Genomic DNA, 60,948 nt, shown 5'->3' with positions numbered 1-60,948 from the left:
TATGACTGGTGCTGAATATATAAAGTCACACCCAGTAATCTTAATAAAGTTGCAAATACAAAAATTTGAATGATTATTAACAGATAAGTGTACCTTGCTCTTATAAATTTCTGTGAAATTACACACAGTCCTTAAACACACACAGCCACCACCTATATACACTAGTACTGACCATTGGTTGGTATCTGGGTGAATCTCGAAGTGGCAGATGCCTTGGTCAGTGTCAAGGCATATGTTCTGAGCACTAATCAAATTATTCTCACAGAGGAATCCCTGTTGTTCTTGAGCAATGCAAGGCTCCAAGTTTACAATTTGCCATTTCCCCTGGATTTTCCAGGCCCATACCCTATGTTCTGAGGGGTATAATACCGACTCCTTGTGGCCTAACCCTAAAGCAACAATGGGCTGAATAGCGTGAACTGTGGCATTATGTATAGTGAGCACAAAGGCAGAAGTTGTGTTAGAGGTGGGATTATACGTAAAACTTACCATGGCCCGCCAAGATTGGAAATCTCTCTCAAAGTCTGTAGCACTGTTCCAGACAACCTTTCACACTTCAGCTGGAAACACCCCTTCACCTCCTTCTCTTATGATTAAAGCAGCTGTTGACTGTACCCATAATTGTGTTTGTATACAGCTAAGGGGTAAAGATATCTTATCCTGAGCCCCCTTTAATGCACCTGCTAGTAAGCTATGATCTTGATCTTCAATTTCCCTCCATTTCGGCAGCACCCTCAAGACCTGCCACTGACTATTTCCCAATGCCAATAGAGATGACTGTAAAAGTTGTTTCAATTTTATCAGATCGCTAGTTGCTACAGCTAATTTATTCATTAATCTTTTGGAATCAATCCCATTCAAAACTCCTTACCCAGTCGCTAACAGCCTGGTTAAATCCCTTTGCATTCTGTCTCTGAAGTGTACTTGTTTTTGTAGCCATCTTGTCAATCCCTTGATGGATGACCATAGGAAGGGGGAACAAGCTAGATGAACTGTCGAGATACTAGTTTGCATTAACAGTTTGATACGTTTAAGGGAACATTCTGGATTAAATACCAGTTGTTGTTGACCCGAATTCCTCATTACGTATAGGTCAATTTCATAAACCCTAGGTTCATGCTTATGTGGTGTATTTTGGGTTTGTGTTTGAGTGCTGGAGTGGCTTGTAACTGGCTTAGCTATAGCATTTATTTTAAATTTGAAGGTTAGCCCAATAGTGTTGCGGGCCCAGAGGCAAACCACATCGACAGTTTGTCTTAATGTGAAGTTGTACCAACAGTCTAATTCAGCATTGCTCTGGCTAGGATTACTTTCTAATTCTTGGATTACAACTATGATTGTAAACAACACTTCAGCAAAAATCACCACCCACCATGATGCATTCATTTTGTCTGGGTAAGTTTCAGTTTCAGCTCACCATCACCCGGTGTTATTCTCCAAGGGGCTTCTGGAGCTTTCCTAACACGGTGGTCTAGGAACTCTGTGGGGGATTCCAAGGGTCCCTGTTTAATAGCATATAGAGCCGACCAATTTATATTTTTAGACATGGCTCTTTCCACTCCCAGTATAATTCAATCCTGATAATTCTTTAGCCTCTGTCTTTCTGCTGGTAGGTTCAGGTTCCAGCCTGGGTCCTGAAGTGGAAAATGTTCCTTTAGATGCACTTGTTGTTGTCTAAAGTGGTCTGCCACCAGGTCCCCTGCTGTTTTTAAAACCAACTGTTTTTCTGTTTCAGTGAATGCGTCTAATAACTATTGAATATCACCCCAGTCTGGATTGTGCTGCTTCATAATATATCATAGACACTTAGCAGCGTTTACTGGTAATTTCGGTAATTTGCCGCAACCCTTTCCCATGCTTCCGTGGAGAAGGGCACCTTAACCAATATCCTTTCTCTGCCTGGTATTACTGTCTCCTGTAAAGGGGCCTGTGTCCCCATGATATTTTCTGAAAAATTCCTTCGCCAGGATTTGTTCTTTTGGGAAACTGAGAGGTCTCAGAAAAGAATGAAAACAATAATTATCTGATTGTTTTGGAATGTGGTCTGGAGATCGTTTACCAACAGGTGCATCTTTGATTGGTTCCATGTGAATTGTTTTTAATTAATGACCAATTGCCATCAGCTGTGTTGGACTCTGAGGAGTCAGTCACAAGCTTTCATTATCATTCTTGTTTAGCCTTCTGATGTATCCTTTCTCTTTCTATAGTATAATTTTAGTGTATAATTTATATAATATCATATAATAAAAGAATAAAGCAGCCTTCTGAGAACAGGGAATCAAATTCTCATCTCTCACCTCGTCCTGTGGACCTCACAACACCACATTTGGTGACCCCGAGTAAGTGGCATTGGTAGTGACCACAGAAGTGGGTTCTAGCCTGGAGCTGAAGAACCGGAGACCCTGAATTTGGGCAGAGTTCACAGTCAAGGCTGAACACAGAAGAATCTCCTGAAGGTTCCCAGACAGCACATCCGGAGACCTTCTCAGCACAGAGCTCTGATGCCAAGAAATCTGGACACTGTCTCAAGGTATTGTTAACTCTTCCCCTCCTGAAAATACTGCCCTTCGCAAAATGTGGGCTGAAGGTTAGGAAGGGGTGCCTTTGGAAACAGAGGTTCCATTTTCTCCTTCAGAGGAGGACATTATTTTGTTGTGCATTTTTTGGGTTCTGAAGGACAGAATTCATATGGTGAAGAGACATTTCTATGAGTTTTTCAGATGGGCAAAGTTCCATGGTTTTTTTACAGACTTGACTTGCTCCCTTGATTTCAAGGTCTGGGAGTTCATCTCGTATTTTGGCCAATATTCAAGCAGCAATCAATTTATTAATTAATATGGTAAAGCATGAGCAATACAATGCTGGGTACAGTGGGGGAAGTTATCCCTCCAATTGCACACCGATACTTGGGGCTTACAGGTATTTATAGGGGTATTCATAAGCTTTGTCAGCAGTTTCTATTCCCAATTTTTACGTCACAATTCTATACACTATTGTGATTTGTGGAGAGATGGAATGTAAGAAAATAGTGCAGAAGGTAGTCTCACACCTGAGGAGTTGCAGCTGTACTAATCACCAAAGATTAGGAACAGGCCTGCCCTTAATAGGCCACAGCTGTATCCAGTAAGAAGAGTGCCACAAAAGAGTGGGTTAGCTAGCTGAGAAGAGAGTTGGGGTTGTTGGCTGTGAAGGAGCTAGTGCTATGAGGGGCTGCCCATGAGAAATCACTGAGAAGGTATGAGACTTTTGCAATAAGATGACAACAGTGATTTACTTTTTCTCAGGATGTATCCCAGAAAAAGGAGTATCCCTGGTGATGGTGGTTTGGTTTCCGAAAGAAGGAAGAATTCTCCCAGATGGTGAGGTCCAATCTCCAGATGTGGGTCTGCCTTTTGATTGCAAGGACTGTAAATCTCATAACAGTGATGTCCAGCTTCCCTTGGTTGAAACTATTAATCCTTGTGTTGATGTCCATCTTCCTTTCTCAAGCTGCATGTTTCTTTTTTATATATTCTAAATCTATAGTTTCAAAGATCCTTACTACAAGCAATATTCTAAAATTATACTTCAAAAGGTTATTGCAAACCTTGTTAAGGCTTAACTACAAGCAGAAAGTTCTTGTCAAAAAAACAACATCCTTAAAGCTTTAATTCAAATGCTCCTAAATCAACTTAAGACTTATATAGGTTAATTGCAAACAAAGGATAGGTTCAAAGGCCTTCTTCCATGCTTTATTTTTCTCAGTCATTATTAGAATTCATCTTTATAACTGTCCCATGGTTGGTTTCCACACATGTTACAATCACAAATACACATGTTGCCTGTATGTACCTGACAAGAAACACAGCTTTGTATTTCACACTTAATCAAAGCATAGTCAGCTGCATGTAAATCCTTCCCAACACAAGTACAAGTATGGAGGCTGTGGATTTTCCACTCAGTAAGGTGGGACTGAGCAGTCCAAGGGAGAGGCGATCAGAGCAGGGAAACGGCCTGACAGAGCTCTGGAAATATCACAAGTGACATTGAGAAGATGGATAAGGCTCACTTTCCCACAGAAGAAAAATGAGGGAGTATCAGATGAAGGCAATAGGAGCCAGGTTAAAAAAAGCAGGTGAAATGCTGCCAGAAGAAGCTGTAGTTGCTAAAGATGTACCTTGATTAAATATACAGGCTAAATTTATCTGATACATGCACAGTATTACTGAAGCAGACTGTAGGTGAGATTTAAAACTGATTCAAATAAGTAAATACCATCTCATGCATTCCTGTAGATATCATTGACTCCATATCTGATCATCAGGAAAAAAATACTGCAGGCAACATTTTCATATGTTACAGATCTAAAATTATGTTCCTTCAAATACCTTTTAAGTGTTTAGCTGTGTAAAATGTAGGATAAATTCTAAAAATCAAGCATCGTGTTTGAATTTGTACCTAAATTTAAACTCATCTTGTGAACATTTTGGGCCAGAATTTCTGTAATGTTTCCATTAAGATCCCATCTCTATTTTAATCATCACAGAGTTGCAGAAGTTAAAGCAGAAGAGGCTACATACTACAGAAATATTTTACTGGTTTTCATGCCAGCAGCCCAAAAACAATCTATCCAGTACTTTTATTTGACAGAGATGGAAGAGGGTAAGTACATGCACAGTCCAGGAACGTAACTACTACATTAGTAACTTTTCTGCCTCACTAAACAAGTTAGCTTCTTTGAACAGAATTTTAAAATCTGGGCAGTTATACAAGCAAGTAGCATCCTTTCCAGGATATCTAATATGAAGACTACAGACCCTGATTCCAAACTTCACAACCAAGTTGTTCTCTTTGCTCACAGCAACACCCAGGGGCTTTTGCCCAGCACAGGTATCATTTGTAAGGAGTAAAGCCCTTGCAGCTTTTGGATGGTGTAGGAGGTTTCTCATTTTTCATTGCTGCCATTTGGTTACCAGAAAGCAGCACAGAATGACCTGGTTTCTGTTGCTTCCACATCACATCTGTAAGGAACCTCTCCAGCTTCCCAAATCTCAACTCTTCAGCCGTGCAAAGGGGAGCCAAGTCCCCCCGGCCTGTCCTTGCAGTCTGACCCCGGTCCCAGCTGGCAGAACCACACCATTCCTTGTTGCAGTGTGGCAGGGTGGTAGAGACACTGCAACCTTCTTTGAAACATCTCCTTCAGAAACCACTCAGAGTAAGGCCACAAGATCAGCCATTTCAAGTCCATGCACACACACACACACACCCCACAGATAGCTCAGCAGAGGAAAGACAGGAAGGGTCTTTGCATGATATATTCCAGTGAGGGTTTATTGCATCCAGCATGCCAAAGGGACCAGAGATAAAAGACCAAACCATGTGGTCTGCATGACTTAAGAATGGGGTCAGTGACCAGTGAACTGCGGGCACGAGGGTGGACAAAGGGCAGCAGTCTGTAGGGGGGAGGAGGGATGAATAATTGGGGTGAGCAGTGTAAACTGGCCAATGGGGGAGGCAATCTAGTGTGGTTTGGCAGTAGTGCTGCAGAGCACCATTGGCTGAGTCCCCTCTAGCAGCAAAGGTGGGGAAAACTCTATGATATATTCTTCCAAGGCAAGGCCCTGGGGATTTCCCTGAGGGGGAGGAGTCAGAGGATTCCACAGCTTCCCTGTTTTTTCTTACTATGGAAACTTCCCCATTGGACCTCTGCAGACACATAACTAAACAGGAAAACATAAGTAAAAACAATGATTACAACCCAAAAATTTCTTTAACAAAGGAATTTCAACCCTCATTGTCCGAAAAGTTCATTGATGTAACCTGACTTCTTAACTTTTAAGTACTTTATTTCCTCCTTCAGCTTCTGGATGTTTGCATGAATCACTTATTTTTAAAATTTTAAAAGTTTAATAATAATAAAATAGTTATAAAAATAGTAATACAATTAGAGTAATAATAATTTGGACAATTTGGATTAGGAGAATATGAGACAATAAAAACAAAGAGTTATGGACTTCCAAGTACCCTTTTCTGGGCACAATAAGCCCAAAAAAGGACACCCATTAACAGAGGATTAACCCTTAAAATAAATACCCTGTTGCCTATTCATACACCTCATACATGATGCATAAATTCCATTCAAACAAAGGATTCAGTCTGGTCAGTGTCCGCTTCTTCCTCTTAATCCTAATGGCATCTTCAGGACTGAGCGAGGCGGGAAGAAGTTAGTTTCTTCTGATAAGAGAGCAATAAATTCCTTTTCTCTGAAAGATTTAGGTGTCCTGTGGCTGCTATTTCGGTGCGAGTCCTTTCTTTAAAAAAGTATCTTACATAGCATAGTTTCTATTTTAACATTATGTTATAACCTAAATCTATATTTAACACACTACTTGAGAAAATTAATACAGCATAACTTTCTAACATGACACATATAATATTCATTTTAATATTTGCGGAAAGCCAATAATAAAATACGCATTTTTCACAAGTGCACAGAAAGGTTAAAGCAGTGCATCTTTTCAAAATTTTGGTAGCTATGTCCAAGGGCGAGCAGTGAAAAGTCTATTGCTGCTTGGTTTTATAATGATACGTGCATGGTGTTATTAGCATTTGTTAGCAGCTCATTCAATGCTTAGGGTGTAGCATTGGTTTGCTTACTTAGCCAGCACCTTTAATTCTCTTAGCATTTATTGAGTATTTGCAGGAACAACCCCAGGGGCCAATACTGAGGCTGCTATTTTCTTTTTTTTACCTCAATAGTCAATTTTGGTTTTGCAGTCAGATTTAAACTGATGGACAAATCTGCTGTGCTTAATTTTTTGGTCACGAATTATGGTGAAGTGAGGTGGTAGCATAGCAGGCTTCTCCAAAGCCACACAGTTTTGGCCATGGAACCATTTATTTGCTGGTGGGGAGTAAGATTTCAATGAGGCTGCACAATTTAGTAAAGACTGAGTATTTGCAAATTTCAATTTCATGGATTTGTTACGTCCAAAGTGAAGCGATACGCGGAATAAATAGACTCCACAACCTGATGTAGTTATGAAGTGGCATGTATGTCAGCGCCAGGCACAAGCAAGATACCTCTCCTGGACACTTGTGCCCCGAGCCTCAGTCTGACTCATATCTTTATTCACACAGGTATTCCATATGCAGTACATTGCACAACCTTTCCATGCATATTCAACCTCTGGCTGTACTTGTCTTGGCCTCGCATCGTAATTAGAACCACGCTCTTCTGGGCATGTGTTGTTTGCTGTGGTGGTCACACGGGGGTCTTTCGGTGGTTTCTGAGGCTGAAGATTGTAGTCTTCCTCCTGACTGAACTTTTGAACTTTTCTCCTTTGTGCGTGCGCTTTTGGTCCCTTGGTGCTTATCTGGGTACATCTGTGAGCCTTGATCAGCTTGGAGATGGAGGAGTCCCTTTATCTGGGTTCTTTGCATCCCTTGGTCTCCTCTGGTATTGTTCTTCATGGAAGATGCTTCAGAAACTTGCATTTTCCTATGTCCTTTGTACCATGGCAGAGGTTTCTTAAGTAAACAGGTTAAAATTCAAAACATAATTCTACACGCTAAACTTTAAATGCTTAATTCATATTGCTAACTCAAGTGAACTCCAAAAATCTCTATTTCAAAAGTACATAGAGAGACAAAATTTATTTAGTTACCCGAGTGCTACACATCTATTAGCAAGGCTGTTAGAGTCTTCTGTATCTCTGCTTTTCAATGGCTTTAAAGAGTTGTTATTCTGAAGACAAAATTACTTGGATTTTATAACTATCCTTTATAACTATCCTTATATGAAAGCATTCTTAAAAACTCGCAAGAAATAGCTATAAAAAAGCTACGGCTGCTTTTTTTGCCTTTTTCCCCCCTTTTTAAAATGATTTGTGCGTGTTTGAGCAATTTAACGTTGGTATATGTCTTTACATGAAATTCACACATAGAGAACAAGGAGTCATATACTTATGAAGTAGTGGAGGGACATTGACGAACATCTGTGATTACAGTTGTAATATGTAATGTGAGATAATATATGCCATGTGAAATATGTATAAAATAAAATTGTAAAATAAAATGGTACATGTAACAAAAATCCAAAAGCTTAAGGCCACAGACAGTCCCGAGACAGATTGCCACACAGAAGCTGCAAAACTCCCGATGGCAGCAAGGAAAGAAAGCCTCATTAGCAAGCAAGAAGATGTTGCCAGGTAGGGAGATGGGATTCTCCTGGAACCATCCTGGAACACCCAAGCGCGATCAACACTCGATAAATATCTTCAATCAAGATAACCAAAGTTGTCAGGAACATACATCTGAATACCAGACTTCCCATAACAGGATCAACACCCGCCACCTCCCAAGAAACAGCATTGTCCAGCCCTGTACAGAGAAAAGAAACCTCATGCATATGCGGGGTGACAAAAGGAATGGGGGCACCTCTGCCTCAGGCAGAAAAAACTGTACAAAACAGCCCTGTTGGAAATGGCATTGGTGAATGGAAGGGGGTCCAATGTGATAGAGGTCGGATCTTGGTTCACCCAGCGCCGATCCCGGGCTCAACGCTGTCTCTTTGACTGTGGCTATCAAGGACCGTATTTTCGGTCGTGAAAATAAAATCTTTCGCTATTATTATTAATATGGCTTTCTCATTGATTACCTATATCACAGTCTTTTTCCTTCTTCCATGCCACATGAGCTTGGTTTCTTTTGCTGTCTCGGAGGCTCAGGAGAAGGGGCTTTGGGCGCTGTATTTGGCTGTTTGATGCACCTCTTGATGCTTATGCCTGTAAATACTGAAGCATACACTCTCTCTGAGGTTATTGATGAAGAGGGGTTATTGATATCTGAAATGGGTGTGTTTTGATCAGGGTTGTTATAAATGAGAAGCTTGACTAGGCTGTAGTATATAGTAGAGATAATTCATGCTATATATGTGTATAAAATATTGTAAGATCCACCTTATGTCTTTGACCACCCTGGCTGGGAGCAGAGTCTTATTCAATTAGTTCCCAGACATTATTAAGATAATATCAAGTCCGTTAACGTAAGAATGAAACCTTCCCGGGCCATGAGTGTCGACTTCCCAGGAATGGATCCGGTGTGGGCCCAGGGCTGAGAACACAGGTCAAAGGCAGGCAGGCGAGAAGGATGGGCACGGGGCAAGCGCCTGCCATGGGCTCCAGGTAGAGGACGGGAGGGGAACGGAAGGGAGGATCTCTGTGTTGTGTGCTAAGGCGGGAAAACTACGCGCCACAGCATTCAAACTGGGAGATCCGGCCATGTAGCTGGAGCCATCTTGTCTAATAGGTGTGCATGGAGGTTAAGAGTAAAGGAATGTAGGAAAAAGGGTTGGGTTAGAACCCAAGCTAGTATGGCCAGTACTAGCCTGGAAAGGGGACAGGAGAGGACTGAAGGTGGCAGGAGGTAGGTAGCTCTCCTGCGCCTTTTTTAGGCAGTTTCCTTTTCCAGACCCATCCCAAGGGGACAGGAACACGGGGAAGGAATGCCAGAACTGGGATATTAACTCGCATTACACCTCTTAAAGAATATTACAGTTGTCCGAGTTTCATACTCGGTTTTTAAGCTAAATTCTAGAACTAGAATTCAGACTTTAGAATCTAGAACAACTCAGCTGAAGGTCGGACTCTAAACCTCTAAGTGCTTAGAACAAGTGTGCTGCAGAACAGGTGCTGCAGAACTCGTCCCTGAGCTGTAAACTCGTCCTTGAGCTGCAGAATGGGCTCGGTGCTGGGCGAGCGTGGGGGCTGTGTCCAGCTGTGCCTGGCTGAGGTTGCCAGTGGCCTGAGGAGCCCAGTGCTGGTGGCCCACGCCGCTGACTGGACCCACCGCGCCTGTGTGGCTGAGCAGCGGGGCCTCGTCTGGGTCTGCCTACCCAATGGCAGCCAGCTGGAGGAGCCATTCCTGCATATTCAGAGCATAGTGCTGGCTACCCCATGGCTGGGAGATAAGAGGGGCTTCCTGGGGATGGCTTTCCACCCCAAGCACAAGGACACAGGGGAGTTTTTTATCTGTTACTCATACATGGCTGTCGCAGTGAGGGAAGTCTTGGGGCTCTTAATGTGAGAATCAGCAAGCTCCAACTTTATTGATAAGCACCAGACTTTTATACACAACAAGTAATAAACTCATGCATATTCTGTAAGCTAAACAATCTATTGGTTATACTACAATATCAGCTCTTCCTCATTCTTGAGAACTTACATTTCTACTTCTCACATCTCATCCTCATTACTGTTATCGTACTACTGCTATGCTCAAGGACACAATGTTTTTGCAGGTGCAGAAACTCAGATTAGCTGGGTTTGGTACTTTCCCAGTCCTTCCTTGGTCAGCTAACAAGAGAATGTCTGTGTGACCTCTGTCCTTTAGCCATTCCTCCACACATGGCTGAGAACTGAGTGGAAAAGATCAATACCAGTGAATTGAAGGTTTTGGCATCTGATGCCAACAAAGCTGACCCAAGCTCTGAAAGGTAGAGTTCATGTTGAATGCTACTGTATGCCATGTTGAGAAATCATTTTTCTTTGTGTTTGTTCAACCACCAATATCAACGCAGGTTGGGTATTGAGAGCAGCCTGCCAAGAGAGACTTGAGGGTGCTGGTGGGTGAGAGGCTGGACATAATCCAGCAACGTGAGCTTGCAGCTGGGAAAGCCAAACATGTCCTGGGCTGCATCCAAAGATTTGTGGCCGGCAGGTCAAGGGAAGGGATTCTGCCCCTCTGTTCCCCTTTCGGGACGTCCCACCTGCAGTACTACACCCAGCTCTGGGGTCCCCAGCACAGGACACAGATCTGTTGGAGAGTTCAGTGGAGGCCACTAAGAGGATCAGAGGGATGAAGCATCTCTCCTATGAGGACAGGCTGAGAGAACTGGGAGTGTTCAGCCTAGGAAAGAGAATGCTTTGGGGTGACCTCATTGCAGCCCTCCAGTACCTGAAGGGAGCCTACAAGAAAGATGGACAGAGACCATTTTCAAGAGATGTAGTGACAGGACAAGGAGGAAAGGTTTAGATTAGATATTACAAAGAGGGTGGTGAGGCACTGGCACAAGTTGCCCATAGGAGTTGTGGATGCCCCTCCCTGGAAGTGTTCAAGGCCAGGATAGATGGAGCTCTGAGCAACCTGGTCTAGTGGAATTTGTCCCTGCCCATGGCAGGGGGTTAGAACTTGTTGATTTTTAAGATCTTCTCCAACTCAAGCCAGTCTATGATCCCATGATTCTTTACACTGGCAGAACCTGCACATTCCCAGTCATTCTGGTTCAGGTGTGTGACTGGCCTGCTGTGAAACTACCAGAATCAGGTTTGCTCAAGGTCACACAGAAAACTAAAATGGATTGAAAAGACTGAGGAATAAGGTTGTCTTTTCTCTCCATCTTGTACTCTTGTCTTCTAAAGAGTAGTAACAGCCTTTAATCTATTATGGAATTAGCATCTGCCCGATGAGGTTTGTGCTGTAGAAGAGGATGTTTCATGACAGTAGTATACTCTTATTTATCAGTCATGTGTGCCCTGTCCCATGCCAAGATAAAAGCTAGTTCTTACTTTTTTAAAAAATTATTTTTAAGGGTTCTCCTGGAGCTTGAGGAACCAGCTGCAAATCACAACAGTGGGCAGCTGCTCTTTGGTGTGGATGGCTATTTGTATGTATTCACAGGAGATGGAGGGAAAGCTGGAGACCCTTTTGGAAAATTTGGGAATGCTCAGAACAAGTAAGTAGGGCAGGTGAAAGCTTTAAGTTTGTTCACTGAGATACAAGGTTTGGAAAGGAGAAAATGTGGAAGAATAGAGTGCTTCCTGAAAATGCTCATGCATCTGCAAGTCTGTCCAAAGCAGTATTTCAAAAATGAAAATTTGACATGTTTAAAGTCAAGTTGTTTAGAGAAAAGAGAGTTTTCTGGCTTAAGTGGGTTGAAAGACATACAAGCCTCGGGTTTATTTCTTTTTAGGCAGATAACTTTTCCTTTGAAAATGGGCAAGGAGAAGAAGGGAATTTTTGTTTTCAGATGGCTCTCATGCTGTGGTTTCTTTTTCTGCCTTTTGGACCACTTTGTTGTGAAAAGTGTTGAGGATTGTTGTGGATGGAAGAAGCCCTGATGGAAAGCCTTTCCAGATCCCTCTTGATAATCCATTCACGTCTGATCCCAAAGCCTGCCCAGAGGTTTATGACTACAGGGTCAGGAATATGGCGCTGTGCAGTGGACAGAGGGGACCCTGTCACAAAAAAAGGAAGAGGGAAGATATTCTGTGGGGATGTTGGGTAGAACAGGTTTGAGTAAATCAACCTCATTGTTAAAGGAGGGAACTATGGCTGGAGAGCAAAGGAGGGGTTGGAATGCTATGACACAAAGCTTTGCCTCAACTCCTCCATGGGTAAGGAAAAACTTTCTTGTAGAAGATTACCCTATGTGCATATTTAGTGGACTATAGCACTGTTTTTCCAGTGAAGCTAAATAATCCAGTGTTGTATATTAAATGAAATTTATCTGCTTTTTAAGATCAGAAATCCCTTCTCCCCAGCCCTGCTGTGTTGCTGTGGCATGATGCTCAGCTTATCCAGGGATTTCCCTGCCACACACTGCACCGGACAAGGTGTTTAAATTCAAAGCCTGTGTCTTTTGTGGACAGTTTTCCCGGGAAAGCCAGGAGGACAATGGATTTTATTTAAGTAGAAAGTGATACTGTGTTTTCTCCAGAAGCTCTGAGCCATGACTGTGGCTAAGGGCAGAGGACCAGGCTGATGCTGAGATCCTGAAACAAAACCTGTGGCAGATGTAGTGTGTCCCAGCCAGCAAAGTGCTGCAGCAGAATGCCCAAAAGCTGTGCTCCGGATCTGGCTGTGGGTGTGATGGGCAAAACTCACTTGCTGCCTTTGAAAAACAGAATTTGGTGGTCTTTGCAAAGCTCTTCCCACAAGCATGGTAGAAGAACTGAGTATTATTATGATGTTCCTTCAGCTGGTGGGGTGAAGACACCTAGTCTCAATGTCATGCAGATGTTCCTGGAACATTTGGATGAGCAGACAAGTGTAGAGTGTGTATTATTGACATTAGTGCAGGGAAAAAAGTGAGGACAAGAATAAAATTCTGTGGAAACTGATAATTCAGTATGAGAAAGGGCTGAATTCAATTTTAACATTGCCAGAAGCAGAGTCTTTATTTTACAAGTCTCATGACATAAAATGGCAAGAGCACACTCACTTATGCTCTGTGTTGTGTCAGTGAACCCACGAAGATTTTGATCTCACTTGCAGTTTTGATCTTTTCCCCTTCTCTAAAAATACTGGAATTGGTAAAGATGATCCCTGCTAAAGTGATTGGTACAGTCACATAGAAATAAGATAACACTTGCTGCAGGCTGATGCCTTCCTGCATTGGTTCTTGATGTAGAGAATCTTGGGTTCTTTATCTTATATAAGCTCATAATGACTGAGCCTTGATAAGCAACTACACAGAGAGGTCCTTAAAGCCCCCTCAGTTCTGTCCCAGAGTAAACTAATAAATTACCACTGAAATTTCGCTAATGTTGAACTGTATTGGTTCTTCTAGTAACTTTTATACCTGTCAGTGTCATTGAGCAACTGCTTTTTGATGCTCTCTGAAAGTAAACTTTCTTGCTTTGTATTTCTGTGTGTTTGACAGATGACATTCTGCCAATATTTGCATATGGCTGCAGCGTGGGCAATTCAGTTACTGGAGGCTTTGTCTGCAGGGCATGTGAATCACCCAACTTGAATGACCTTTATATTTTTGGTGATTTCTTGAGCAGGTGAGTCTGATTGTTTCCTCTGCAGCTCCCATTCTGTACCCACGTTTTCCTTGTCTGGGCAAATAAGTATATTGGAGCATCTCAAAATCTTTTGGGTTGGGGTAGATGAGAAACTTGGATATAGAGTAAGTTCTGTGCTTGACTATTACAACAACATTTTTGCTGGAATCTAAACTTCCTCCATTTCAGAATCCTTAGGTTAAGTTTGCTTTTGTTCAGGTCTGTTTCTCCAAAACCCAGTCAATAGTCACAGTCTTCAATGACTGCTTTTCTTGTTTCAGTAATGCATGATTTTGACAGGAACTAATTTTGATGATGTAGACATAAAACACAGGGCTTTGTTTTTCATCTAGTTGACTTATGGCTTTACAGAAAGATGAGAAGACAAATAAGTGGAAGAAGCAGGATATCTGTGTTGGCAGCACAACAGCTTGTGCTTTCTCTGGAATGATCAGGTCCTGCAGCAAATTCATCATCTCATTTGCTGAGGATGAAGCAGGTGGGTATTGTGCTGGTCACACCTTCAATGGAAACTGTACAGTCTGTTCTCTACTGTATGGAAAATTCTGTGGCTCCGGAGGGGTGCCTGGAGAGCAGGCAGTGCAGAGAGGTTTGTGGCTGGCTCAGCATGGGGGCTGGTCTGTGGCTCAGGGAAGTCTCCTGCCCTGTGAAGCTGTTGCAGATCAGGCTGATGAAAAGCTCAGGAAACCGAACCTCATGTGAAACTTTCCTTTTGTTGTTGGTCTTTTGTACTCTTTGACTAATCAAAAGACCTTATCCATGCAGTTCACTTTTTCATCATACCATCTCATCCTCACTTGAGTTCTTAGAGCTTCTCTAAACTTCTCCAGCTTCCTTAGAAAAAAATTCCTCAATCTTATTCACAACAATCCACAATTCACACTGTGGATCATGGACCAGGACTTTATCTGGGGATCAGGAAAGCCACTCATTTATATGTTTAGTGTAAAGGCCTCAGCACATGGGACACTACTAAGGTCACAAGGACCAGATCTCTCACCAAGGTGGAAGTACCAATGAACACTGTTTGCTTTTCTACAGCCTCCTGACCGAGCTATGTAATACAAAAAGAAGCTGCAAGTTTCTGGAAAGCACAGGTGCGCTTTAGCCTTGATCATTCAGCAGAAAAGAGATTTGCTTGCCAGAAAAAGATCCTAGATTTTCTGCCTGGCATATTCTGTCAGGGTTGCATGGAGATGCAGGCTTTGCTGAGAAATGTTTACAGTTTTTAACTGTTCTAACATGTGGAGTGAGTGAATGTGAAATGTCTCTTCCTCTGGTGGCCTTTTAGAAACCAACAGAGAGTTATGTTGTTTGAAAGACAACCACAGCTTTGCCTCTTGCAAGATACTCTAATTTCCCTTTCTGCTGGATTTGTTCTAGTGAGTGTTGAAGGGAAGGCACAAGGAGGATTTGTCTTCCACAGTTACCAGAAAGAAATGAGAAGCTTCTGTCTCCCACAGATTAGCCAACGTAGCTCTTGCTGAATTTTTTCCTTTTTGATATGATTATGTAATGGAAAATATATTTCTTGTGTGGTCTTCCCCTCTATTTGTAGTTTCTGGCTGCTTCTTTGGTACAAACAAGTTTTAAGAAACATGTATTTATACAGAGGAAAGCAACCTTTTCAGAGCCATGGAAGTGAGGTAATGAAGGTGCTGCCTGGAAGAGAGCTGCTGGTTCTGTGTGGAACCCTGCTGCAGCCAGGAGGTCATTTGGTGTTTCTGGGAGTCCACTGGCACGGGGCAGGGTGAGAACAAAGACATTTCTTGGACATAAGTCATGACTGAGGGGGTAGCTGAAGGAGTTTCCTTTTCTGACTACATAAATTACTGAAAAGTCAGGAAAGGGGGAAATGGAGAACTGGGATCCAGCCTGGGCACCTGAATCTAAGACCAGTTTTCTTTTTTCACTTCCATTTAGGTGAACTGCATTTTATGTCTACTTCTTATCCCAGTGCCTATACACCAAATGAATCACTCTACAAGCTCACTGATCCTGCAAGGTTTGTAATTAAAGATGGATTTCCATGCCAAATTCTTCTATCATCACCACTCTCCAGCTATCACAGTAAAAGAATGCCAAGTACTACTGATACAATGTCAGTACTACTGATACAATGTCACTGACATCTGCATCCAGACATTGGGTTTTGTTTATACACTGCACCTCTGGTGCAACTTTAATCAGTTTGAGTGAATTTGTTCCTCACTCACGATATCTGTGCACAGAGAAAGAGGAAATAGAGTTCAAATTCCTTGAAGATCTGGGAGAGTTAAGGATTAAAAGTTTCCTTGGTTGCATATCTGAATTACAGCAAAACAATGTCTTTAAAAGGACAGTCCATATCCTTTAGGTTAATTATATCAAATATCTATGATGCACATTAAATAAAAAATAAATAGCACTCCACAGTTTTCTTCACAAAGATGAGAGAAACCTGGTGGTTCATGCAGTGCTCAGATAATAACTGGAGCCTGAACTGAGTTTTTCCGGGCGAAATGTTTTTCCCCATCAAGCAGTTACCCCTGCTGAAGTCTGTTTTTTCAACAATTAGCACACATGTATTTTTTTTTGTCTCCCTAGCTTTCCCATTTTGCTAAAAAACATTAAATGGTTTCAAATCACTCTTTAGAGTACATACAGTACAAATGTGTTTGTGCTTTTGCAGAGACCTTGGACACAAACAAGCTATGTTTTTTACTGCTCAAGATTTCTGCCTTTAACAGCTTATCATTTGCCAGGAAGTGCATTTACTGTGAGAGACAAAAAAAAAAAAAAAAAAAGTTTGTGTAACCTTGCATAAACATCAAGAGCTTGAGCAGAATCTATTTATCAAAACAAATTTATCTTTTTTGTTTGTATGCTACTCCTCAATGTGTCACGAAGACCCTGTGATTTTGAAGCTTTGTGTCCATCACTTCTAGAACAGGACCAGGTACTTACTCCCTTGGCTCTTAAAATGTTTTCCTGCATTTTCCGGTTCCCCTTGTTCGCCTTAGCCCGGATGGGGCTGTGCCAGCTCTGCCCTGGCCTGTTTGCACTTTGCAGGCGTGCCCAGGCTATGCAGAGCTCCTCGGAACCTGAGCAGGCTCTGTAGCACAGCCCTGACACCTCCAGCTCCTGGAGTGACTCTGATCTTTTAATGAACGTTTCTTCTTTGATTTCACTGCTTTTTATAGGATTTCTCCGAGGGACAGCTGGCTTCTCTGGTGGGCACAGTCCCAGGCAGTGAATCCAGCATTCCTGCTTCCTATCCACACAGGCTGAAGTGTGCTGGCACGGGCAGCAAGCCACACAAAGTCTTGCTTCCAAAACATTGCCAGGGCCACTGTCATGTGCCTGATGGCAACTCAGACTTCCCGAGGAACCTGCCAGGAAAGCTGATGGCAGCAGTGCCCTGTGTCCCCACTTGAGCTTGCCTCTGCAGCAGTACTCTTGGAGACAGCAGGGTGGCACCAAATTCCTTCTGTCCTGAGCAGAGAGAAAACGAGTTAGAATGTAATTTTAAAATCAGAGAGGAGAGAGATGAAGGGAAAAAAACCCACAACCCACCAGAAATCCCCACAATCAATGCCTGCAACCCTGCTTTAGTAACCTTTTTAAAAAAATTGAAATGGTGTAGAGGAAGCACTTGCAAGGCTCTTACCATTGTCTGAAGGAGAATGCCAATCACAAGAAAATATGATGCCTTAGGTCATGCTTTGCCTTGCTTGGTGCTGTCAAGCACGCCAAATTGGAAGAACCTGCTCTTACTTGTCCTACAGTAGTTCCCTTGGTGGGTAACAGAGAACACAGGTGTGTTGTGGTTCTTTGTACCTCTCTTCCTGTCACTTAGCGTGCAACATCTTTACCTCAGGGAAAATCTGTTCAGTTGGTTTTTGTTTTGGTGCTTTTGTACTATGGGGAGCTGTCAGGGGACAGAGGAGAGGAGCACAGACACGTTTCTTTGTAGTTGTGGTTCCTTCCCTCTGTGCTGTTCCTCTCCTTTATCACCCCTCTTGCTGCAGCACTGTTGTATCCAAAGAAAATCCCAGTGAAGGTCACATTCACCAGCTGCTGTTGGGATAGGGATTTTATGGCTTGCCAGGCCTGTGTCAGCCTCTTGAATTCCACCTGTGCTGCATTCCAGGTGCCTAAAGTGCTTTCATGCCTCTTCCACCAGAGGCAAATGAGAACAGGGAATTGGGGTGTGCCTATGGAATAAATAAACTTCCCTAACAATCTCTCATATGCCTGCCTCTGCCTTTCTGTTTTCCAAGGAAAGCTCCACCAGGGAAGTGTAAATACAAGCCTGTCCCAATGAAAACAAAGAGCAAGCAGGATACCATTTCTTCCACGAGCAAGTAAGTTGTCAGGCTTTGATTTTAATGAGAAGCAAAACATAAATAAACTTACAGGCATGTGACTGAAACCTTCAGGAGTCTTAACAACTACAGCACTGAGCAGCACTGATTAAAAAATCCTGAATTTGGTTATCACATTTATGTGATAATCAAACACAGCTTCTGCTGTCTACTTGATGCTCTACCTTTGCTTAACCTCAGTCCCTGATTTTTTTTTTCCCCTAGGTTTTCCATCTTCCTTTTTCCAAGCTGCATTCTTTCTTAAAGTCCCATGCAGCTGGGGCAGGAGTAGAAACCAGTGTTTAGCAAGTTGATACTATTTTGTCTGGGATTTCCAGATATTAGTTATTATGAACAATTAATAGTCTTAAGTCTACTAGAGAAGGGTGCAAGGGTTTATCACATTCTGTCTGGAAGTAATTTTCCTTAAGTACACATTCATAATTTCTAAAATCAGTAATTTTATTTCCAAGAAAAACAAGGGTATTTTGATGGGAGAAGAGAGGTTTATAGTATGCATTTCTTCTTGCATAATTTCAGCTGTTTTTCTTGACTATAGGTCTAATAAGTGTTTCCCTCAGTCATATCTCTGAATTAGCCCTTTGCCTTAAAGCAGGAAGGCTGGACCATGTTAATGACTTTCCTCAGAGACTGTCCTTGAACTGCTAAACGAGCCTTCAACAACCATGCCTTCCAAAAAACCTTCTACCCCCACTGCAGCCACCCCAAGAGTTTCTTCTAAGAAAGCAAAAAAGACCCCATCCAAAATAAAAGCATCAACAGCAAAACCAGCTCCATCTGGTAAAGAGAGACAGAGTCAAAGCTGAAGCTAAACCTCACAAGGGAAAGAAGACTGGACACAACTCCAGAACTGCACCAGCATCACCTTTGCCAAAAAAGAAGAGCTTCCACCTAGCCAGAATCAAAGAGGTTCTTCTAAAGAAAGCAGCACTACCTAAGGTAAAAGTGGAGAAGAAAAGCAAAACAGCTTCTGAAGCTCAGTGATGTCCCAGCAAAAGCAAGTAGCCTATAAAATGGTGAAACAAAAGTGTTGAATAGTGACCAAATAAAAGAGATTTTGACTGACTTGTTGTGGTGTTCTCCTAGGTGTGTCCCTATTAATGGCAGTGTTAGCAGTCTCTACATATGTTCTATTAAACATATTCAACTTTTAACAGCACCAGCTTCCAGATCCTGCTGTGATGTCCTTTTCTGACATAAGTGGTTATGAGAGCCTGTGGTGGACATTCTGGTAAGATTTGGCTGTGTATGACTGTGTAATAAATCTGACTCTAAATTTCAGGACTTTAATCTTCTATTGAAGAATATGGAATAGACATGTCAATTACCCCACCTTTATTTAATTTTTCTTTTGTCATTTAGCTGCAATGCAGGGATGAGTGTGTTTCAAGAGTAGTTGTCTTTCAGACAATGAAATTAGATTTTATTTTTTGAAGGAGACAACTAAGATGCTCCGAGGTCTGGAGCACTCCTACTATGAGAGAATCGGGGTTGTTCAGCCTGGAAAAGAGAAGGCTCCAGGGAAATCTTATAGCTGCCTTGGAGTCCCTGGAGGAGGACTTTGAAGGAGGCCCACAAGAAAGCTGGAGATGGACTTTTTACAAGAGCAGGTAGTGACAGGACAAGGGCAAAAGGCTGCAAACTGACAGAAGGGAGGTTTAGATTAAACATTAGGAAGAAAATCTTCACTGTGAGGGCAGTGAGGCAAACGTTGCCCAGAGAAGTTGTGGATGTCTCATCCTTGGAAGTGTTCAAACCAGGTTGGATGGGGCTCTGAGCAACCTGGTCTAGAGGAAGGTGTCCCTGTCCATGGCATGGGCTTGGAAGGTGATGATCTTCTAGCCCAAGTTATACTATGAATATTTTTTTAAGGTACAGCTCACCTGCAGCTTTCATAGGGTCCAGTAAGGGCTGGAAATGTCCAGCAACTCTCAAACACCAACACAATCAAAGCACTAGAAGCCAAGCAAACCCCGCGTCAGAGCCGAGCCACGGGCTGGAACCATCCTGCGACTTCAGACCCCACGCGGTGGAAGCGGCGCCGTAACAACCCCGGTGTTAAGATCCGGGGAGATGATTGATTTGGGAAGCGGAGCCGGGAGCGCCCTTGCGCTCCGGCCCCCGGAGACAGCCGAGCCCACGTCGTCAGTTCGGAGCTCCGACGCTTCGCTCGTCTCCCACCACCGCCCTCTGCAGGCGCCGTGCCGGGATGCAAAAGGCGACCCCCGCCGCCCGCTCTTCCCGGAGCCCCCAGCTCGGTCAGGGGAGAAACAATAATTAAATTAAAAAAAATCAAATCACGAAAACCTCAGCAGGCCCCAGCGAGGATCGAACTCGCGACCCCTGGTTTACAAGACCAGTGCTCTAACCACTGAGCTATAGAGCCACGCAATCGGTGTGTTCCTGCCGACAGCTCCTGTGCCGGTGCGGGGCAGCCTCCCCCGGCGGTGCTGCGCGGTCCCTGCCCTCCGCCGGGGCTGGGCCCGGGGCAGCTCCTTGGAACCGTCTGTGGGCACCACACCTGCGGCCCCCCGGGCTTGAATTGGGCCTCTGGAGGTCCTCCGGGAAAAAGCTGCCCTTGGCGGGGGAGGGAATCCAGCTCCCGGGCCACCCCCGCGGCGTTACCCGAGTGTGACAGGACGCCTTTCTCGGGCTGATGAGGAGGCGGGCGCACCTGCCGCGAATTGAGGGCGGACGTGCCTTGGAGAGAGGAATTTCGGTGGCACAGGGGAGAATTGCTCCCAGGAGTGACTCTCGCTTCTCCCGGGCGTCCTCCACGCTGAGAGGGAGGGAGCAGCTGCTGCCTCAGTGGAGGTTTTGGGAGGTAAGACTGCACAACACCTGGTTTTGTGCGGAGTGGGGAGACCGTCACTTTAGGCAGATGATAGCTTCGGGTTCTAATTCTCCTCAGCTTTTGTGAAATCACTGTTGCACAAAAACCGGTTAACTCTTGCAGATAAACCACACGTCTCGTTTGACTGGGGTGTGAACCCGACAGCAAGACAGGAAGTGTGGAGCCTTCATTTTTTGATTTTTACTATGGAAGTTTGAAGACATTTGAGGATTTTTCTCCTTTTCTTTGCATGAAAGAACCAATCTGTCACATGCTCCATGAAAGCTTAGGTGAAGGTGAGAAGGTGAGCTGTGCAAAGGAAGTGGAGAGACTGTGGAGTTATAAATCCTGCAGCTCTGCTGTACTCCAGTCATGTTCTGGAAAAGCAGACATGATTTGCTGGGTGCAAGCCTCAAGCTGTGTGTGACCAAAAGTAAAGCTCCTTGAAATAAGAATAGACAGAAAAAGCTGCATTAAGGAGCTAAAGACCTTTCATCCATCCCACACTCCACAAATCATGAACTAGGTCAATTTCCTCTTTTTTTTTTCCCTTGAGTTTTATTTCACCTTCTCTTTAGAAATGGATATGATTTCTGTGGACAAACTAGATCAGTCCTGGTGAACTCTGTCTTGTTGTTTATGTAAGGCACTAAAATTACTTTGAAATATCTGCTTTTGACCTCTAATGTGGCAGCTGATAAATTCATGAAGTTGCAAATTTCTTGGATGCTTTTTTCCCCCTTTCCTTTGAAGATAGTGACTCTTTAGAGGAACTACAGCTCTTCCAAAGAGGGCTAAAATGTCTGTAGTGAGTGTTCTGCTAATGCCTCAGGGAACTGGAGTATAAACATAGATTGTTTTGTAACCTTCAAGTAGGCAGGAGCAGAACTGTCTTACGCTTTTCATGGTATAAGACAAGCCTACCTTCATCAGCATAACACAGCTGAGCAGCAGGAAAAGATGTATTCTGAGAGCAGAACAGTGTTGAAATAAGTTTTCTTTGATAACATGGCTACCTGCCAGTATTGGGCTTTTAAACTTAGGTTCAAATCTGTAACTGTTGTGATTGCCCTGCTTCCAGATGCCTTTTGCTGCCTGCTGAGAGCTCCCTACAAGGTGGGCTGCACTTCAAGGGCTGTGTCAGAGTGTTTCTTAGTCAGCCTGGGTGGGATTCAGGAGGTGTGGTGGTGGTACTACGCTATCAGTAAGCCCCTTGGCTTCTCTTTGTAATGAAAATGAGGAAATGAGACACTTCTGGGATGTAATTCATCTTACCTGAAGGTAAACCTCTACAAAAAGTCATCCAAGTTCTGGTGTAGAGGTGCCTGTTCCTCAGCTGGCTATGAAGGGAGTCGATGCAACCCTCACAGGAACTTCCCCAGCCTCAGTTATAAATGGTAATTTAGTGGAAATACCACAGCTGGTTATTTCTTACAAATTTTAAAATCTTGTTTTAGCTCATGTTTTGTATTCAATGTTTCAACGTGGATAATTCCTGTGGAATATGAAGAGCAATTATTTTTCTAAGGATTGATTGGGTCAAAACTGCAGAACTACATCTAAAGAAGACCCTATGATTCTTTCTGCAACTAGACCCACACACATGTGAGAATTAAGCATTTAAGCCATAAAATGCCTGTCTAGTCTGCTGTTCATGACTGTTGAAAGCCACTAGGTGGAACCTAAGGACTGCATCAAAAGATTAGGAAAATAATTTAAACAGATTTCAAATGCTGAAAAAAGTGAATTTTTACGATGCAGGTTTTTAAGAAAGATCTGTAGGATGACTGACCTTTAAAGATGTGCCAGACATCTAAAGATGCACATTTATATATGCTATCTAAAATTTCTTCTCTAGGCCCAGACTGAGCACCAAGCTAGAAAATAGGGTGGTTAGTGTAAGAATAGGTGTGGTCACTGGACAAGTCAGTGTTTAATTAACCCCGTGTAAATCTGGTGTCAATCACAGATGTCACCCGTGCTGCTGTGAGTTTTTGCCCGTCTCCTTAAGCACAATGAGCTAATCCCAAGCACATTCCATGATTTTACTGCCATATCTTTCATTCAGGGGAAACTAAAGTAATGCCTCCTCAGACACCCACTCTAAGGAAATTATTGGAAATCCTAGGAAATTATTGGAAATTCTTTTGCACTGCTGTATTCCCTTTTCCAAACTCCTTTGCCTCGATTGCCAACCAGTTCCTGTGTTCAGTTTTGCTGGTGTTTCACAGGGTTCGGTTCTTTGCTGCACAAAGCAGCTTTGGGCTGCAGTTGTGTAAAATAAATAGTAGCCAGTGTTTCCTCTGCAGACCTGGTGCGCCTCCTAACAGGTTGTCAGGCTTGCCCACCTTTGTCCTCCACACATCTGACTCTGTATCCTGGTGCAACTGGGATTATCTCAGCAGAGGTACAGATCAGCGAAACTGGCACGCTTGCCTTTCCTTGTTAACCTCTGGGAGAAAGGAATTGCAGCACAGCTTCAGTCTTCATGTAAAATGGGACATTCTGTGGGTTTTAATTGTTCAACAGGTTCACTACTGTTGGTTTTCTTTCTTAAAGAAACTGTAGTAACCTAAAGGTGTCTGAGTTTAATGCAATTCATTTTAGTTGGCAAGTGCTGGAGGATTACTTTGTTTTGTGCAAATACAAGGGTTTTTTAAAAATAAAATAGTATCAAAATCAGAGAAACACTTCCTGCTGATTTTGGCTTTTGGAGGCAGTCCATAGGGTATTATAGGCATGTAATAATCTCAACATTTGGTTGAAGCCTGCGTTGTTTTCTGAATGTGAACCTTTCCAAGTCCTGTTTGACTGAGTTGTGTGTATCACGTGGTTTTGCAGTTTTGACCCAATCAAGCCTCAGAAAAATCGTTGTTTTTCACATTATGCAGGAATGATCCACTTTGAAACATTGGATACAAAACATGAGTTAGAATGAGATTTTAGAAACAGAAGAAATAACTTGCTGTGGTATTTCCACTAACAATTACCATGTATGACAGAGGCTGGGGAAGTTGTTGTGAAGGCTCTTTCCAGGTTTTAGCTTGTGCATTGCTTGCGCTCCTACTCCGAAGTAGCATGAGAGATCCTGGTGTGTGCCCTTCCTCTTCCCTCAAACTCTGCTCTCCATGGGAAAGAAGTTCAAACATGCAACAGATGCGGTGCCCTTCCAAAAGCAGTTTGGCAGGCTCAATACTCTTTTTTTGGACAAACATCCATTACCACATACCAAAAAAATCTTGCCTTTTTAACAACATTTTTGTGTGGCTTTGAAGAGAGAAAGGGATTGATGTTTCTGTGGAAATTTAGTTTGTTTTGTTCCTCAAAAAGGTGACAGAGCGTACAAGGGAAATGTAAAGACAATCAGAATCCCCTCATCTCTATTTGCTTGTAGCTCTGTTCATGTAATGGGTGTCCATTCATAAGGGTTCATGTTGTAGTGTCCATTGCCAGTATTTGAGCATCAGTAGTTTTCTGTGGAGAAGCATCACTATTCCCATGTTCTTATTTCAGGGTAGCAGTTCTGTCTCTGCCTCATTGTCCTCTCCAATTGTGTTTTTACTTAATGCAAGGGATCCAAACAGAAGAGATGTTGTCTTCAAATGCTTTATGATTTGATCTTCCTGGAACTAGAAAGGAGTAAGTGAATTTTCTTTGCTTCAGGGTTATTTCTCTGATCCAGACCAGATTTGAAGCTATTTGTTATAACAACTTCACACAACATATCCAGTGGCACTTAGCTGCCACACTGCACCCAGTGGTGGAGGTGGAAAGCCATCTATTATCGGCAAAAGGGTCTGGGAAGTTTGATAGGAAACAGCTTTTCATCAAATAGGTTAAAATATAAATAACTCAGCAAAGTAGTGAAAGAGCAAAGTATATTTTATTCTAGTTTTAGAAAAAAAAAAATTTTGTCTTTGAAATAGAAAGATACATAGTTTTTAGATTTAAAGGGGAAGAAAAAAGCAGGAAATAGCTGACCCAGAGCTGTGCATGGGCTGGTCAGTCTGTCACTACATGTGTATTTATGTCTGAATGTTACATGTAAACATGTTTGTGCTGCTGGGCAGAGTGTAAACAGTTCTCCCCCTCTGGAGATCACACCCTGAAGGTCTCTGCTGAGTTGTTGGTTTCCAGAAAGTGCAGGAATGTAAGGACCATCCCTGAGGCTGTAAATCCTCTCAGATTTGTCTAAAGTCACCTGGCAGATTTGAAGGTGTCATGGTTTGACACTGGCGCAATGCCAGTGCCCCCATGAAAATACATTTTCCCTAGTGTCTGCTGTGAGATGTGACCAGGAATAGAGGAAAGCAGGCTCCAATTTAGGAATAAAGGGAAAAAACTTTATTAACCTATAATATATAAAAGAAACACACAGAACTCAAAATGAAAATCTTCCAAAAACATTCCTTCTCCCCCCCATCAAATTCCCAATACATCACAGTAAGAGAAAACTTTAGATTCTCAATTCAGTTACCACCCCTCAGATCACTAACTCTCAGTCTATGACCACCCTTCAGATAATCAATTCTCAGTTCATCAAGAAGAGAGGAGTTCCTCTTGTACCATGGGCTTCCCCTGGAAACACAGTTGAAACCTCTTGTGTTTCCCCGTCACACGTGGCACCACCTGGACAACGTCTGACATAGTGACATCTTCCTTCCGTGCCCAGTGCTCTCACCACTGCGCATGGACCAGAGCTGCTTCTAGGGTTTTCCTTTTAAGGGTGCTTTGCCCAGTTCCAAAAAGAGCACAGTCTCTTACTTTCAGGACACCTGTCCCTGCCAAATTTCACCCCCTGGGGCTGAGGGGTCACAATAACAGAGATCTTCCTCTTCTTCCCTGAAGATCGAGGGCACCACCACCCTCCTCACCTGCTGTCTCTGTTCACACACTCCTTCACATCACATCACTGCACTCTCCTGGCTCCAAGCCATTGCCTCCCCCTAAACGCAGTCTCTGTGTCACAGGAAAAATGGTTCTGTCCATGGCTATACAAGAAAAGTCCAGCCAAAGTTAAATAAATGGGCAGGGGATCTTTCTCTTTTTGATACCTTTAATTTAAAGCAATCAGCTGAGGATGGGGGTGCCTGACATGTCCACTATTCCACTGTCTCGGGAGTGACTCAGAGAAGAAGGAAATTGCAACAGCTTTGTCCCCTACAGGACCGAGCTGGGGGTCCTGTCCTCACAAGAGTGCTGAGGTATACCGAAGTCCATCTGTCTGCCAGTCCAGGGGTCCTCATTCATGCTGTGGTCTTCTTTAGCCAGGGTGGGGGGTGACCGAGGCTTCCAGCATCCCTGCAGGCTCGGAACTCTGTTCTTGACATATAGACCCCACTCTAATCCCTCAATTTTGATTTGGCTCGTTGCTTTTGGGGGTTTATCAGATGAGTTTGAGGGCTTTCACCCTGTTGCACCCTGGGTCTGGGATTCATTTACATGTCTCCTGATGTTACTCTCCTTTCTTACCGTAGAGAAACAATCATTTCCGCGTCCCAGGCAGGGTGATACCGATACAATACAGCGTTAACAACTACATTAGCGTACCAATCTGTCGGGGTGCTATCTCCCGGGAAACAGCGGGCTACGCCCAGCAGCTGTCCCTGCAGGAAAGGGGCTCGGGGCTGGTCCCTGCTCCCCGTGCTATCCCCGGGGTGCCCCCTCCCCGGCTCAGGTGGGACCCGTGCCCCAGGGCGGTCAGCCCGCCGTTCCCGGACGGGCCGGTCCTCACTGACACCGCCCGTGGGGGCTCCCCCGGCCCCGCCGGGACCCGCGCTGGGGAGGAGCCGCTCCCCCGCTCCCGCATCATCCCCGGCCCGGGCGGGACCGCGCCGAAGGTGGGGTCGTGCCCCAACACTCCGGGGCAGCCCAGCAGCTTTGGAGAACAGGTAGTTAAAAGTATACTGTTAACAGAACATTACAACACGAAATTATAAACCATCAATAGTTAGGACTCCCACTTGGCAGTTATTGGTTTCAGTTGTGAGCTTTGCAATTAAAAAAAAATGGATAATGTTATGAACAAAACAAAGGTTATCCATTTTTTTAGCAGCCCCTCCCCAGCGCGGGTCCCGGCGGGGCCGGGGGAGCCCCCACGGGCGGTGTCAGTGAGGACCGGCCCGTCCGGGAACGGCGGGCTGACCGCCCTGGGGCACGGGTCCCACCTGAGCCGGGGAGGGGGCACCCCGGGGATAGCACGGGGGGCAGGGACCAGCCCCGAACCCCTGTCCTGCAGGGACAGCTGCTGGGCGTAGCCCGCTGTTTCCCGGGAGATGGCACCCCGACAGATTGGTATGCTAATGCGGTTGTTAACGCTGTATTGTATCGGTATCACCCTGCCTGGGACACGGAAATGATTGTTTCTCTACGGTAAGAAAGGAGAGTAACATCAGGAGACATGTAAATGAATCCCAGACCCAGGGTGCAACAGGGTGAAAACCCCCAAACTCATCTGATAAACCCCCAAAAGCAACGAGCCAAATCAAAATTGAGGGATTAGAGTGGGGTCTATATGTCAAGAACAGAGTTCCGAGCCTGCAGGGATGCTGGAAGCCTCGGTTGCCCCTCACCCTGGCTAAAGAAGACCACAGCATGAATGAGGACTCCTGGACTGGCAGACAGATGGACACAGGTGTACACTAGCACTCATGAAGTAAAGACCCCCAGCTCTGCCCTTTAAGGGACAAAGCTGCTGCACTTTCCTCCTTCTCTGAGTCACCCCTGGGAGCGGTGATGGCGAAACGGTGAAACCGTGGACCTGTTGGATGCCCCCATCCTGAGTTGTTGCTTTTAATAAAGGCATCAAAAGGAGAAAGATCCCCTGCCCATTTATTTCAGATAACCCTTTTTTTGTTCATAACACAAAGGCTACTCCATCACTTCCTCCCACCTAGGATTCTTCTCAACTTCTCTCGGACATCTTTCACTTGCACAAACCTGCATCACACTTGCCCATTTCCGGCTATTCCATCTCTGTCTCTCACCTCATTCAACTCCAGGAGGAATCAGCATTTGTAAGGTTTCCATCATCCAATAAAAGGGTTAAAATCTCAGGCTCTGCCTGTGCAGAGCTTCCATGCTGGCTCTGCCCTGGCTCTGCCCTTCTCCTTCTCTGCTGGCCATGCTATCAAATCTCAAGGTGGCACAGGCACAGACACCAGCTCTCCCTCTCTCTCCCTCGGGGCTGGGGGGGTGCCCAGTGTCTCTCAGGGTTCCTCCACCCTTCCATCCTGCAGGGGCCTTCCCCTCCTTCTCTGTCCGAGGCCCCAGCCTACCTCCCTGCATGGCCTCCCCTGCACAGCCAGGGCAGGGCAGCTCTGACCTCTTTCATGGAACCCAAGAGAGTTTTCCCCTGGGAGTTCTCAGCTGTTAACCCCCTGTGTTCTCAGAGGTGTATCCATGTCCTCAGTGGCCACACCAGGTGCCAATATTCGAATCTGAGCACCTATTGGTTTGACCGCAGCATCCCAAAAAACTCAGTTCCTCTCAAAGCAGGACAGAAGCTTACTTGGGAGAGGAGTAGGCAACCAGGGTGGTTACATGAACCTCCTTTCCAGAGAAAACCAGGCTAAAAATGAACTGATCGTATTTCCCAAGGAAGATTTTAAATTCTTTTGCAAAGCAGGTGATTCAGGAATGCATAAGGCAGAGGAACCAGGAGATCCCAATCCTTCCTCCAGTATGGATTCTGCTACTTAACTCTGTGCCCTCCCTCAGGCCTTCCGGAGGGATGGTAGGATGTTTGTTGGTAGCACAAATGCAAAGTCCTATTATCATCAGTGTAAAAATAGACTTGGAATATTTCAAGTGGGCTGTAATGGAATAAAAATGTAGCAACAGGATGTCTCAAAATAAAACTTTTTGGGATGGTTTCTCCCAAGGAGCTGTAAAGCTATAGGTGCTGAGTTCCTTTTGCAATTCAGTGGGCGGTAGGGAACTGGGAATGTGTCCCAGCACAGTCAGCATTGCTGTGGATGGGAAGCCGTTGTCTCAGCCATGGCCTGTTTGCAAGGGTTTGGATATTTGGCTCCACTGAGGATGCAGCCACCCATACAAGACACAAATGTGTGGGTCTGCTCTGGGCTTCAGTTGCTGGGAAGGGCAAAAGAAAAGACCTGTCACAACTGTCACACATTAAGCACCTTCTTCAAGTGCTCCCATTCCCTTTCCTGTGAAACATATCCGAGTCCCAAAGGATGACAGTCCCTATGCTAATCAAGAAAGAAATGGGTTTTTTTTCCTGAAGCTCTCTTAAGGTATATGGAGGAAAGATGCTCATATAATAAATATTACATAAACTGTGAAAAGCCAATTGTTGCTTAAGGGCTGTACATGATAACTGAAGCTGGGTGATTTGTGACTCCTGGAAAAAGCAAATGAATTGAAAATGTTGTTTTGTTCCCTGCGCATTTTGCCATATGTTTGCTGCTAGAGACAGCAGTTTGTGGATTAGTCACACAAGTGTCTGTGTGTTATTCTCGTGTGCAGTCACTTCAGAATATCCTGCCCTGTCACTTCAGAATATCCTGTTCAGAGAGCTGCCCTCACCACCCTGAGATGGGCAGCTGGAGAAATGACTGGAGACCAGGTGTTTAATCCCCCTGGTAGGGTTGGACACCAAATGGGAATGGGAATAGCTTCCCTTCTCTGTTTGTATGGTTAAGCTGGATGGACTTGCAGGCCTTGTCTCCATACAGGCCTGTCAGTGGTTCTGTGGACAAGATTTGATGCTCAGTAGCTCTGCCCTTCTCTCCCAGGAGAACACATTCATCTCCCTGCTTACTGGGCTGGGCCAACATGTGCCACAGAACAAACTGAATAGAAAAAATGTGATTCTGCTCCCAGCCTTATTCTAGTAATTGGTAGAACCACTCCTCCCAAGGTTGCTATTGTGAAGCTTTTCTGAGTGCAGTTTAGAAAGGTTTTGGAGACCAGCTTTTGAGTGATCAGCTCCTCTTTGATACTATTTCCAGCCGCCTCCCATTGATGATGGAAAATTTCTCCTCCTTGAGTTTTAGGCAGTATTACTCTTTCAAAAGTATGCTTTGATTGACAAAGTATTTCAGGTTTTCCAAGAGGTAACTTGAGTGTTTCCAAGTCCCTTCTTTGCTTCTGAAGGACCAAATTCTCTGCAGACCCTTGAACATCCTTTCTTCTGAGTAACCTTGGACCCACAGTTAAGCTTTGTGATTGGGTTTGTGTCTCTTTTGCCATTTTTCCTGGTTTTGATTGGTTTGGAAATCCTGAGGGTACGGCCTTCCTGAGGGTAGTGTCTGTTTTCTTTGGCTTTCCCAAATTTAATACATGACACAGTGCTGAAAATAAACGAGAAGGGAATGACTAAAAATGTTTTGAATCTTGAGGGTTTGGATTAAGCTTTGTGTGAAGCAGTGGGTTTGAGGTTTGTCTCTGCTAAATTAACTCACTATATAGTAGGGCACTTCTATCTATCACTGAGGTCTCAGTTCAGGCTCAGGCAGGTGATCCCGCATCCTTCAGTGCAGGCATCCAGTCAGCACTCCAATGGCTTTGACAAATCCCCTCAAGCAGAATTGTCAAGCTGACTCCATGATCTAATGTGTCCAAAAGCGTTAAAAGGTCCACTGGGAATCTCAGAGGGGACTGATGTGATTAAATCACATCTGCATGGGGGGATAAACTGTTCTTGAGTGTAATTCATAAATTGGAATGTTGGACTGCTGTAATCAAACTCCAAGGGAGCCTTTCTGTAGGGCATCAATATCAGCTGCGTCTCTTCATACATGACAGGTCTGTTTCAAAGCTTATACATGCCGGATAATCGTTCTCCTAACTAAACTTTAATTGCAGGATGCCTCAACCTGCCAGAGCATAAAGAAGGGAGCTTAAGCATCTTAATTCACTTAGGTGACTGATTCATTAATGCTCCTAGAGTTAGGCTTGTCCCTAATGTCTACTTTGCCATTATGTGAGTGTCCTACCTACAGAGGACCCAGCTCTGGTGACCTTTCTACTGGTGCAACCTTAGGCAAAAACTTAATGAAAATTGCACTTACCTTTTGCTTAATCATGGCTTTTCTTTTGGTGGAAGCAATTCTGGCAGTAGATAAATCAGACCAGTGGTGGATTGCTGCTTTTCTGTAAAAAAACAACCAACCAAACAAACCAAAAACCAACTAATTAATTTTGCATTTAGTTTTACAGTTAAAGCAGAGTTGCTTCAAGGTTGAAGCCACTAGTGCCCATTAATATGCTCCAGGAGATTATGCCTGGGAAATTTCTCTTTCAGACAGTTCTGGAAAATAGAAATGTTCGTATCTTCAAGTAAAGAAAAAGCCATCCATCCCTATTTATCGTAAATGATTAAGTACATATGAAGCACCAAAAAAAGATGTGCTTTTAAAGAAAGACTCAGCTATTGTAGTTTTGTAGAACAAGTGAACGAAACTTGTTTGGATTCTTCTCAGAATAGATACACACATTTTTAGAGTCCTCAGGAGAACAGAAAAAGAAGCAGAAGTAATGCAGAAGCACTGGTTTAATCTCCAGTCTACCAGCTACTTCTGCACTAGTGTGGAGTGCATGTGGTCAGTCTTAAACCATTCTTATGGCTCACATAGTTATGCTTAACATTTGGAGTCCTTGGACATGTCTATGAAACGAGATTTGAGAGACCTACATAACATTTAGTGCTCAAAGTTGAGAGGGAAAGGCAAAGAAGTGTGGGTTGCTGGTACCCAGCCCCTTAGAGATATCGTTGTGCTGAGAGTTCTTTGTAAAAAACAATTCCTGCTACATATTGTGGGATGTCTGGAAAATAGATAGTAATAAATACATCATTTTATGTGGAAGATGGATAATTCAGTGCCTAAGAATGTGAACTGGAGGATAAATCAATGCAAAGAGACTTTCTGTTCTTTGGTGTTCATTTCCCCTTTTTCTTTCCCTAGTGAATATTCCTCAGCAGTCCCAGCAAAGGGATGTTTTTACAAATGTCTTGCTGAAATACTCAGACCTAGCTGTGTTTCCTCATGAGAATTCAGAGGTGCAGAGAAGAACGTGCATCGTTGCAGCTCATGTTTAAGGCAGCAAGTAGCAAGTCAAGGCACTTTCAAGATTAAGTTGTTGTTTGTAGCAGGACAAATGGTCACTTCTAAATCACTCTGACATGGCTAGTGAGAAGTAAAGCACAGTGTTGTTTCCTCTGAACTCCTGAATTTACTGTGATACTTGTACTACATGAATCTCAGTTTAAGCTAGTCTCTAGTTGCCTCTTCCATTTTCATTTTACTCTAGTTTGCCCTGCAATGACTCCCTTTAGACTGCTAATTCTATAAATCTTTGTCACAAAGGGTCACTGGGCTGGGGAGAAGAGAGAAAAATCTGTGAACAAAAAGAAGTCTAATATGCTTTCTCCATTAGATGCTGTGTCAGACGTAGGTTTGCTTGTTCCAGCCTGATTTAGCTAATGCAGATGTCACTGCTAAATGCAAAAACTAAATACCATCTAGTAGGGGTTTGTAATTAGTTTGTTTACAGAAGCACTTACAGGAACAGTTTGGTTCAGCTAGAGCTGATCAATCAAACTTCAGCTGAAGAAACCCCAGAGAGACTCTTTCTTTTCACCTGACCTGTTGGGAGACAGATTAGAAGATACTGATAACACCAGCAGCTATTTGCTGCTGCAGTGTGTGTTTAATGTGCTTTGTGCTTGTTTGGGCAAAACAGGGAGAGACTGCTTTTTCCAGCTTAGTTGCAATGCTGCTTCTTTTACAAATGCACCTTTGCCAAGAGAAAAAAACAACTGAAAGCCTGATAAAATGGAAGATTATGTAGATGAAAATGTCAAAGCCCTAGGGCCCTGACCACAGCATTGTTTTGCTGAATTGGCAGAGCCTGAAAACCTTTTTCTCATACTTCTGACCTAGGGTTGTTCCTTTAAATGCCTTTTCCAAGCTCATTTTCCCAGTTCCCATTTTAGCATCCCTCTAGTGGTGCAACTGAAGGAAGCTTAAAGCCTGTCTGCTCTTGAAGTGTTGCTTGCTAAAGGAGCAGAAGTGAGATCAATACTTATCCTGAGGATCAGGGTGTTGTGGGCCAGCCAGGAATGATGTGTAGATGTTATTGCTGGTGTGTGGTACCCAAATACAGCCTCAGAGGTGGAAGCAGTGTTTTCAGGAGTGTATGTTCCACATCCACCTCTTCAGTTTTATTTTGCTGATGGGCACTGCCAGGTGCAAGGAGTCCTGGGTTCCTGGTATCACTCCTCACTAGCGGAAGACAACAAACACATTGTCCTTGAGGAAGCTTCTTCCTTAAGCGCTCCTTATGCTTGGATGTAGCTGTCAGACTTTGTGTGATCACTTGGTGTGACAGGGCCTTGCAGGTCCCTGTAGGTATTCCCTACATTCTGGGTGCCCATGACAGGCACAGGTGAAGGTACTTTGTCTTCTTGGCACCATGACAGGTTGAGCTTCACAAAGCTCTTCTGGCTGATCGTGAATTGAGCTGGTCTCTGTGGTTAGAAACAGAGTTAGTGGGACATACAGCTGATGTACTTTGTGGAGGATGAGCAATTTACATGAGTTACATAGCAGGTCAGAGGAGAAGTGAAGGACATGGAGTTTCTTACTTCTAGGGGCAAGCTGCGTACCCATGGTACATGCTGTAAAGCCCAGATCCTGCCTTATACCATGCTGATCTATGCTAGATGACAGCCTGAGCCTATAACAATCTAAACTAATGATTTTAAATGACAATTTGAGCTGTGTAATTCAGAACTGGGCATTCTTTTGAGGTACTTACATTTCAAACTGCTTATGCTTAACATCCTTTTTGTCTGTCATAGTTGCTGCTGGATGGAAAAATCATTCAGTTAGTGGGATGCTATTTAATGAAAATAATTCCTTATGTCTGAATTTATAAACTGTGATCAGTGCCAATAAAAAATCTGTAGGTGATTCCATCAACAAAATCTTCATCAAGTGCTCCCTTCTGGTGTTTTCTTTTCACCTCAGAAGCAGGGAGAAGAAAGTGAGACCTTTTCAGAGCTCTAATCTGCAATTGTCCAATGAAATTATGAGATTTGAATTACACACTGAGGTTGAAATTGTCCTTCTGCAGGAAAAGGCCATCATCTGAAACTGTCATATCTGGCATATATAAAACTGCACATTTGATAATTTGTCCAAAAACAAATAAGGGAGATGTCTTTGTCAGCCAGAATGTCCCACCTTGCAGATTTAGAGCAGGATGTGACAGTGTTCGCAGGGGTCCCAGGATGAGGGAAGAGATGAGAAAGTTGACTCCATGTTTCAGAAGGCTTGATTTATTATTTTATGATATATATTATATTAAAACTATACTAAAAGAATAGAAGAAAGGATTTCATCAGAAGGCTAGCTAAGAATAGAAAAGGAATAACAAAGGCTTGCGTCCAACCAAGACAGTCCAGACAGCTGGACTGTGCTTGGCCATTAATTAGAAACAACCACATGAGACAATCACAGATCCGCCTGTTGCAATCCAGAGCAGCAGATAATCATTGTTTACATTTGTTCCTGAGGCCTCTCAGCTTCTTAGGAGAAAAAATCCTAAGGAAAGGATTTTTCAGAAAATGTCATGGCTACAGCCAAGCCCCACACTACCCCATCCATCCAGAGGCCAAGTCAGTCTTTCCTGCGTGCAATCCCACCTGCCTTTCTGTGTCAGGGCCTGGCAGCTGATGATGTGCAGCATCACTGACCCACTGGATCACATACAGATTGAAGCCCAGCATTAGCAGACTGCCATCTGTTTCTGGAACAAAGACCATGGCACAATGCATGAAGACTTTATTTGCCTTTTACTATTTATCATTGTTATCTGACTTTCATCAGTAGTTCTGCTGGATAATAGCAGTAGGAAAACATTATGGAAGTGTACCAGAAGACTTGATGTCAGAATTATCAGTTACACTACCTAATAGATAACATCCTTCTGGTAATACAGGCTGTTTATCAATGCATCTGTAGATGAATTTCTTTGAAGAAAGTGCCTAGGGAGGGTGTTTTTCATGAGCTTGGAGAGAGAGGAAGTATATCAGGTTGAGAGTGAACCTGGAGCTGTGCAGAGGGTTTTTTGACAGACATCACATGCAGGGAGAGATATTGACAGGTGGAGCACAGGGAACTCATGAACAATGTGGGGACAGGTCACGTGAGAAGAAGACAAATATGTACTGGGGAAATTACAGAATGTGTCTCAAGCACTGCCAAGCTTTCTGCAACTGCCCATGTAACACTAAAGAGAGCTCCAGCATCTATTGAAGTCATTTACAAATGTTATATTTGCCCAATTATCGCATCAAGGAAAAAACCAAACAAAATTAAAAGTTGCAGCAATTTTAATTGAATAGCTTAAAATATATAAAATCAAATACACTTGAAATATTAACAATATAATTCGGTTAAAATAAGGGATAATTTGGTTCCAATAATAGCACATAAGCAAAAAACCGCGTGGGGTATGGAGTGCAGGGTCCTTGGACTCCTGCCACCTCACATACAAACGTGCCAAACACAAATTCCCCCTTTTATGCCATACGTCAATGCCGTCTCCTCCCATTTTCGATTCATCACACTTCTACCTCTGCCCTCATCACCACCTTTATTGTGCATGCTCCACCACTCTTTTAGGTGGTTGCACCACTCTTGGGGGTCATCACTGATGAAGGCCTCTCCTCTTCCTCTGTGTCCTTTAATTCTCCTTTGAGTTACACATGCGCACCAGGCCAGTATAATGTAAGCCAAGACTGTCATCATGTAAGCCAATATTATATTTAAGCATCAAAGCAATAAATTTCATATAATTAACATTTTTCTGGGACTCAACCAGGGTTTTCCTTTTCTCTGTTAATTTTATCTCTTGCTTCTTCCTGCCTTGATCATCTGCAGGGAAGGGGAGGGTGGTACCCCTCCTCTCCCTTTCTTGGCATTACTCCTTTTAACTGCTTTATTTGTCTGCAGGAAAAAAGGGGGGTGGAACCCCTCCTCTCCCTTTCTTTCTCTTTTAAACTGTTTTATTATTTCCAAATATTAATTACTGTATCAATATTGATTACTGTTTCAATTTTATCAGCACAAATCATACCTATTTACCACACAACCTGCATGAAAGCTCTAAAGAATGGAATCACATGCTCATGTATGAGGTCATAGCAGGTCACTTCTCACCCCCTTAAGCCTGTCAGCTGAGTGCATCAACGATTCAAGGAGAAGCATGGAAAAGTCTTCTGGGAACAGCAATGCTTCAAATCGGTATGGCTCCTGCAGTTCTTGTGTCTGGTGCTGCATCTGCCAGCTCAAGTGATGTGGTGAACCTGAGCTGTAGGAAGTGGCAGGAAGCTCATGCTCTCCCCACTCTTTGGATGAGGCAGCTTGTAACTTGTTTGAGCAGGAGGAGTTCCCAACTAGTTCCTGATTGATTTGGCTCATGTGCAGCAGGGAGGATAATTAATTGTTTCTGTTACATCTCTACACACTTGTCTTGCATTCAGCAGCAAGCCTGACATCCCAAAAACTCAAAGTTGTGTTGTTACCCTCCCAGCTTTCTGAGAGACATAAACCAAGATATTTAAGGCAGGAATGCATGTGATCTTTTTAGTTTTGCTATGCCCCAACCACCTAGTTTTAAAGGTTGTAAGGTGCCTCTGACTAGCATTTGCAGGCTTTGGGTTTGTTCCTCCTTTTATTAAAGAGACACTTACTGGCTGAGTTCTTATCTTCTGGCCTGTTACATAGGTGGGGTCTTCCAGCCTGAAATACCTTTTTGCAGCCTGTTTTCTCTTTGGTTGTACTCTAGCATCAGATTCCCTACTCTGCTTTTGCAGGCACAATTTCCATTTATTATACGTACTCAAATATGTAGTAGCAGGTTTTCACTGGCTTTTTTAGGTATGCTGTCAAGTGTAGTGTGTGGCCATTTAAGCGGGAATAGCTACATAAGGAATCTTGCATAGTGGAAAAGGATATTCCCTGTATGCCGAAATACATCACAATCAAAGACCTGAACCAGAAAAGAAATGTGTGAAAACAAACACCCAGGAGTTGGTGGAGCAGGAGATGAAGGTCACCTGTAAGGCCTTTGTTTGTTCATCTGAGCATGTACAATGAATACAGTTGTCAATGCAATTCTCAGCTGTGCAGTGACGTGTTTTCCCACCTGGCTGTTGAGCAGTAGGAAATATGGGGCTTGTGTGGCTGCACAGCTGCCTCTTCCATGAGCTGCAGGGTCCAAAGGAAATGTTATGGGCTGTGAAGCTCAGCCCAGAGAGGAGGTACACACACCATTTTGGCAGGAACAGTCAGACATGGGCTGCAAAGTTATTGTGAGGAGTAGGAAAAGCAGTCACATGTATCTTTTCAAGGCAGATGAATTTCATTTGGGATGACAATGCCACAATTACTTCCAGAGTTTTACTCCTACCTCTACTTCAGTCTTACTGGCATTCATAAACCAATACAGCTTGAGGCAGATCCCAGTTGCTGGCGTGAATGGGAAGAAGTGACAGGAATGTGAAGTGGGAAAGTGTGAGAATCCACAAAATCAGAGGGTTTTGGGAAAGCTGCAAAAGGCAGGCTTCAGAGACAACAGAACTGTGATTAGAGCTAAGCAGTAGCCATGAAGTAGGTCAGCAGAAAAATTATTTAAAAAGTAGAAAAGCAAGGACAAATAGAACAATGGTCTGTGTATTACCGCTTGTCTAGAATAACTTCCTAAGCTGTAGAAAAGTTTATCTAACAAGATATAAGAAGTTTTAAGCTTAATACTGGAGCTCTGTGCATTGTCTTTTAAGGCTTACAAGCAGATATTGTATTCGAAATAAGCAAGCATTGTTTTAACCAAAGGTACATATGCTTATAGTGGTTGGATGGAACTACTGTCAATATGCTTCTGCTTTGTGTGATTGGTCAAAAAACTTATAAAGTAAGTTGTAACATTAAGTTCTTCGTCTGCTGCCTGGGACGTGAGCTGCTGGCATCTTCCCATTGTCATAACCATGGAATGAGACTGATGCTGAAAAATACAACAGCTCAAGGCGCGTCCACAGCAGTCCCATCCCGTTTGTGATTTGTACATTGTCCCCCGGCCAGCGATAGGAAAGTTGATTTTTTGCAACAGTTGGTGGTTATGTTGGGTAAAAGGAGCCATGGAGCAAGAGCTTTTGGCTCTGGGCACTCACAGGTTTTAGTTCTAGCCATGAAATTATACAAAGGTTTTTTCCCGGGTCGAACACAAATTTCATTAAACTGAATATCTTGGGTTTTCTCTGTTTGTTTTGGAAACACAAGTAATATGCCTTATGTACAGTGTACCTCAAGTTGTTTTAAGCTCTCTCAAACCCTTCATGTATTTTTGTTTGGACATCAAAGAGGACAAATTCCTGCTTAGAGTGGATTTGATGTGAGGTAACCCTGTCTTAGCAGGGGGGTTGGATTAGATGATCTCCAGAGGTCCATTCCAACACTAACAATTCTGTGATTTACATCACCCACTGTGGTATTGTGATCGTCTCCCTGTTGCCCTTTAACAGATCACAAAGCACACCTGCAAATGGGAGATCTTGAACTCGGCTATGGGGCACTAATTTTCTGCTTTTTGTACTACAGCAGCTCAGCCTCTCTTCCAACCTTTTCCTTTCTTCCTCCACCTGTGAGTGTGTGTTTTAGGCAGGAGCTCTCTCCCTTTACTCCAGAATAGACAAAATATTTCAGTGAGAAATGTCACATGTGGGATGTTTGCTACTTGGTGCTCCTGGTACTGGGATATGTTGGTGAAACAATTGACAGAGGTCACTGGGGCAATGTATTTGTGTGATTCTGTTCACAGTCACTCTCCACTCAGCTCTGCTGCTCTGAAGTGGGAAGTGTGGGCTTTTTCCATTCTTTGGGTGTCTTCTGTCTTGCTTGGTGTCAAAGGCGAGCTGTTTTCCTGAGCTTCTGGAAATGTTAGGGGTTTGGGAGCTGCTTCCTTAGGCTGATGCTGGTGCAGATGGAAAGCAAAGAAAGGGAGGACAGGGTGATTAAAGAGAAGGCAGGCCCAATATATGCTGTTCTCCCACTGGTCTGCTGGATGGAGATGAGCTGTGAAGCAATGTGCCTCAGTTTCCCTGTCTGCACAGGTGGTATAATTGCAAGTCTTTGAGGAGCATAAGAGAGAATTAATGTTTCCTTTGCTTAGATGAAAAGCATTATGAGCAAAAAATGTTTGCTATTCAGAAACTGATTCTATTTCATGATGTTTGTCAACAGAATAATTTAGGTTGGAAAAGGCTTCTAAGATCATCAAGTACAGCCTTTGACCAATCTTGTCAATTAGATCACCGCACAAAGTGCTACATCCAGCTGTTTCTTGAACACAGGGATGGCGACTCCATCACCACCCTGGGCATTGCATTCAAATGCTTAAAAACTCTTTCAGTGAAGTTCTTCCTGAGATGATGTTCTTCTTCTTTGCTGCCCCACCCATTATGGGGGTGAGATGGCATCAGCAAGGGGTTCTGTTTACTTCCTGTGATCCCTGATTCCCTTGCTGTTGGCTAAAAAATCATTAAGCTTGCTCAGAAGGAGACTGTGTGGATTTGTTTCTGAAAGCTTTACAGAAATCTGTGGACAAATTGTCTGAGCCCAGGGTGTTTCCAGATTGCATATCCTTAATTGTATTAAACACTTCAGAGCCATCTGACAGTTTGTCTCACAGTTCCACCATCTGGTCTGGAAATTTAGGCAAGCTTTACTTCATGAAAAACTTGGAGACACTCACATTGGAGTGTCATTAGATGGCCCCTGGGCTGCTCTTTGAAGTAGAACAGGCTACTATAGTGTCACTGCTGATAGTGTGCTGATTGAGTGAAACAAGGTTTTAGGGGCTCATTAGTTCTGATTAATTAGGCTAAAATACAGCTTTCTTGCCCTCCTTGTCTTTGCAAAATTGCTAGTTACCCTCCAATCCAAATCATAAAAATTGGCATTATTTTAGTTTCTTTTCATTTGTTGTTATAAATACACAAATGAGTCTGCTTTCAAAACAGATTATTATTGTGTTTTACTGGTTTACTTGATTACACAGCACTTGGAAGACTTTGATGCACTTGTAACACCCACATGAGCTAGGCTGTATGGCTACCTTCACAGCAGCAATGGGAGGACCCACAGAAATAAGGTCACGTAGGAGAAGCTGCCTTTCACTGAGGTACACCAGCTGCATGAAAAACCCTTTAGTGCTGATTTCACACTTATTAGCTCCTGTGTGCTCACTTGTGGTATTTTCAGGGTCCCCCATCGAAGGGAGGAATTATGAATCTGACTCCATGTTAATTTATTATTTTATGATCTATTTTATATTAAAGAATATTTACTATACTAAAACTATACTAAAGAATAGAGAAAGGATGCAGATCAGAAGGCTAAGTTAATAATGAAAACTCATGACTCCTTCCAGAGTCCCAACACAGCCTGATGGTGATTGGTCATTAAGTCAAAACAATTCACAAGTTGGATAGACAATCTCCAACCACATTCCAAAGCAGCAAAACACAGGAGAAGCAAATGAGATAATATTGTTTTCCTTTTTCTCAGAGGCTTCTCAGCTTCCCAGGAGAGAAGACCTGGGCAAGGGGATTTTTCAGAAAATATGATGGTGACACTCACTCCCTTCCCCTGAGGCAGAGGAAACCCTGTAAATAACTTGCTAAGAGATTACTGAGGTGAGATGGGGGTCTCAGGCCAAGTGTGCAGACGTGGTGTGTGGTGGACTCAGGAGCGCTCCTGTTTCAACAGGGAACTTATTAATGCCCTCTCATCATTTGGTCGGTGTGCCCTGTGCTGGCCAGCTCAGGGAAGTTGGGGATGCTGCCTTTCTATATCTGAAAACTCAGGAACAGGTTTTCATTCTCTTTTGTAGCTGGCAAGGAGAGACAGGGTGGCCACTACTGAAGGGCAAGAGAGGTGGTTAGAGAAATGCTTTCATTTGCATGCTGCAACCACTGCAAACTCAGTTTCTGAGATCATTTTGGCCAATAAGCAAAGATTTTCTGTTTAAAATTTTTTGAAGACCAGGGATCTGTTTGTGTGCTTGAATCTGTCTGTAATTAGGCCCAAGAATACATCATATTTCCTAGAAATGCTGTGAATCAGAAGGCTCTGAAAACCAGCATCACCAGAGTCCAGTTAACAAATCCCTCTTTGGTAAACAATCTCCATAACACATTCTACATGTGCCAAACAACCGATGCAGCAAGTAGAGATAAGGATTGTTTTTCTTCTTCTCTGAGCTTTCTCACTGCCTTCCCCAGGAAGTTGTGCCTGCTGCTCTCTGTGAAGAGAGCTATGGCCACAAACCTGTATCTCCAGAGAATCACTTTTGAATTTACAGGAGAAGCTGATTTGGTTTGAAATAAAATCCTGAACATTCAATTGACTTGAACCTCAATTGTATCTGGAGACATATCTGGAGGCCATCCCATTCCTCCAGTTCCAGATATGAAGTGAGTGAGTCCAGATGAGAAATTAAGTCTGCTCAGCTAGAACTTGTGCCCTGCCATCAGATATAAGCAGTCAGCAGTGGCAGATAAGAATGCTTTTCTCCTCTGTAGGTTTGCCAGTCTTTCACCCTCAGGGCTGAAAATCTTACAGCCTGTGTGGATCATGAGAGACTTCCCAATGTCCTGCTTCAGCTTCTGTGTGTTTACCATACTGTTGGATAAATGCTGAATTGCTTTTTTAATTGCCTTTTGCTCCCCTCTCTCTCCCTCTTCCCAGCTTTCCCCATTGAGAGCATGTATTTTTAGGAAGAGGAGTTTCTTTGGCCACCAATGTCATCCATCAGACACAGTCTGCTCTCAGAGCACTTTTCTTGAGTAAGATTCATTATTTGTATGACACAGCAAAGTTCTTTGGTCGTTACCTGTTTAACCCTCTTCTTCTGATTAGGAAAAGCCTCAAGCCTGATTGCTCCATTTGAAATGATGCCAAGATCAAAACTCAAATTTTGATTAGTTTTTTGTGCTAAGAGAGGCTGATTGCTCCTAGTTTCCAGAGGGTAATTCCAAAGCAATGCTGTGGAAGGGAAATGACATTAGTCAGTACTAGAGCCGGGATAAACATAAGCAGAAGCTGAGACATTTCCCTCTTCCTCTTATGTGACACAGCAAGCAATGCTGACCTGCAGCAGCGGGCAATTTTAGGATTGTTGGTGTCTGGGTAAAAGACACTGTTGGGTGAGGAGACTGTTCTGGCCACCTTTATTCCTGGCCCTCTTACAATCTGCTCTTACTTTCTGACATGCTTCCAAAGGTGCAGCATTGGGAAGAGAGTACAACAATGGCTTGAGGCATCTCTGCTTCTGTTCTTTAGGTTCTGAGCTGCTCAGGGGCCAGTTTAAGTTAGAGCAGCCCCTGTGGGTGTTGCTGCAGGTGCTGTACCCAGCTGTTCCTGTTTCTGGAGCACAGAATGCCTCAGTTGCATCCCTATCCCTGACTTTGCCCCTGTGCCAAGGATAGAGATGGTGGCACTGTACAAATACAGTCTTTGTGATGCTCCAGAGCAGCTGCTGTATTGCAGGAACAGTGTCTGAAGGCCAAAAATGTGTCTCTGTTCTCTGGAACGTTTATATTATTTCTTCAGGGTGTTGCAAGGGTTGGAGTTTAGGAGCTTTGGTGTTACAGAACCCAAATTTTAATATGTTGGGGGCAAGTTTAGCTTGTGTCCCATAGAGGCAGAAATCAGGGTGGAGGCATTCCAGCTACATGTGAATTCTTGTGAGTTTGTCTAGCCCAGCATGTAACTGTGTGTCCCAGTGTAGCAATGCCAGTGGTGGGAAGCTGGACAGAGAAGCCATGGATACATTGCTCAGCTTCCCACCCATTCCTTAAGTGGATGATCTGGAGAGTAAAATAGGCTCTTCTAAAGTTTTTGGAAAAGTCAGCCAAAGATTGTGTTTATATGGGCCAATTCCTTAAAAAAAAAATAGCATTTTGGTTGGCTAAGAAAACTTGGCATTCAATAATTTTATGGGGTATTTTGACAGAAAATAGGAATTGCTTAAAAAAAAAAAATCCAAATTGCAGAGAAAGACAAAAATAGACCATTTTTTCATGAAAGAATGGCACATGAACCATTCCTTCCAGGTCTTAAAATGGCTTCATTATTTGGGTGAATTATTTATAACTAACTGGGCTTTCCTTCATTCAAGCCCCTATAGTTCTGTGCAATAAAAGAAATTTTCCATTACAGAGGCATGTAATGGGGTTTTGAATTTAATATTCATGTGTTGTGGTGTGGGTCTCTGAAACATCCTGCCTGAACATGAAGCATCAGCACTACCCTGTTTCAGCAGAACACTGAACCCCTCTCATTTCATAGCCTGGTTTTCTACTGTGTGTCACAGGCATAAGGGAGTGAAAACTGATCTCTTGCAATCCCACAGATGAGGGGTGTCATGATGTATTGGTTTGAAAAGACAGGTGTCTGCTAAGAAAAGGAAGGAGCCTCCCTTGAAATGGAAAATGTAAACCCCCTCCCTCTGAATTGTTATAATTTTGAAATTAAGGGGCTCTCAGGCAAAGATATGGGAATAGGAATAACAGTTCTTTATTAGCAAAAATTAAAAATACAAATGCAATAGTACCAAAAATAGAGTCAGAATAGAGCCTGATACCCTGTGGGTCAGGGTGTTGGTAGCAGTCTGATTAAATGGTGGCTGCAGTCCTCCTCCAGAGACAGATGTGGTTCTGTTGAAGCAGTGATCCTGTAGAAGGGTGTAGTTTTCCTCTGAAGGTCCAGTGGTGGTGTAGATGCGCCTGGTCTTCCTCTGGGAATCCAGTGGAAAAGGCTGTCTCTGGTGTTCCATGTCTCAGATTATATCCAGGTAGGAATGCTTGTCTCCTCCTCCTGGGCAGAGCATCTCCCAATGGGATGATATAATTTTTATCAGTTATGCAGTGGCACTCAATGGCCTATTAACCGAAGGTATTTCCCAGGGTGAGAATTGGTTTGAGGAAGAGATAAAGAAAACTGCCCAATTAACAGAAGATAACTACCCCACCTCTAACAGATGGCAAATCTACACACCCCCAGCAACATCTTGCAACCTAAGACACATGAAAAGCCTCCTCAAGGTTTTTCTTCTTCTCCTGGCGGACTGCAGGAGCAGCCAGCAAGATGAGCTGGTGCTCCAGACAACTTTTATTTTAGTAGCCTCACTGCTTCAGTGAGGTGTGTATTGTCCCTACCAAACACAATTTCCTCTTCCCAATGAAGAGGAAGAAAGCTGTGCCTCCTGTTGCCCCAGGTAATTAGCACAGACCTTCCCCAAGAGGGTAAAGGTCTCTTCTGCTGCATACTATTCGTGCCTTCTCCACAGTGAAGCTGCTTTTCCAAGGTGTAAACACTCTAGCAAAGGTTGTGTGCTGCTTGGAACAGTTTTTCCCGCAGGAAGTGTGCTACTCTGATTGCCTCTCCATTTTCAATTAATTTTTTTATATATTTTTTTTCATAAATACAGAAAGCAGATAGATCAATTGCTGGACTAGAAAGTTGAAAACGTCTAATTTTCCACTTAGATCCACAAACAAATTTATTTCTTGTATTTTTCTGGATTTTTTTTTTTTTTTTGTTCTGAGTATTGAATTTTCTAGTTTTTCCTTAACCTCATGAGGTTTATTTTTTTAATATTTATGATGTATTTTCTCAACTGAAAGAGAGAGAGAAAATGGATTACTGATCTAAATATCAAGGATTTAATTGTTTTATCCCCCAGAAATGAGCATTAGAAGGAACTCATTTAGAAATATTTTTTCCCAGTTGTGAAAAATGCATATTATATGATTGGCTCTTAACAAATATTAAAATGAATACTATATGTGTTTTGTTAGAAAATTATGCTGTATTAATATCTTTTAAGCAGTGTGATAAATATAGTTTTTAGGCTATATAATAAAATTAAAATAGAAACTATGTGATGTAAGAGACTTTTTGTAACTAGCTCAAGGAATGGATAAGATAATCAAGAAATTCTTTGCTTAGAGATAACAACAAGACCCCAAGATCTCAAGAGAAGAATTATTGCCTCCTTATCAGGAAAACCCAGACTTTATGGGGACCGAGACAATTCATTTACAAGGAGGGGGGGAGGTGGAAGCAGACATTAAACAGAAGTACCCTTAGGTTGAAAGGAATGTTTGAATCATGTATGAGATATATGAATATGCAATAGGCTATTGCTTTTAAGGGTTAATCCTTTGTTAGCAAAACATGTTTTGTGGCAGAACAAAGCGCCCAGACGTCCGTAATTCTTTGCTTTTTATTGTCTTTTATTGTCCTAACTTTGATTGTCCAAATTCTTGTTGTGCTAATTTTTGTAACTATTTTATTACTAATAAACTTCTAAAATTCGAACACAAGTGATTGGTGGTTTTCACACCCATCTTTTGTCCAGGGTAGGCAGACAATGTCCTTTGTAGCTGAAATGGGGAATTTCCTTCCAAAAATCTCATTCAGATTTCACAGAACTCTAAGCTGGCCTCTTCCAACCAAAGGCTGCTATGAGTTTTGGAGCAGCTGCTGGATTCTTGGCAGTTCAGTTCAGGCCCTGCTGAAGCCAGTGGTGATACAAGGGCACAAGGTGGGGTCAGGCACTGATGGGGGGTGAACCAGCCCAGTCTTGTCTTTCACTGTCTACAGATGTGAGTTCTCAGGGGAGTGAACTCAAGGGAGTTCAGAGAAGGCCATTCCAGTTTCTGAAGCTCAGCTGAAGTCAGTCACACGATTCACTTTGTGGAAGAATGCGTAGTCAAGCCTTTCATGACAAGGTGTGCTATGGGCTTCAGGAATGCCACGGCATCCTTTATAGAGCTGGTAAATAAAGCCAGCGAAAGGAAACCAGTTCCCTCTTTCTTGCAGCAGAACCAACCCCCGGCAGAAACCCCTGTCCTGCGAGCAGCCTGGGTTGTGACCACGATGTCACAGCACTTCAGAGCTCTAGGGCCCCCTCTCTACATGTTCCAGCTGCACGGTGGGTTTGAACAGGCACCTGCTGAGCTGTGTCTGTCTGAAAAAAAGACTGAGGAATCTGATACAGACCAATGCTGACAATGCTTTAAGCATGGGGTTGTTTGTTGTAAGACTCCATGTCCGGGCAGGCTGTTCAGGTCCAGCCTGGCTAGCTATGGACCCCAGCCCAATCTTACATGGACAAAAGCAAAAGACCAGAAGCGCTCTTCTCCACGTGGGGACGGATGTCCTCTGTTTATTGACTTGTGAGGAGACTCCTCAGACAGACAACCCCCCAGGTAGAAAAGAGGGCATTGCCTCGTGGCAGGAGACAATTAACCTGGGGGAACGGGGATTCTTCCTCCCGGTGGAGGAAGAGGACCACAGCCAATGGGATACCAGAGAGGAGGGGCGAGGGGAGGGGTAACCCAGGAAGAGACCACCAACACTGACACTTGGGGAAGGGGGAAGACCCTGTGGTCGTAGGATACAAATCATGTGAACAGTGCAAATTACCAAACACCCAGTGCAAACAGCTAAATAACTATTTAGTGCAATACAACAGTTTGTAACCTGCTTTGAGCACCAAATGCCTTATTTTGCTTAGCAAGCCTGGAGAATTCACCAGAAAATAAGTTTGTACCCCTCCTTAATGAGATGAATTATATCTGTGGCAGATATAATTCATCTTACTATGGAAGGACCCAAATAATTTATAAACAACAAAAAAAAGGAAAATGTTGCTCAAGAGCAGGCTTTGTAAACAGCTCAATCTTGTCAATTCCTGTGGTACTGGAAGAATTAGTTTCCTTCTGGTTGTCTAGGTAACAAAATCTTTGGGGCCAGTTTTCAGGCAGTATAAATCAGCAGAGCTTTTATGCTAACTTGTTATCAATTTATATCCTCCTGCAGCTTGTGCAGCACTGTGAGCAGTGCCAGCTCCTTACAAATGCAGCATGTTTTAGTATCCACCAGGTACCTCAGAAGGCAGGTGCTGGCTATAAAGTCCTGTGTTCTGCACCAATTCTAATTGTCATCTTTCCTGCCTCTAGACAGTCCTTGTCAGCTGGACACCCTTCTGGTGGATATAAAGGATCTCAGTGAACAGAGATGTGTGTCTATTCCATGCCTTGAGATGTGTGGTTGCTTTGGCTTCCCAACTCACTGTTCAGGCCCCTTTTGCCCTTACTCTGCTGTAGGCAAGGTCAAGGGAGGGACATATCTTTGAGAAGCAAGAGTTTTTCGTCTTTTGTGTTGTGGAGTGTGTCCTCCTAATGTCTTCCTGTGGATGGTAATGGGCTTACTGATGTGATTTGGTTTAGAAGCTATTCATCTGTTATGCAAATGAGACATGAAAATAATATGCTTGGGGTTTTGATTTGGGCTTGATTTTTACCCCTTAAAACACATATGGTTGCCTCAATGCCAAGAGGGAGAGGGAAGTGGTATGAAATATTCTTGCTGAATGGGTTTTCATCATCCTTCTTTAGTTGGTTTGCTCTCTGAGGTACTTAATCTTTCATGGAAGCTGTTAAGCATCAGCAGAAGAGGAGATGCTAAGATGTTCTGTTCTAGGCAGCAGTGGAGTGGCTTTCAGTCCCAGAACTCAGTGCTGTGGTCATTTAGATGACTGCAGGATTTGACAGCCTTGTTTGCAAAAACTGCATTCCTCCTGCTTGCTCGTTGTATGGAGAGAAGTGAATCCCTGGGAAAATAGTAATGGATGAAAGGAAGACTCTCAGCCACCTTGCTGTTATGGCAAAACCCTGCATGCAGTGTGGGATGAGCTGGGATCAGAGCTCAGGTGGACAGCCCTGGGGCTCATGAGCAGTGCCAGGGAGCAGCAGGGGCAGGGGAGGAGCGGCACAAGGCTGGGATGTGCAAGGATCCTGCCCAGCAAGGCCAGACATCCCTTCCTCAGTTACCCACAAAAGAAATACAGGCAAGCAGTAATATCAAGGCTCCAGGAGAGCTTTTGCTTCCTTACCCAGCTCCTGAAAATAGTGTTGTGTTTGAGTACAAATGCAAAATCTTGTGCCAGCTTAGTGTAAAGACTGCATATTTAAAATAGCTAACGGTCTGGAAGCACAGAATTGGGATTCCAGTTGCAGTTCTGACTTACAGTCTTGTTGCACATCTCAGAGTTCAGTGTTTTCCCTTCCTGTGCAAGTGTATAAATGGATGGTACTGCACATGCCTACTTTTGGATTTCTTTGTTCAGTTCCCAGCAGAAGCCAGAGAAGTGAATTAGAAATAATTTTATTAAAATTAGAATGAATAATGTTGTTTTTCTATGTCTAAACTTTGGCATATTTGGAGTCCAAGTCTGCAGCTGAGTTTGGCTGTGATCCAACATGAATGAATATGAACCTCTTTTACATTACCATTTTTTACCATTTACTCCTTATCATTAAAAAAGAACTCATAGAAAAACACAATTTGAGTCGCTATTTGGACTCACTTCTTATAAGCTGTTAAAAAAAAAAAAAAAAAAAAAGACATTGCTCCAGTAAAAACATTTGGTCTTGTTTTTTCTCATTTTTTGCATGTCTTTTTCATTACCAGCAACTGAGTTGTTGTTTATCCTTGTCACTGATATTTTCAGGGGGGTTCATCCTATATTTTCTGTTTTGTCCTATGATGAAAAGAAGCTTATGTGAAATTAAAACACAAAAAGCATTGCTATACACTTATTCTATACATTTTATGTATTTGTGCATATCCATTTTTTGTTGCAGAGACAAGCCTGTTTCTAAACTTCCAAATCAGAATTTCACTTGAGGGCACTTTTCTTAGTCTGTGATGGTGAAAGTCCACTATAGCTGCAGCTGTAGAGGGTTGGTTTTATTCTTGATGGAAGGAGTGAATTTCCTTAAAGGATGCCTTTGCTTTTATCAGAAACTAATTTTGTCGCACAAGTGCCAAAGTACTGGAATGTCAGAGCAGATGTCAGAAAACAAAAGAGAGCAGACATCATCAGATGCTTTAAAGCAAAGAAATTTTCCTCTGTCAAAAAAACCAAACTAAAACCACCAAAAAACCACAACTCAACATATTGGACAGCATGAATTTTTAAAAAACTGTTTACCTGACAGAAGGCATTATCTTTTTAGATGTCACAATTTCTGCTACTCTTTTTGAAGTATTTTGCACTGCAGGGAAGCAACTTTTGCACTTAGAAAAGCAACACTTTTGGTCGGAGGGATGTTCTTTGTGAGGTTCTTTAGTTGTTGCTTCAAAGAGTTTGAACTCTGCTCCCCTTTATAGTGAGATTACAGTGGAAATTTTGCAAATCTACAGCAGAAGGTAGACTGACCATTGCTGCAACCTGAACTGTTCACAGAAGAGATGTTTGACAGTCTGAGAAATAGTTTAAACTGATTTGTAGTTTGATAGGGGACTTTGAGGGTACAAGTCTAAATCTCACCTTTTTGTACTTTTAAATGATCAGGTCCTCCTTTGTACACTTCTAAAATAGCCTTCCATAAAATTGAACTACTCTAGCTTTAAAAAATCACTGTTATAAATAATCAATGAGAAAGCCATATTAATAATAATAGCGAAAGATTTTATTTTCGTGACTGAAAATACGGTCCTTGATAGCCACAGTCAAAGAGACAGCGTTGAGCCCGGGATCGGCGCTGGGTGATCCAAGATCTGACCTCTATCACATTGGACCCCCTTCCATTCACCAATGCCATTTCCAACAGGGCTGTTTTGTACAGTTTTTTCTGCCTGAGGCAGAGGAGCCCCCATTCCTTTTGTCACCCCGCATATGCATGAGGTTTCTTTTCTCTGTACAGGGCTGGACAATGCTGTTTCTTGGGAGGTGGTGGGTGTTGATCATGTTATGGGAAGTCGGGTATTCAGATGTATGTTCCTGACAACTTTGGTTATCTAGATTGAAGATATTTATCAAGTGTTGATCTCTCCTACTGGCCATGTCCTTTTGCTTGCTAACGAGGCATTCTTTCCTTGCTGCCACAGGGAGTTTCTCAACTTCTATGTGGTAATCTGTCTCTGAACTGTCTGTTGTCTTAGGCTCTTTGGATTTTTGTTTCATGTTTAACTTATTTTACAACTTTTATTTTATACATTTTCAGATAAGCATGAATTACCTTACATCACATATTACAATCCCTCCCCTTCTGTATAAACATATTAATTCATGCTTCCTACTACAATTTCTATATTTTCTACTATCTATATTTTTGCTAAAACTACCCTTAACTTCTAAGAATTCCCTACAGGAGAAAAGGGACCTATTCAGACCTCCTCGGATTCCCTGTTTCCATCCCATTCTCCTTGCAGTACCTCTTGATATATTCTATAAACAACTCCATCACTTTTTATTTGTTTTTCAAATTTAGCCAGGACTTCTGCTGCTCTACTTTCTTGTTCTCCTTCCCCCAAATTCATTATTTTAGATACTTTATTATTCTTGGAAGCATGCTCAGGGTCGATAGGCATGGTTGCTATTTGCATGCCTTGTACCGCAGAGTTTATCAGCCTAATAAAACATGGCATTAGACAAGGTAGGAATATAACCCCCACTGCTGAACACATTACAAAGAATACCATATTTTTCCACCAGGCTCCTTTGAATAGTTGATCCCACCAGGATGCCTGTAGGATAGAATTCCACTTTTGAACTGGGACATGAGCTACCTTCTTGATTTCTGCCACAAGACCCCTGATGGTTTCCCCATAGTCGTCAATTTCTATACAACATTCAGACTCATTAAACTTCCCACAAACTTCCCCTTCCTCGACCAACTAATAGTCCAAAGCTATTCTGTTTTGGTATACAAAAGCCTGCATTTGGGAATGCTGCCTGCTCAATAGCTCAAGGGCCTCCAAGGTGTGATTTGATACTATTTCCACTACTGCTTGCAACTTAATCAGTCGGTTCAGTAGATAAATTGGGGTCCTATATCCCCAGCTTCTGTCTTGGGCCCATGTGGCAGGGACATAATATTCTATTATTCTTTCAGCAGGCCACTCCTCTTCTCCCCATGTTTGGCTGCCACCTATGGCATGGAGTTTCTTTTTCAAGCTTCTCTTTTCCCTATTCAGAGTCTTGTACAGGGGAGGCCCCACCAAGCTGCTCTTAGTTCTAGGGAAGGTGAAGAAGACAGGCCAAATCATTCCTAATGTGCAAGATCCTTTCCAGTTTTGGGGTAGCTCACTGTATGCCTTCTTCCCACAAATCCAATATATTCTATCTGGGGCTTTCTGCCCGATCCTTGTATTTTCTGGTTCTTTTCAGTATCCCTTTAATTCTTCCAAGGATTGGTAAGGATTAGCTCCAGAACTTTTAGCCCAACAAAGTCCAATTTTGTCATTTCATTCACAATTTGTTCCCTTTTCCTGGCTCCAATATCCTGCAGGAGGTTCTGCTCTTACTGCTTGAATTTACCGCTAAAGTGGATATACACGGGGTATATCCGACCACTTCAGTGTAGAAAGACATTCTGTTCTGTTCTTGTGAGCCAGCAAAGTCTCCTGAAGATAAAGGAAAAAGCTCCATATCTTTCCTGAGGAAGACACCGAGGTTGTCACCATGGAGATGTGATGAATGAGAGAAAGTTGGAAGATATGGGCTCTAGCTGGCTCCCAGGATGACGTGGCTCCTTGATCACCCACTGAGAACTTTGTTTCTCTTATAACCAATGGGCAGTGAATGTGTATGTTGAGTGAATGTAAGTATCTTGAAAAAGTACAAAAGCAGCATGTTGCTATAATCAATCTCTCTCGCACCCTTCTGATGGAGTCGTGGTACTTTGTGCGGTGTCGCGCTCTCTCTCGACATCTGGTGGCCGCCCGCCTTGATTGCAACGGGACTGTAAAAAGAGAAGGGAAAAAATAATCTTGAAGGGTACCCTAAAAATGAGTGAAGGCAGCAAGGACGCTGTGGAGGTCTGGATCTAATTCAGAAGTCTGATTCAAGGTGAGCGATTGGGAAAAATAATGGGAAATAATTTATCAAACGAGGAAAAGACTGTTTTGTCCACGTGGAAAACTTTACTGAAATGAAAAGATGTTCAAACTTTTGATTATGCTCTTCGTAGCTTACTGATATGGTGTAAATCACAGGACTTTGAAGCTGATGCCAACACTGCCTTCAGTGTCCGTGGATGGAAAAAGGTTGGAAAGAGACTATGGGAAGTGACATCTAGGGGGATAAGATCGTTGTTGATTTGGATACTACCTGGAGACTGTTGTATGAGGCATTGAAAGAATGGAAAGCAGAACAAGATAGAGGGGAGGAATTGGAGGAGCAGGAATTAGAGCAAGAAACTGAAGTAGAGGAACAGGAGGAAGATGAGGCTGAGCCTGTCGATGTATCTCCCCCTGAGGAGGCTGCTGCAGCTGCCGTGGAGATTCCCCCAGGGTTTGCTGTCGAGAGAATCAAACGTCAGGCTAAGACTGTTCCTCGGTATTTATCTCCAAAAGACTATGTTAAACCTGTGAATACTTCGCCTGCTCAGCAGTTAGCTGAGCTGGGTGCTAAACCAAAGTATCTTACACAAAAATGAAGTTACAGAAGAAGCAAAGTGCTGGATCATCGGCCCTTCTGTCTCTCAATGGGCTGCTTGCTCCCCTCTCCCCTCGGTTGGCTGCTCCTCCCCCAGCCTCCCACAGATCGGCTGCTCCACACCCCCCCCCCCCACCACTGGTTGAACAAATGCAATCTTTAAAATTGTGTCCTTCCCTGTCTGGTGATAGTTCTGACTATGAATTGCTGGTTGTAAGTACACCTAAAACGACACAGGAATCTGTTTCTGTTAGACCTCGTAGCAGATCCAGGCCTGCTGTTTCTTGGACTCTGCCTCTCTGCCAGGTGGCTGTGAGTCTTCGACACCCTTTGCAATTTTGGGAGCATGTGAGAATGAAAGCAGCTGAAGTGGGAGATTGGAATTTGTTAGAGAAAATAGGTCCACCTAAAAGGATGGAGATGGCTGCTGCTGCTGCTTCTGGTGGGCTTGTGGCTTTTCCTGTTTTCAAAGCTGCTCCTAATTCAGGACAAGAAGATAGCCATCAGGTTTTTGCATGGAGGGTTGTACGGGACCCTCAGTCAAAAGTAGATCAGTAAGGTGTTAACTCTTTGCAGGTGATGCAAGTGATTTGTGTTCTAAATGCTGATGTACTTGCACCTTATGATATTGCTCGCCTTGCTGCAATTCTGTTTCAGCCAGTGCAGTATGGTGTGCTTCAAGCTCCCTGGAAAGAAATGTTTGAAAGAGTAGCTTTGGACAATGTGCAGTTACCTCAGCACTTTCCACTTCATGCTGTGTGAGTTGCTGCCTTGCTGGGCAATGGGCGGTTCTCTAACCTGGATTTGCAGGCAAGATGAAAGGACAGATGCCTTGGAAATATTTGGGGTTGATAATCACCAATACACAAACTGTGCCTCAGCCTGTAAAATTGGACATTGATATTAAAACCGCTGTTGACGTACAGAAATTGGTTGGTGCAATAGGTTGGCTTAGGCCAATCATAAACTGCAACCTCTGTATGATTTACTATCGGGGATAACTTCCTCTACTGATGAGACACATTTGACTGCTGCAGCAAAAAAGGCTGTAGAAGAAATTGAATTGCTCTTGACATCTAAATTTGTTACCAGGATAGATGTTTCTGTTGGTGTGCAATTATTTATTTTGAAAGATGATGAAATACCATGCGGATTGTTGTGTCAATGGAATGATAAATGGGAAGATAAATTGCATATTTTGGAGTGTATATTTTTGTCTTTCAGGTCCTGAAAAATAGCTCCATGTCTGTGAGCTTCTTGCAGACATCATTATCAAAGGTCACAGATGCTGCCATGAAATCTTAGGCCACAATCCTGTAACTATTGTCATACTGGTACAACAATGGTATTTTTAATGGTGTTTTCAAAACAATCTGCTTTATCTTCATTTACAGGTCAAATAGCATACAATTTACCTTCTCATTCTGTTCTGAATTTCACTAAGAGGATTCCTTTTCAGGGGAAACAGCTTTTCTGTGCCAGTGGAAGGTGCAACATTTTTAACAGATGGATCAGGAAGAACTGGAAAAGCTGCTGTAGCCTGGAAGAAAGATGGGAATATGAAGTAATGGTTCAACAAGGGTCTCCTCAGTTAATTGAACTTTGTGTTGTCCTTTTGGCCTTACCTCATTTCCTAGCTCCGTAAATATAATTACTGACTCTGTTTATGTTGCTAATTTAGTGAAGCAGTTGGATCAAGCTGTGTTGTATAATGTAAAGGAGAAACCATTATTTGTTATATTGTTGAAATTGTGGACCGTTATTCATAATCGGAGGCATTCAATTATTTCTTCTTGCCCTGATTGTCAAATGTCTCATGTTTCCCAATATTATGGCACTAATCCTAGAGGCTTACTCCCTTTGCAAGAATGGCAAACAGATGTTACAAAAATGCCTGAATTTGGCCGTCTAAAGTATGTTCACGTCACAATCAACACTTTTTCTCACGCCATGGTTGCCTCAGCATTGGCAGGTGAAACAGCTCGGGATGTTATTCATCATTTTTGCCATGCCTTTTCCATCTTAGGTGTTCCATCACATGTAAAGACAGATAATGGCCCGGCATATGTTTCAAAGAAATTTCAAGTGGTTTTTTGTTCCTGGGGTGTTGGTCATTCTACTGGTATCCCTCATGGCTCAACAGGCCAGCAATTATAGAATGTGCTCATTGTGTTGAAGCGCCAGGTACAAAAAACAAAAGGGAGAATGCAGAGGGAGTCACCTCAAGTGAGATTGGACAAAGCTGTTTACATCTTAAACTTCTTGTGTCCTTTACCCGACTTACAAGCGTCTCCTATATTCTACCATTTCTTGTCTTTAAATTCAAAACAGCCAAACTTTAGGAAAGGTATTAAAGTATGAGTAAAAGATTTCATCACGGGAAAGTGGACTGGCCCAGTGGAATTAGTAACATGGGGAAGAGGATATGCATGTGTGTTAACAGAAAATGGCCCTCGTTGGGTCTCTGCCCGTTGTGTTAAACCTTATTTGGAGCACACAGAAAAGGACAGAATGAGTGGTTCTACAGTGGGAGCAAAATTAAGAGGTAATTGCATTGGTTATTAGGTGGATGGAAGCATGGACCCTCAAGGAATGTGTGGTAAAGATGGTAATTCAAGACAGAGTAAAGGGAGTTATAGGCTTATGCTGAAAATCCAAAATTTAGGTTAGTGGATGTTACTTTTGCTTCTTTTCCTTGAATTCTCTCATAGAGAGGTTGGTAGTACTGAGAAATGTGTCTTGTACCATTTCCTTTTGCAGGGCACCGACGGTCCCAAAATGGGGGAATTTGATGTACCTAAGGGAGAAGTGTTGCCTTTGCTGAGGGGTTGAATTAGTAGCTGAAGTCCACACTTTGAGCAACTAGGTTGGTTGCCCGTTATGATAGCAGCAACTGGTTGTAAAGTTAAGTGGATGCTACTTGGTTCTAAGTGGTGACTAGGCAGATGACTTAGTCTCCGATTCTGTGTGGGAGAAAGTTATTTGATTAGAGGCGAAGGTGTCATTCTGCTATGAATGTGTCATCTGGAAATTGCAAGGTCTGTAACAGTATTTGAAGATCTGTTTTTATGTGCCTTGTCTGTATATGAATGTTAAGATTGTGAGGGTGTGTGTTGTGGAGTTGGTAGAAGTTGGTTATCTGTAAGTGAATGAAGAATGGATCCTCCATCTGCTTGGATTTTTGCAAGGGCCCTGCAGAAGTCCTTAGCAGTTGTATTTGTGGGTCAAATACAAAAAAGGGGAATTGTAGGAAAGACATTCTGTTCTGTTCTTGTGAGCCAGCAAAGGCCTCTGGAAGATAAGGAGAAGCCCCATATCTCTCCTGAGGAAGACACCAAGGTTGTCACCATGGAGATGTGATGATGGAGAGAAAGTTGGAAGATTCGGACTCTAGCTGGCTCCCAGGATGACATGGCTCCTTGATCACTCACTGAGAACTTTGTTTCTCTTATAACCAATGGACAGTGAATGTGTATGTTGAGTGAATGTAAGTATCTTGAAAAAGTATAAAAGCAACATGTTGTTATAATCAATCTCTCTTGCACCCTTCTGATGGAGTCGTGGTACTTTGTGCTGTGTCGCGCTCTTTAACAACACTTCAGTATATTATTTTCCCTCTCGACTGATACGGATAGTTCCAATTACCCTCTGATCTAATACCCATCCCTCAGATCTCTGTACTGTTCTGGAGACCTGAGTTTCATCCCATTTCAAAAGCTGCTCTGGAGTTGAGCACTCACCTTTCCAAGGCCACTTTTTGGCAGATTTTAGTCCTCCACAAATCCAGCAGTTAGTTAGTTCTAGCTCAGTGGCAATTTCCTGAATTAGATCAATTAATAGATTTCGGTTTGGGGCAGGCAATCCCCAGTCAGCATATTGCCTTTCAAGTTGGTCGTATCTTTCTTGCTTTACCCTCTTTCTCCTCATTTCTGACTCCCGTCTCTTCAACTCCTGAGCTACTTGTTTTATTTTACTTTCAAGGGCTCCATCCCTTCCTTGTTCTTTGAGAAACAGAAAGTCTTATCATACTGCAAACAGACCCTGTCATCACTCACCTCAAGGAGGTCCAGGATGACAGGCTCGTTACTGAGGGAGAGCTTATTTTCATATTTCAAACTCTTCCCGACCCAATACATCTTTCCATCCATTACACACATTTCCAGTCGAGCATTGTCGTAACACAGTTGGTTAATCTGGTAATAAGCCACAAAAATTGATTCCATTTTTCCCCCAACCCACACTGTCCGGTTACATTGGTTGCAGATAGGAACCAATATTCATCCCACATCCCTCTTATGCATTTTATGTTTGGACATCTTTGACTGCCTGTCCTTAAGTCTCGCTTTTAGATCAAAACATACTGTTTTTCTGCCCAATTAGCATAATTTAAATTGAGTGCTGTTTAGAGTACAGTACCTGCTTTGCTCATTATCGTGGCAGTCTTCCAGGGCTGGGTATACTGAGACTCCTGCCTTTCCTTGTCCCTCTGGGACAATCTGAGTGCATCGCCCGCACTCGTCCACAGAGCTCTGCCCTTTCATGCTAAACAGGATCTCAGTGTGCAGCCTGGTTGTTCTGCACATGACTAGGCTCAGGCCCATCAGGATTCTCCATAGGTGCACTCCTCTGCCTTTGCCTATGCCCCCTGGGTTGCCACCAGCGGCGAGGAAGACCATCTTCTCAGCAGCAAGAGTATTCTTCTGGGGTCCCATTCCCACACCGAGCGGGATACCTTCTCTTAAAGGCACCCCACCTCGATAGTTTGACTGCATCCACGCTGCAGGGTACTTTGTTCAACTTCCGGCACTCGATTTCTAAGATTTCAGCCTTAGAGTCTAATTTCCCCCTCATTCCGTTTTTATACACATAATACCAATCCTGGGAGTCCAATTCTAGTGTACCCAAATTAGTAGCGAGAATTAAAATATGGTTAGTCAGATTTTGTTCATCCTCAAGACACTTGGTACACAAACCCTTAGGCCAATGTCCCCTTCTACAATGTATAACATAAACCTCAAGACAGTATTTGCATTTAAAGTACACAAATGGATAGCATTCACAATCAGGCAGTATACAACTTATCTGATCTCTGTCGGTCATTTACTTGGTCAATGTAATTTTATCTTTAAGTCCCCAGGGGAAGAGGTGATCTTCCACTCAGGAATCTCTTCCCGATGTTCGACCTTTTTCACCCAAGATTCGTGCGTCCAGCCTTTTTCTGCTTTTTGAATGGCTGTGTCTGTTGTCAGAAGGACAAGAAAAGGACTTTCCCAGTGAGGGGAGAGAGGGATTTCTTTCCAGACTTTTATAAATACTTTGTCTCCCAGTTGTATTTTGTGTATAGCAAGCCCTAGAGGGGCACTCTGCATTACTATCCCTTGCTTTCTCAGTTCTTGTAGATTCTTATTTATAGCTATTAAGTTGGGTTGTATTTGACTGTCCTCTAACTTGGGGTGTCGCACTGGCATACCGTGTTCATAAGGCATTCCATATAACATTTCAGAGGGTGAGAGCCCTGTCTCAGTGCGGCATAATCCTGATGTTGAGTAAGGCTAGAGGGAGGAATTTTAGCTAGGACATCTGAGTTTCTGACATTAATTTTGATAACTGGGCTTTTAATGTCTGATTCATCCTTTCAACCTGTCCCAAACTCTGGGGATGCCACGGGGTGTGGTATTCCCATCGGACGCTTAAGGCCTCTGCTAATTGCTTAATGATTTTTGAGGTAAAATGCATTTCCTGATCCAAATCTATGTAATTCATTACCCTATATCAGGGTACAATTCCTTCTAGAAGGACTTTGGACACCATTTGAGCTGTTGCCCTTGAGTTCGGGAAAGCCTCTACCAAATGGGTCAGTTTATCAACTATTACCAATAGGAATTTATACCTCCCACCATTCCGTGAAATCTACCTGAATTATTTTTAAAAGGTCAGTATGCTATGGGGGAGCTTCCCAATATTGCCTGTTGTGCCTTGGCTTGGTTAACTTTCTGGCAGATCAGGCACCTTTGTATTTCTGTTTAGCCAATTCATAAATTCCTTTACACCCGAAAAACTTCAAAAATTGCTCCACAAGGACCTGGGCCCCCCAGTGTGTTTGTTGATGTAATCTTAGAATTTTCCTGGTATAATCTTTAGACAATAGTTCCCTCCCATCCCGTAATTTCCCCTTACCTTCTTCCAATTTTCCCGAAATTGTCTCGTATCCTTCGATTTCTTTCTGGGAAGGGTGTGGAGGGTATTCCGGGACCTCATTTTCCTCATTTCCTCTGGGGTACCTAGCTTTAGTAGAGCTGCATTCTTTGGCCTCTTTATCTGCCAAATTTTTCCCTTGGATTCGGAACTGTATCCCTGCTTGATGCCCTTTCACGCGTACCATTGAAATTTCTACTGGCTCCCTGATATCTTCCAAACTCTGTTTTATTTCCCCATGCACCAGTCCCCATCCTCGAGTATTGATTAGCCCTCTTTCTTCCCAAATTTTTCCAAATGTGTGAACCACCCCAAAAGCATACTTTGAATCCATAATGATTGTTGCTTTTTTCCCTTTCAGCCTCTTCAAGGCTCTTAAGACTGCGTACAGTTTGCACGCTTGATCTGACCATCCAGGACCCGATTCTATTACCTCTCCTGACCTACTATCTACAATCGCATATCCCGATTTTCTTTTCCCTTCTATTACCCTTGCTGACCTGTCCACAAACCATTTATCTCCGTCTTCCAATTCCTCCTCCTCTAAATCCAATCTTATTTTGGTCTGTAGTTCCACCACTTCTTCACAGTCATGAATGGAGTTTCTCTGAGACCTCCCGGAACAAAAATTGAGCTGGATTTTGTGCGGTAGTTGTCCATAGCTCTAAATCAGGTGAATGAATTAATATGGCTTCATATTTAAATAGCCCAGTGTCACTAAGCCATTTGTCTGCCTTTTGTTGCAGTATACTTCGTACGTTATGAGATGCGTAAAGTATCAATGGACCCCCAAAGGTTACTTTCTTGGCTTCTTCTACTAATAATGCCACTGCCACAATCTCTTGTAAACAAGTGGGCCACTCCCTGCTTACAGGATCCAGAAGCTTAGATACGTACCCGGCTGGTTTCTTGGACCTGGCCAATTCCTGCATTAATACTCTGTGAGCAGTATGACTGCTAACATCCACGAACAACTGGAATGGCCATTTCATGTCCGGGAGTCTCAATACTGGTGCTGCCAGAAGTGTTTCTTTTAAATCCTTTCTCATCTTGTTCCATCCATTTTAGCGTGTTGGTGGTAAGCTTTTCATACAGAAATTTTACCTTTTCACTATACCCTTCAATCCACTGCCTGCAATAGCCTAGAAGTCCCAGTAGCTGTCTTACCTCTCTTTTTGTCCATGGGGGAGGTAGGGCAATGATCCCTGCCACCCTTTCAGCATGTAACTTTTTTTTACCCTTGGTTAGGCAATATCCTAAATATTTGACCTCAGGCTCCGTAAACTGAAGTTTTGACTTTGACACTTTTAGCCCTTTGTCCTCCAAGAAATTGAATAATGCTATAGTGCTCATCCTTATGTCCTCTTCTCTTGGGCCAGCAATCAATAAGTCATCTACATACTGTAACAATTTTGTCCCTTCCACCTCAGCACCTTATGCAAAGATGTCCATCTAAACTGCTGCTGTCAGTTGGTCTGTGTGTCTTCCCATTGAAGTGCAAAATAATCGCTGCTATCTTTGGCTAGGGGGCAAGTCCCAAAAGGCATCTTTCAAGTCAATCACACTATACCAAGTGCCTTCAGAAGAGACATTATTTAACAAAGTCTAAGGATTTGAGACCACGGGGCATAATGTTTTGGTCCTTCTGTTTACAGTCCTTAAATCTTGCACTAGCCTGTAGCTACCTTCTGTTTTCTGCACTGCAAAGATTGGGGTATTATATCTGGACATGCAAGGCTCTAACATTCCTTTTCTTACCAGTTCTTCTATTACCAGTTTCAATCCCCTCCTCCCTTCCTTGGGAATGGGATATTGCTTAATCCTGAGCGGGTCTTCTGGCCTCTCAATCTCAATGTGGATCAGTTCTATGTCTAGCCTCCCAGCCTCCCCTTGGGTATACCAGACCTTTGGGTCTATTTTCCCTTCGTCCTCGGTGGTTAGTTGGTATAAACTCACCCTGAGCTGGGATTCCTGTACAACCAGGCTGATTTCAGTGCTACCATTAAATCTCTTCCCAGTAAGTTATAATCTGCTTCCTCAACTAGTAGCATGTTTCCTAGCAGAACTTATTCTCAGATTCTATTTTCATGTTTTTAATGACTGGAACCTTAAAAGGTTCCCCTTTTGCCCCAGTTACCACCATAGTGTCTTTGCTTATAGTGCATCCAGGTGGTAATCGCTGCACAGTGCTTCACTCAGCTCCAGAATCTACTAG

The 60,948-nt window shown here is 43.1% G+C and overlaps 1 protein-coding gene across 1 annotated transcript; it reads left to right on the top strand.

Moving 5' to 3' along the window:
- Positions 1-9,717: 9,717 nt before the first annotated feature.
- HHIPL2 (HHIP like 2) lies at positions 9,718-18,963 on the top strand (the record flags this gene model as incomplete). Its single annotated transcript, XM_084202658.1, is given in 15 exon segments — positions 9,718-10,035; positions 10,410-10,474; positions 11,570-11,713; positions 12,045-12,057; positions 12,061-12,185; positions 12,187-12,262; positions 12,266-12,277; positions 12,281-12,374; positions 13,643-13,769; position 14,123; positions 14,127-14,268; positions 15,714-15,795; positions 18,053-18,110; positions 18,112-18,136; positions 18,785-18,963. Coding segments are annotated over 15 exon segments (1,461 nt in total).
- Positions 18,964-60,948: the final 41,985 nt, after the last annotated feature.

Source organism: Fringilla coelebs (assembly GCF_963513975.1).
Source record: "Fringilla coelebs genome assembly, chromosome: 3".
Taxonomy (NCBI): Eukaryota; Metazoa; Chordata; class Aves; order Passeriformes; family Fringillidae; genus Fringilla; species Fringilla coelebs.
This window is presented reverse-complemented; position numbering and strand designations above follow the sequence as displayed.